Here is a 72,089-nt window from a genome sequence, read left to right on the forward strand (position 1 = left end):
ACAGCACCTAGGGACAAAATTTAAAATCTTTAAAACGTTTTTTAGACATGAAGTCTTTGCCCATGCCTATGTCCTAAATGGTACTACCTAGGTTTTCCTCTAGGATTTTTATGGTATTAGGTCTAACATTTAAGTCTCTAATCCATCTTGAATTAATTTTCGTATAAGGAGTAAGGAATGGATCCAGTTTCAGCTTTCTACTTATGGCTAGCCAATTTTCCCAGCACCATTTATTAAATAGGGAATCCTTTCCCCATTTCTTGTTTCTCTCAGGTTTGTCAAAGATCAGATGGCTGTAGATGTGTGGTATTATTTCTGAGGACTCTGTTCTGTTCCATTGGTCTATATCTCTGTTTTGGTACCAGTACCATGCTGTTTTGGTTACTGTAGCTTTGTAGTATAGTTTGAAGTCAGGTAGCGTGATGCCTCCAGCTTTGTTCTTTTGACTTAGGATTGTCTTGGAGATGCGGGCTCTTTTTTGGTTCCATATGAACTTTAAAGCAGTTTTTTCCAATTCTGTGAAGAAACTCATTGGTAGCTTGATGGGGATGGCATTGAATCCATAAATTACCTTGGGCAGTATGGCCATTTTCACGATATTGATTCTTCCTATCCATGAGCATGGTATGTTCTTCCATTTGTTTGTGTCCTCTTTTATTTCACTGAGCAGTGGTTTGTAGTTCTCCTTGAAGAGGTCCTTTACATCCCTTGTAAGTTGGATTCCTAGGTATTTTATTCTCTTTGAAGCAATTGTGAATGGAAGTTCATTCTGGATTTGGCTCTCTGTTTGTCTGTTACTGGTGTATAAGAATGCTTGTGATTTTTGCACATTAATTTTGTATCCTGAGACTTTGCTGAAGTTGCTTATCAGCTTAAGGAGATTTTGGGCTGAGACAATGGGGTTTTCTAAATATACAATCATGTCATCTGCAAACAGGGACAGTTTGACTTCTTCTTTTCCTAACTGAATACCCTTGATTTCTTTCTCTTGTCTAATTGCCCTAGCCAGAACTTCCAACACTATGTTGAATAGGAGTGGTGAGAGAGGGCATCCCTGTCTTGTGCCAGTTTTCAAAGGGAATTTTTCCAGTTTTTGCCCATTCAGTATGATATTGGCTGTGGGTTTGTCATAAATAGCTCTTATTATTTTGAGGTACGTTCCATCAATACCGAATTTATTGAGCGTTTCTAGCATGAAGGGCTGTTGAATTTTGTCAAAAGCCTTTTCTGCATCTATTGAGATAATCATGTGGTTCTTGTTTTTGGTTCTGTTTATATGCTGGATTATGTTTATTGATTTGCGAATGTTGAACCAGCCTTGCATCCCAGGGATGAAGCCCACTTGATCATGGTGGATAAGCTCTTTGATGTGTTGCTGAATCCGGTTTGCCAGTATTTTATTGAGGATTTTTGCATCGATGTTCATCAGGGATATTGGTCTAAAATTCTCTTTTTTTGTTGTGTCTCTGCCAGGCTTTGGTATCAGGATGATGTTGGCCTCATAAAATGAGTTAGGGAGGATTCCCTCTTTTCATCAGAGTGAACAGGCAACCTACAGAATGGGAGAAAATTTTTGCAATCTACTCATCTGACAAAGGGCTAATATCCAGAACCTACAAAGAACTCAAACAAATTTACAAGAAAAAAACAAACAACCCCATCAAAAAGTGGGCAAAGGATATGAACAGACATTTCTCAAAAGAAGACATTCATACAGCTAACAGACACATGAAAAAATGCTCATCATCACTGGCCATCAGAGAAATGCAAATCAAAACCACAATGAGATACCATCTCACACCAGTTAGAATGGTGATCATTAAAAAGTCAGGAAACAACAGGTGCTAGAGAGGATGTGGAGAAATAGGAACACTTTTACACTGTTGGTGGGATTGTAAACTAGTTCAACCATTATGGAAGACAGTATGGCGATTCCTCAAGGATCTAGAACTAGATGTACCATATGACCCAGCCATCCCATTACTGGGTATATACCCAAAGGATTATAAATTATGCTGCTATAAAGACGCATGCACTCTTATGTTTATTGCAGCACTATTCACAATAGCAAAGACTTGGAATCAACCCAAATGTCCATCAGTGACAGATTGGATTAAGAAAATGTGGCACATATACACCATGGAATACTATGCAGCCATCAAAAAGGATGAGTTTGTGTCCTTTGTAGGGACATGGATGCAGCTGGAAACCATCATTCTTAGCAATCTATCACAAGAACAGAAAACCAAACACCGCATGTTCCCACTCATAGGTGGGAACTGAACAATGAGATCACTTGGACTCAGGAAGGGGAACATCTCACACAGGGGCCTGTCATGGGGAGGAGGGAGGGGGGAGGGATTGCATTGAGAGTTATACCTGATGTAAATGACAAGTTGATGGGTGCAGCACACCAACATGGCACAAGTATACATATGTAACAAACCTGCACGTTATGCACATGTACCCTACAACTTAAAGTATAATAATAATAAATAAATTAAAAAAAATATGAAAAGGAAAAACAAAAAAAAAAAGAGAGAGAAAGAGAGAAAGAGGGAGAAAATGAGAAGTGTTGACAAGGATTTAGACAAGTTGGAACCCTTATGCACTCAGAGTGTGAATGTAAAATGGGTTAATGGCTACGAAAAACAGTAAAAAGCTTCCTCAAAAAGAATTAAAATAGAATTTGCATATGACCCAATAATCCCACTGCTGGGTATTTATCCAAAAGTAGTTAAATCAGTATCTAGAAGATATATTTGCATTCTAACATTCACTGCAACATTATGCACAATAGCCTAGAAGAAGAAATAATCCAAATGTCCATTAAGAAATGAATGGATAGAAAAAAATGTGATACCTACATATAATGAAATATTATTCAGCCACAAAAAGAAATTCTGCCGTATGCTATAACATGAATGTACCCTGAAGATATTATGCTTAGTTGAAATAAGCCAATCAAAGAAGGGCAACTACTGCATTATTGTACTTACATGAGGTATCTAAAGTAGTTAAACTCATGAAAACAGGAAGTAGAATGGTGATTGCCAGAGGCTGGAAGAAGGGGGAAATGGGGGAGTTGCTATTCAACAGGTATACAGTGTCAGTCATACGAGACAAAAACGTTCTAGAGATCTGTTTCACAACATTGCACTTGTAGTAACAATTCTGTACTGTACACTTATAATCTGTTTAGAGAATAGATCTTATGATTTTTACCACAATAATAAAAAAATTGGACAACAAAATAAATAAATAAATAAATAAAATAAAAGGTTGTCTGACGCCCGTAATCCCAGCAGTCTGGGAGGCCGAGGTGGGTGGATCACGAGGTCAAGAGATCAAGTCCATCCTGGCCAAGATGGTGAAACCCCATCCCTACTAAAAACACAAAAAATTAGCTGGGTGTAGTGGTGCATGCCTGTAGTCCCAGCTAATTGGGAGGCTGAGGAGGGAGAATCGCTTGAATCTGGGAGGCAGAGGTTGCAGTGAGCCGAGACTGTGCCACTGCACTCCAGCCTGGCAACAGAGCGAGACTTCGTCTCAAAAAAAATAAAGTTGGTTGTCTGTTTGCTCCCCTCACAGCTCTGTTAACCCCTCTGACTGTGGTGACCCCCAGGCATCTTCCACAAATAACCAGGCCTTTGTATTCACAGATGTTTTTTAACTTAGCACTTCTCTGGTCACAATGTTAACCCTCTAATTGTATTTACCATTTTTAGGTAATGCTTTTATTTCGTTATTTTATAGGTAGATTTTGAGACAAAATTAGAATATATATGAATATATCTTATTTGACAAAGAATGTTTATAAACTTCACCTACAACAGTCTATACTCATAAAACAACTTCTGTAGCAATCTACTAGAAATGTAATCATTGCCAAGAGGTGTGGCTAGAGAAAAAGGATTGAGAGGAAGGAATCTAGCAAGTTAGAATTTTCTCTTCAATTCTTTTATTTATTTTTCGAGTTTCCTTTAGCAGCATCCTTAAAGCTAGAAAATGACTGGTTGTCACCATGTGCTAATGAGTAATTGTGTGAGAAGTTTGTGAATTGTTTCAGTGACTATGTTGGGTGGCTGCAAATAAGACATGTGAAGAAAGGATTTTCACTGTGTAACAACCAGGTAAGTTCCAAATTTCCTCGTGGTCAGAAAGTGTCCAGATGAAGGAAACGAATGATAAGTGTTCCATGGTAAGAAGGTTTGATCACGGTCTGACCACTCCAGGCTGAGCTCTGTGCACTAGGCAAAGGAGGGCAGGCTGGAATGTGGGGGGAAAAATTGACTTCAAAAGGCTCAGAAGACTTTAGTGGTGATCTTATCTGACAACGCCCCTCTCCAGCCTTTATTCAGACAAGGGCAGGCAGCTTTATGAGTGTCAGTTGGTTATAGCAGTTCCTTGCTGATATAAGGCAGCGTCCTGCTTAGGGGCCAGGATCATACAGTTTCATTAGGCTTTTCTCATTGCTGTAACTATCTCTTTAGGTTTACTATGAAGAGGGATTTTAACCAGGAAACCACATATACACTCTTACATGCTTTCCAAAGCTCTGGGACTTTGTAGTAGAGCAGCCTCATTCTATGTATCCTCTGCTATAGGAGAGTTGGATGTTGGGCAAGCCAGACAGTAAACTTCTTGAGGACAGGACTGCATATACTACCCACACTGAATTGTTTTGTAAAGCACAGAGCCCACAGAGCCTTAGAACAAATAGGACTCTGTACCTTGTTGATATTGTTCACTGAGAACTCGTAAACCCACTATTAGGTAGGTACCATTCTTATGTCCATTATGCAAGTGAGAAACTGAGGCTTAGAGACGGTAAGTAACTTACCTAAATTAGTAAATGGCAGGGCTGCAGTTCAAAGCCAGAAGTCTGCCTCCAGAGATCGAATGCTTAACTACTCTGAGATTTGTTAAATTAATTTTGAACATTTTAATAAGAGAAGAAATTGCTGCTAGGACAAGAGAAAATGCTTTCTTTAGGATTTTACTTACAGCTGTAAGTACAGCCAGAAAACCTAAAGCTTCCCCTGATGGGGATGTCTAACAGACCATTTATATAGTACTTATGAAAATGATTGCAATAGCAGATAAAATTTTTAACAATAAACAGAAAAAGTTGTATAATTTGTTATTGATTCAAATAGTTAATTTGAGAAGTTACTTATAAACTGCTCCTTTTCAAAAAACAAACAAAAAAATCAATAGGGTTTCTGAATTCCTTTCCATTTCTTTTCTTTTTCTTTTTTTTTTTTTTTTTTTTGAGACAGAGTCTTGCTCAGTCGCCCAGCCTGGAGTGCAGTGGCACCATCTCTGCTCACTGTGAGCTCCGCCTCCCGGATTCACGCCATTCTCCTGCCTCAGCTTCCTGAGTAGCTGGGACTACAGACACCCATCACCCACACCCTGCTAATTTTTTTTTTTTGTATTTTTAGTAGAGACTGGGTTTCACCATGTTAGCCAGGATGGTATCGATCTCCTGACCTCATGATCCACCCACCTCAGCTTCCCCATTTATTTTCTTTTTCCCACATTGCAGACAGTTTGAATTTTTGTAAAGATTTTGAGTTAATTAGCACACATTTACATAGAGCCTTCAGGAACAGGGCAATTGCTACTTGCTAGGGAGTAGAAAAATAAAGATGAAAAGTCTTGATGCCAAGGAGCTCCTAGTTTCACAGGAGAAGCATAGGATTCAGGCCAGTGGTATGAGAGTGCAGAGAGAATGAAGAATGCCTTGGAGAGAAGGGAATGGCAATAGATGTATAAAGAAATCAGGGAGAACTTCCTAGAAAAGGTAAGTCTTGAGTGTCAATTTCAAGCAAGGACTAAATGTGAATTGGCAAAGCCAAACTTATTTTTTATTATTTTAGGGCCCAATGGAGGTGAGAAAAGGTACACTGAGTATAGACACCTTAGAACAAATAGCAGCAAACTAGAAAGGAAAAAGAGCTGTGGTGGGTAAGTAAATGGTTCTTTTATAGTTTCTTATGGAATCTAGTTAAAGAAAAATGAATGCTATGTTTGTCAAGTTTTAATATAAGAATTATTTTGGTTGCAATTGATAATTTAAAAGTTTAATTTAAAAGTTTAATTTTAAAGTAGGGAGGGAAAGAAGAATGCATTGATTCACTAGTTTGGTGTACCTAGATTCAGGGGCGCAGATGATTGGATCTCTCTTCATCCCTCATTCTGCTCATCTTTGTATTAACTTCTTTTAGGCAGGTTCTGTTCAGAAGGCAGTTAAGACGGCCCCCAGAAACTCCAGACTAACCAATAGAGCCTCACAGCAACTTTAGCAGCAATACAGCTTGTTTTTTCTTGAGAGTGTCTACAAAATTTGAAGGGCGACTCTGATTCATCTGTTTGAGTCAGTTACCTATGTCTGAGTGCTCCCAGAGGGATGGAACATTCTGATGGGCTAAATCTAGACCCAGGAAGGGTAGGATTACAGTCAGCCCCAACCAAGCTACATGAACTGAAGTAGATGTGGTACCTTTAAAGAAAAAGTAAGGTCCTATTACCAACAAACAATGCCCAGCAGGCAATAAACAACACATATTCAGAGCAATAGTACCTTTTCTTTCTGTAATATTCCCATATAGTATCTTATTCTGATACAGAAGAATAAGGCCAATTTAGTGTGTGTGTGTGTTTGGGGAAATGCTTCAATGCTTCAGGACATTGGCCTGGGCAAAGGTTTCTTCAGCAAGACCTCAAAAGAACAGGCAACCAAAGCAAAACTCAACAAATGGGATTTTTATCAGGCTAAAAACTTCTGCATATCAAAGGAAATAATCAATAAGGTGAAGAAGAAACCCAAAAACTGGGAAAATATTTGAAAACTATTCCACTGACAAGGGATTAATAATCAGAATATATAAGAAACTTAAATAATTCAACAGCAAAAAATAAAATCCAATTAAAAATGGGGAAAAGATCTGAATAGACAACACTTAAAAGAAGACATCCAAATGGCCAAGAGATATATGAAAAAATGCTCAACATCACTAATCGTCAAAGAAACGCAAATCAAAATCACAATGAGATATCATCTCACTATAGTTAAAGTGGCTAATACAAAAAAAAGATAGTAAACAAACGGTGAAGATGCAGAGAAAGGGGAATGCTCATACACTGTTGGTGGGAATGTAAATTAGTACAGCTACTATGAAAAACAGTATTCAGGCTCTTCAAAAAACTAAAAATAGGCCAGGCATGGTGGCTCAGCCTGTAATCCCAGCACTTTGGAAGGCCGAGGTGGGCGGATCACGAGGTCAGGAGATCAAGACCATCCTGGCTAACACGGTGAAACCCCATCTCTACTAAAACTACAAAAAATTAGCCAGATGTGGTGGCAGCTGCCTGTAGTCCCAGGTACTTGGGAGGCTGAGGCAGGAGAATGGCGTGAACCTGGGAGGCGGAGCATGCAGTGAACCAAGATAGCGCCACTGCACTCCAGCCTTGGTGACAGAGCGAGACTCCACCTCAAAAAAAAAAAAAAAAAAAAAAAAAAAAAAAAAACCACTAAAAATAGAAATACTGTTTTTTTCCAGGATAGTGGACCAGAGGCTTTTAGTGTACCTCAGCCATTTGGAAATAGCAAGACAGTGCATAAAGAGGAACTCTGTGAGCTTTAATTCAACAAGGAAAATAGGAATCTATCAGAATCATGAAGGTTATCCCAGATCCTGGGGAGAAGAACACCAGAAAACAGCCCCCATGATGGCATCTGGCTCATAAATAGATCCTGGTAGAGGGAGGTCCTCTCTGCTTCACACCCAGGCAGATCTCCAGGCATTTGGAACACCCACCCATCTGGTTTGGCAACCCAAGCTGGCCCATTTTTCTTGGACATAGATCATGGTGTAGCTGGTCCCTCTCCGCACCATACCTGGGCAGATCTGTAGGCATTCAGAACACTTGCCTGAATCAACAGCCTGAGCTGCCCCACCCTTCCTGTGCAGAGGCCCTGGTGCAGAGGAGCCCTCTCTGTTCCATGCCTTGGCAGATCTCCAGGCTAGTGGAGCACCTCCTGTCCTGGATTAGGAGTTTAGGCCACTCCCTATCCCCATGCAGATAACTTGAGGCTGAGGAGGTTTCCCAGCTCCACAGCCTAGGCATACCTCTAGGCACTTGGTGGCCACCCACTGGATTCTCCTTCAGTGCAGGGTCTTGTGCTTACTGTCAGAACATCTGTAGGCAGACCTGCTTGGTCCATTCCCACCCATCATGGCCCCCACACCTTCCAGGACTGAGCTTCTGCAAGTAAACAAGCATCAAATATATATCCAGTCATTTTGGCTGCAGCCAGCTCTTACCTAGAAGTGTTCTCTACTGGTGTGTAAGTCACACAACATAGGCCAACATGAAACCTGTTGAAAGAAGTACACAGGGCTATAGAAGCAAAGCTAAAAGACTATACCTAGCATTCTCTACAGTTGCAAACCCTAGGGAGTGGGGAGAAGGGGGAAGGGAAAAAATCCTCACAGTAATATTATAGGGAAAGAAAGAAAAAGAAAAAATCCTACCTGCAAGAAAATAATTACAAAAGTTAGAAGTGCCAGCATCTCCAAATGAGGAGGAACCAGAGTAAAAATTCTGGCACCATGAAAAATCTGATTGTAGTGACACCACCAAAAGATCATACTAGTTCTCCAGCAGTGGTCACAGACCAAAATGGAAACTCAGTAATGACAGACAAAAAATTCAAAACATGAATTGTGAGGAAGCTCAACAAGATCCAAGATAAGGTTGAAAATAAACACAAAGAAACTTCTAAAGCAATCCAAGAAATGAAGAAACAGATAAACATCTTTAAAAGGAAATTAATTAGAGCTTCTGGAATTGAAAAGCTCACTTAAGGAATTCCAAAATACAATTGGAAGCTTTATCAATAGATTGGACCAAGCAGAATTCTTTTCTGAAATTCTTTTCTAAAAAGAATTTCAGAGCTTAAAGACCAATGTTTCAAACAAATCCAGTCAGACAAAAACAAAGAAAAAGGAATTTAAAAAGTGAACGGTCTTCATGAAATATGGGATTATGTAAAGCAACCAAACCTACAACTTACTAGTATTCTTAAGAGAGAAGGAATAAAAGCAAACAACCTGGAAAACATATTGGAGAGAATAATTCAAGATAACTTCCCTAATCTTGTTACAGAAGTAGACATCCAGATATGAGAAATGCAGAGAACACCTTTTAGATACTATACAAAATGAATATCACCAAGGCATGTAGTCACCAGACTGTCCAACTAGAGAAAAAGGTCAGATCACATACAAAGGGAACCCTGTCAGGTTAACAGTGGACTTCTCAGCAGCAACTTTACAACCCTTTAGAGATTGGGGGCTTATTCCGCATTTTTTAAGAAAAGAAATTCCAACTAAAAATGACATATCCTGCCAAACTAAGCTTCATAAGCAAAGGAGAAATAAACTCTTCCAGGCAAGCCAACGCTACCATAATTTTTTACCAGTAGTCTAGTCTTACAAGAGATACTGAAGGGAGTCCTAAACATGGAAACAAAAGAATGTCTGCTACCAGAAAAACACACTTAAGTACATAGCCCACACACCCTATAAAGCAACCACACAATAGAAACTACAGAGCCATCAGGTAACAACTTCAAAACCTATCCTATCGTGATTAACATATCACTATTAACCTTGAATGTAAATGGTCTAAATGCCTTACTTAAAAGACACAGAGTGGCAAGTTAGATGAAAAAGCAAGACCCATTCAATTGCTGTCTTTTAGAGACTCACCTTACAGATAAAGCCTGGAAGTAAAAAGTTGGATAAAGATCTACTATGCAAATGGAAAGCAAAAAGGAATAGGGATCACTATTTTTATTTATTTATTTATTTATTTATTTTTTTTGAGAGGAGTCTCGCTCCATCGCCCAGGCTGGAGTGCAGTGGCGCGATCTCGGCTCACTGCAAGCTCCGCCTCCCGGGTTCACGCCATTCTTCTGCCTCAGCCTCCCGAGTAGCTGGGACTACAGGCGCCCGCCACCTCGCCCGGCTAATTTTTTGTATTTTTAGTAGAGACGGGGTTTCACCATGTTCGCCAGGATGGTCTCGATCCCCTGACCTTGTGATCCGCCAGCCTCGGCCTCCCAAAGTGCTGGGATTACAGGCGTGAGCCACCGCGCCCAGCCGGGATCACTATTCTTATGTCAGATAAAACAGACTTTAAACCAACACAGTAAAAAAGAACTATTAAAGAAGGGCATTAAATAATGAAAGAGAATTCAATTCAACAAAAACTTCACTATTCTAAATACATACATACCCAATATTGGAGCACCCAGGTTCACAAAACAAGTACTTTTAGACTACAAAAACACTTAAATAGACACACAATAACAGTGAGGAACTTGAACACCTCACTGTCAGCATAGATAGAAAGCATTGTAGCAGAAAACTAACAAAGAAATTCTGGACTTCAACTTGACACTTGACCAATTGGACCTAATAGACATCTACAGAATACTCCACAAATCAACCAGAGAATACACATTCTTTTCATGTGCACACAGAACAAACTACAAAATGGACCACGTGCTTGGCCATAAAAGAAGTCTCAATAAATTTAAAAAACTTGAAATCATACCAACCATATTCTCAGATCACAGTGGAATAAAAATAGAATCAATACCAAGATGATCTCTCAAAATCACATAATACATGAAAATGAAACAACTTGCTCCTGAATTTAGGTAAACAATGAAATTAAAGCAGAAGTCCAAAAATTATTGGAAATAAATCAAAACAGAAACACAACATACCAAAATCTCTGGATTGCAACAAAAACAGTGCTGTGAGGAAAGTTTATTGCATTAAACATTTATCTAAAAAGTTAGAAAGATCTCAAATTAACAATCTAACATCACACACAGAGGAACTAGAAAACAAGAACAAACTAGCCCCAAAGCTAGCAAAGGGAAATAAGTAACTAAAATCAGAGCAGAACTGAACCAAATTGAGAACCCAAAATCCATACAAAGAATCAATGAAACTAAAAGTTGTTTTTCGAAAGGAAAAACAAGATCAGTAGACTTATAGCTAGATTAACTAACAAACAAACGAAAAAGAAGCTCCAAATAAGCACAATCAGAAATGACAAACGTAACATTGCAACTGATTCCACAGAAATGCAAAGTATCCAGAAATACAAAGTACCAGAAATACAAAGTATCCTGTTATAAACACATACACGAACTAGAAAATCCAGAGGAAATGGATACATTCCAGGAAACAAACAATACTCCAAGATTGAATCAGGAAGAAATTGAAACCCTCAACAAGTCAATATTGAGTTCCAAAATTGAATCAGTAATAATAATAATAATAATAATAATAATAAAAAGGCTACCAACAAAAAAGCCCTGGACCAGATGGATTTACAGCCAAATTCCACCATATGTACAAACATGAGTTGGAACCAGTTCTACTGAAACTATTCCAAGAAAACAAGGAGGCGGGACTCCTCCCTAACTCATTCTGTGAGGCCAGCATCACCCTGATACCAAAACCTGGCAAAGACATAATGAAAAAAGGAAACTACAGGCCAATATCCTTGATGGACGTAGATACTAAAATCCTCAACAAAATGTTAGCAAACTGAATCCAACAGTACATCAAAAATTTAATTCAACACTTTTAATCCTAACGCTTTGGGAAGCTGAAGTGGGCAGATCACTTGAGCCCAAAAGTTCAAGACCTGCCTGGGCAACATGGTGAAACCCCATCTCCATAAAAAAATATACAAAATTAGCTGAGTGTGGTAACATGCTCCTGTAGTCCCAACTACTCTGGAGGCTGAGGTGGGAGGATCACCGGAACTCAGGGAGGTTGAGGCCACAGTGAACCATGATCATACCACTGCACTCCAACCTGGGAAACAGCATGAGACCCTGTTGCAAAAAATAATAATAATAATAATAATTCCCAGCACTCATGTAGGCTTCATTCCTGGGATGCAAGTTTGGTTCAACATATGCAAATTGATAAATATGACTCACCACATAAACAGAATTAAAAAAAACACTATATGATAATCTCAATAGTCATGGAAAAAACTTTTGATAAAATCCAACATCCCTTTATGACCAAAACCCTTAAGAAATGAAGCATTGAAGGAACATGCCTCAACATAATAATTGCAATTTTTGACATTCCCATACCAACATCATACTGGATAGGCAAAAACTGGAAGCATTTCCCTGGAGAACTGAATCAAGACAGGGGTACCTACTTTCACTATTCCTATTCATCATAGTACTGGAAGTGCTAACCAGAGTGATCAGGCCAGAGCAAGAAATAAAGGCATCCAAATAGGAAAGGAAGAAATCAAACTATCTTCATGGATGCTATGATTCTACACCTAAAGACTCTGCCAAAAGGCTACTAGAACTCATAAATGTCTTCAGTAAAGTTTTAGTATACAATGTCAATGTACACAAATCAGTAGCATTTCTATGCACCAATAATGTTCAAGCTGAGAGCCAAATCAAGAACACAGTCCCATTTACAATAGACATACACACACACACAACCTAGGAATACATCTAACAAAGAAGGTGAATGATCTCCACAAGGAGAACTACAAAACACTGCTAAAACAGATAAACAGATAGAAAAACATTCCATGCTCATAGGTTGGAAGAATCAACATCATTAAATGGCCATACTGCCTAAAGCAATCTATAGATTTAACACTATTCATATCAAACTACCAACATAATTTTCCACAGAACTAGAGAAAGCTATTCTAAAATTCACAGGAAACCAAAAAGGAGCCTGAATAGCCAAAGTAATCCTAATCACAAAGAACAAAGCCAGAGGCATCACATTACCTGACTTCAAACTACACTATAAGCCTACAGTAACCAAAACAGCATGGTACTGGTACAAAAACAGACATAGATCAATGGAACAGAATAGTGAATCCAGAAATAAAGCTGCACACCTACAGCCATCTCATCTTTGACAAAGCTGACAAAAATATGCAACGGGGAAAGAATTCTTTATTCCATAAATGGTGCTGGAATAGCTGGCTAGCCATATGCAGAAGAATGAAACCATACCCCTACCTTTCATCATATATAAAATTAACTCAAGATGGATTAAAGATTTTAATGTAAGAACCAAGCCTATAAGAATCCTAGAAGAAAACCTAGGAAATATCTTCCTGGACATTGGCCTTGGGAAAGAATTTATGACTAAGTTCTCAAAAACAATTGCAACAAACACAAAAATTGACAAGTAGGAGCTAATTAAAGAGATTTCGCACAGCAAAATAAACTAACAACAGAATAGATAAACTACAGAATAGGCAAAAGTATTTGCAAACTATGCATCCAACAAAGGTCTAATATTCAGAATCTGTAGGGAACTTAAACGACTGAACAAGCAGAAAGCTAAATAACTCCATTAAAAATGAGCAAAAGACATGAACAGATTACTCTCAAAAGAAGACATACAAGTAGCCAACGAACATATGTAAAAATGCTTCACATTACTCGTCATCAGAGAAATGCAAATCAAAACCATCATGAGATACCATCTCATACCAGTAAGAATGGCTACTATTAAAAGGTCAAGAAAACAAGAAATGTTGGTGAGGCTGTGGAACGAAAGGAATGTTTGTACGCTGTTAGTGGGAATGTAAAGTAATTGAGCCATTGTGGAAAGCAGTTTGAAGATTTCTCAAAGAATTTAAAACAGAGCTACCATATGACCCAGCAATGCCATTCTTGGGTACATATCCAAAAGAAAATACATCATTCTATCAAAAAGACATATGCACTTGCATTTTCATTTCACTGCCATTCACAATAGCAGAGACATGGAAATCAGCCTAGGTGCCCATCAATGGCAGACTGGCTAAACAAAATGTGGTACATATACGCCATGGAATACTACACAGCCGTAAAAAAGAACAAAATCATGTCCTTTGCAGCAACATGGATGGAGCTGAAGGCCATTATTCTAAGTGAATTAATGCAGGGAGAGAAAACCAAACACTACATGTTTTGACTGATGAGTGGGAGCTAAACATTGAGTACTCATGGACATAAAGATAGCAACAACAGAAACTGGGGACTACTAGATGGTGGAGGGAAGGAGGAAGGCAAAGGTTGAAAAAACTATTGGTTTCTATGCTCAGTACCTGGGTAATGGAATCATTAATACCCCAAACCTCAGCATCAGGCAATATACCCATTTAACAAAACTGCATACCTACCCCCGAAGCTAAAATAAAAGTTGATTTAAAAATATGATCCAGCAATCCCACTGCTTGGTATATATTTAAAAGAAAAGAAATTAGCATATCAAAGAGATGTCTGTATGCCCATGTATATACTTTGACATTCAGAAAAGTCAAGATTGGAATAAACCTAAGTGTCCATCAACAGATGAATGGATAAAGAAAATGTGATATATATACACAATGGAATATTAGTCCTCCATTAAAAAAAGTGAAATCCTGTCATTTGCAACAACATGGATGAACTGGAAGACATGTTAAGAGAAATAATCCAGTCATATAAAGACAAAGGTAACATGTTCTCACTTATATGTGGGAGCTAAAATGTTGACCTCATGAAGGTGGAGAGTAGAATGGTGGCTACCAGAGGATGTGAAGGGTAGTGGGGAGCAGGGATGAGGAGGATTTGGATAATGGGTGCAAAAATATAGTTAGATAGAAGGAATAAGAGATAGTGTTTGGTAATACAACGGGGTGACTACAGTTAACAATAATTTATTGGATAGTGAATTAATGCAATTTGGAATAAATAACACAATTTGTTGTATATTTCAAAATAAGTAGATGAGTAGATTTAGAATGTTCCCAACCTTAAAGGAGTTATAAATGTCTGAGGTGATAGATACCCCAAATACCCAAATTTGGCCATTACACATTGTATACTTGTATCAAAATATCACATGCACCCCATAAATATGTACAACCATTAGGTATCCATAAAAATTAAACAACACAACATTTGGACAGAAAATAAAATAGTTTTAAAGACACCTGAGTTCTTCCTGTATGCTTTTCTTCTTGTCTGAAATGTGGCTTCTACCTTCATCCCCGTCTCTAAGCTGGGTAACATCTATTCATACTTTATGTCTCAGCATGAATGTTATTTTTGCAGGAAAGTCTTCCTTGATCTAGCAAACAGGTTAGCGCCTCTCTTACACATAGCCCTCAGTACTTTGTTTTCACATGTCTGCCACAAGTCTTGTTCTTTAGATTTTCTGTGACATTTACTTAACTATTTGTTTTTCCTGACCATTTTACAAGCTCCATGAGGACAGGCAATGTAACTAGGTTATTCACTATTGATTTGCCAGTGCCTAACATGGTGTTTGGCAAAAGTGGGTACAAAAATATCTGTTGAATTAATAAATAACCCAAATTAAGCTTTAATAATCTGAAAATTTGGTTAAAATTTAGAAAAAACTCACCAAACATTCTCCTTTTTCTGTTAAAAGCCATATCTAACAACTGAGTACCAAGGGCTTGGCACCCATAAGATCTGTGTTTTTGATAAGATTTACAGTAGTTTGCTTTTTTCCTTAAGGACATTGCAAGTCTTAACACTAATCATGTTTTTCTCATTTACTGGAATTCTAGGAAGGTGAAGGATGAACTTTGCTCAATTCATTAAAAATTTTATCATGCACTTTTGTAAACTGAAATACCCTTCAAACCCAAATAGGGTATAAGGAAATAATAAAGAGTAATAGTATTTACTTTCTGGAATTAAACTCAAAACCAGAACAGGTATTTGGTATCCTACAGTTATCTTTGTTAAGCCCAGGGTGGGTATCTGAAAAGAGGTGAGAGTAAAAGATAACTTGAAGGGACTGTAATTCTTGCACTGGGGCATATTTTGGCTTGAAAAATTGTAAAGCTAATTACCAGAAGAAGAACTAAGTTCATTTACGGTGGATTATACTCCAGAGAGATCGCCTCCCATTTGCTTTCAGAACATTTGCTATCAATAGATTTATGTTCCTGAGGTTTGTGTACTCTGCCTTACACTGTAGTTACGGATGCTGGTGAAGATGTCAGGAACCTAAGAATGAAGTGTGTGGATCAGGGCAGCAGCTGGTTTGCCATCCCTTCTTTTTTCTAAGATTCCTCCTTTTAAACTAATTTCTGTAGCACCCATTTAAAATGGAGGCAAAGAGTGTACCATGGAGATAAAAACCAAAGTTACCCCCACTACAGGATGGGTCTGATAGCCATGCACTTCTTTTGGAGGTGAGGTCCCAAGAATCAGGTCCCGTAATCTTGATTATCACCAGATTTCTCTGAAGTTACCTTAGGACCTTGAGGTAGAGGAAGGAGAGCAGAGTAAGTGTGTTCCTTGAACATTCTGATTAAGCATGAGACTTTCATGGAAGGGTCATGTTGAAACAATGTGCTTCTTGTGCTGGGTTTAATGGAGAAGCTTCCTGTGACACGTTTTCCTAATTCTATTTCTATACTAGTTTTAAAGTATATTATTAAATTAAATCAGTTTTGTTGAAATACTGAAATTGCCTTGATGATTCTTCTGGCTGGCAAACCAACTTACTTGGTTTTGTGAAAAATAAAATATTATAGTTCTGTACAGAGTAGATGGTATAGTGGCATTCAATGTTAAGAAAGAAAGAGTTCTTTCTCACCCTCCTTTTAACCCATGGCCTAGTAGGTTAACACATTTAAAAAGACTCAAGCAAGACTTGACCTCAAATAATCTTTACAGTGTTCCTAAGAAGTTAAGTATAAGTAAATTGTAACATATGGGATTCATTTTCAAAAAAAAGATTTTGATTCTAAATTGAGTATTTTAAAAAAATACACTTTAGATTAGAGCAAGTTTAAAATAGCTAGAAGCAAGTTCAAGATATTTGTTGAAATAGTCTCCCTTTTCTACTTTTATTTATACTCAATATGTCCTCTCTCACCCTCCCTGTCCATTGCCCAAATTTCAGTCAAGAATGGGCAATATAATGGGGTAAGACCATGTCCAAATAGTATCTAAACAACGGGATGAAAATAGTGAGAAATTTGTAAAAGCTTTTTTGGCATTAGAAAGAGAAAAAAAATTAAAGAAGCTAGTGGTGGTAGTCTGGTAATTGGGCGAGATTTTAAAGTATTTTTCTCCTTCTTGGGCTCTAAGTCTACTGTCTAATTTCTCTTTGTTTAATAGAAGTCAAAGGACTATTTCTAATTGGATAAGTTCCATGAGGAGGGAGAGGAGATGATAATTGTCTTTCACTGTTGTTTGACTTCAGGAAAAATAGTTGTGGAAGAAGACTCACCGACAGAACCATAACCTAAGAAAGTTTAAAACAGAGGATAGGAGTAATTTGAAAATAAAAAATTGCATTAGTGATAAATTACTTACTGAATACAGCAGGTGATAATCCTCACTATTTGGTAAAAGATTGGCTCTATCCCCATCTGCCATGGTTGCTGTTCTTAGTCTATTCACCAAACTGGCTTTGTCATTTCTCCCCATACTTACAAGATTTCTTATTTCTGCAGACGAAAAGAAATGCTAGAAAGAGCTAGAAATTCTGATCACAACTTGAGGATTCTAGGATTAAAATTTCAAGTCACTATAATGATCACTCATCAATGACCATGAAGAGCATTTCCTCATCAGAGAAATTTGCATATTCAGCTTAAAGATTTGGCAAGCAGATGAAAAAAGGTAATTGTGGCAGACGTACTCCCAGGTGGCCACCAATGAGTGATGCCCTTGTATAATCCCCTCCCATTGAACACACAGGGAACCTGTTATTTATTTCTAACCAATGACAATTGGATATCACGCTCATGAATATGGTTATTTATATGAGAGAGTGAATGACATCAAGGACCGAAGGACAACCTCCAGTCAATAGCCAGTAAGAAGTCAGGACCTTCGGTTGCAAAGCACAAGGAAATGAATTTTGCCAACAATCTGAATGAATCTGGAAATGAATTCTGCCTAAGTTGAGCCTCCAGATGAGAACACAGCCTAGTCGACTCCCTGATTGTCACCTGGTGAGATGCTGAGCAGAGGACTCAGTTAAGCAGTGCTTGGACTCCAACATACAGGAACTGTAAGATAATAAGTGTGTGTTGTTTTAAGCCATGAAGTTGATGGTAATATGTTTGTAGCATGGAAAGTGAATACAATAGTTGACTTGCTCCAGCCACGCCTCCCAAAGATAGGCTGCTCTATTATTTCTCTCTTGATGATTGCAGAAGATCTTATCACTTCCTTGGAAACATGAAAGAAAACAAAACAAAACAGAAATTCATATCTTAATAAATTAGTTTGCCATAAATAGAAGTAATGCTGTTAGTAGACTTCCTTGAAAGTGGAGAAAGCATTTAATAAGAGAAATATATTAAGAAGCTGTGAAATAACTCAGTTATAAGGAAGTTTAGGATAAATAAAGGAAGACAGTTATCTGATAAATTAAAAAGACTTAGAAAGCTAGAAGACTTTAGTAATTTTTTTGGAAAATCAATATATATTCTATGTAGGGTAAGTTATAAGCTCAACTAAATGTACTAACACACAGTCCATGATAGTTCTCAGTGACTAGGGTTTTTTTTTTCTTTTTAAGTAAATTATCTTAATAGTTTATTCACAGCATAATATTTATTTCATGGGTATTCATAATTGACTATCAACTACATTTTGAAATCTGTTGAATTTGACATTAGTTTCCTTGGAGCCAATGTTCTGTATTCTTTCTTTTACTTAGCATTTACTTAAAGCCTTTTTGCATTCTCCTTTCCTTGCTACCAAATTCAGCTCTGATAAGGTGGTCTGGTATCAGGAATCCAGTTTGTAAGTCAGAGCTTTATATTCTCAGGACAATTTGTACTTTTAAGACTTCTCTCATTCATTCATTCATCTGATGCATTTTTTTGTTGAATATTATCTAGATGTCAATATGTTAGATGCTGGGAATATATAGCTATTGGCGAGAAAAACAGACCTTGTTTTCATTCACCATCTAGTGAGGAATAGGAACATTAATAAACTAATATCAGAAATTACAGTCCCCAAACAACATGGGTTGGTGCATTTTGAGGTTAGCCTCCTCTGTATCATCAATACTATAATATCTCTTGGCCCAGAGAGACCTACTCTTGCCCTGAATAGACCTACTTTTTGAAATCTATGCCCAGACTGCAATGATTCTATGATTAATGTATTGTTGAAAAGAGCATCTTATTTATTTATTTATTTATTTATTTATTTATTTATTTATTTATTTATTTTTAATAGGACCATTGCATATACTCTCTGAGTACTTCAGAAATGCTGGCAATGAAAGCATGATCTATCTGTGGCAGAGGGGAGGCACTGGGTAGCAGAAAATGGGAGCTAGCTTCAGAGATTTTTGCTCACTGTAGTGGAGGAAAATTCAGTGCTGAAAGAGAGACTAAATACAACACCTTCATCATCAATATCATCAGCTTAGTTTCCCTGAATAAACACTCACACAGATAGGAGCTGTTTTTGAGGTAGGATAGGTTGGTCATTGCTAATGAGGTCTGAAATCAGTTCTGAAAAGATTAATCTGATAACAGCTTGGAGTTTGGGGTCAAGGTGGTGACAAAAAGAAAAGAAAAAGAAAAACGAAACCAGTGTGTATAGTTTATCTATTGAGCCTAAGATGTGGAAGAGAATTATCGATGGGATGAGGGGCTAACATATCCCATACGTCTCTTCATATTTGTTATTCTTTTAAAAATTATTTCCGACTGGGCATGGTGGCTCACGCCTGTAATCCCAGAACTTTGGGATGCTGAGGCGGGTGGATCACCTGAGGTGAGGAGTTCGAGACCAGCCTGGCCAACATGGAGAAACCCCATCTCTACTAAAAATATAAAAATTAGCTGGGTCTGGTGGCAGGTACCTGTAATCCCAGCTACTTGGGAGGCCGAGGCAGGAGAATCGCTTGAACCCAGGAGGCGGAGGTTGCAGTGAGCCGAGATTGCGCCATTGCACTGCAGCCTAGGAGACAGAGCCAGATTCAAAAAAAAAAAAAAAAAAAAGTATATATATATATATAAAATATGTATACATGTATATATAATATGTATATTATATATATTCCACTGTCATTCTCACCATCTCACAAATGCCTGTATTTTTTTCGTTGTTTCTGTATGTTTTTGGCTTTTTTGTTCCTTACTTCAACATTTAATAGCTCACTCATATACCTTTGAGATAACCTATTAATAAACTGAAATTAATGGGTAATTGAAAAAGTAACCTACTGCACCCAGGATTCTTTGGTGTGTAATAAATGTGGAAAATGCTGATGATAAATCTAGACAGTTTTCTGATAGCGTTTTAAAAATAATGTATAAGAAATAAAAGTAAAATCGGTTATATCATACCTAACTCATTTTCCTTCCTATACTTTTTGTGTTTGACCTGTTTCTAGAATTTGAATTTTTATGCCATTAGAAAAAACACAGTATTAATATTTAATACATAGAAACCATAAGTTAGCAACATTTATTGAATATTTTCTGTGTAAAAGGTGATATGTACATTTTCCTAGGTAAAGATAATTACCATGACAAGCTTTAGTTTCAAAATCTTATCAGAGAAAATTTCAAGTTGTCTATTATTTAAGATCAAATAATACATAGGTGTGTATAAATGTAGAAATAGAAAGTGATTTTTATATTTCAAGGTGCTCCCTTTTTCATCACTGAAATTTTGAATCTGAGAAACAGAATAGTATTTTAGCCTATATCCCTGTTTGAGTCAATAAGTATTTATATTCCTCCAACAAGAAAGTCACAGAAACAGGTCTGAGAGGGGGAAGTGTGAAGGCACCATCTCTGCTCCCTGGAAAACCACAGTCTGCTAGGGCTGATGGGACTCATTACAGATAAAGCAGGCTCTAACGCAGCATGTGATAAATGCCACAAGAAAGGTACAAATTGTGGGCTGGGCGCGGTGGCTCCCACCTGTAATCCCAGCACTTTGGGAGGCCAAGGTGGGTGGATCACTTGAGGCCAGGAGTTCAAGACCAGCCTGGCCAACATGATGAAACCCTGTCTCTACTAAAAATACAAAAATTTGCCAGGCTGCACCTGTAATTTCAGCTACTTGGTGGGGCTGAGGCATGAACATCCCTTAAACCCGGGAAGTAGAGATTGCAGTGAGCCAAGATCGTGCCACTGCACTCCAGCCTGGGTGACAGAGTGAGGCTATCTCAAAAAAAAGTACAAATTGCAAGGAAGGTACAAAAGGTCCTGGAGGTTTCAACAACAACAAAAACATTCCTTCTGGTTGTAGTGTCTGAACAGAGCAAGCATCTGAGCCTGACCTTGAGGGATGGATAGTAAGAGATAGTGTGTGGGGACAGAGTAGCATTGTAGGAAGGACAGATGAGCAGTAACGGAGGAAGTGTGAGCCTCTCAGGGGAAATGAGAACATGCCGAGATGACTGTGACTGAGAAAGATGGATGCGGAAACCACATTGATCATCGGAGCAGGGAAGAGACTGGGGATCAGTGGTCTGTTAGAGGCAAGGACAGGAGTTGGGGAGAGAGTTCACTGGGTGGCAGCAATGATGATGAGAGTGGATGGAAGAGATCCCAGAGAAGGGATCCACGGGACTTGGCACCTGAGGGCACTGAGAAAGGAGACTGAAGGAGTTGAGGGTGGTTGAAGAGTTTTGAGAGAATGTCAGAAAGAGAAGTGTATCTGTGGGGAAGGGAGATTTCAGTTTGGCACAATAGAATAATTGGTCCTTAATTTTTTATTAGGAAAATAATAGATTTTATTATGATGTAAAAAGAGATAGGGTAACATTGCATTCCTAATGTGTCACTGTCAGAGAAAAGTTCCAAATTGGAATTCCACAGCAAGCACTGTGGGTGGTGTCGTGAAATGTTTATTTAGAAGACCCCTGGGAAATCAAGAAGAACTGCTCTTTCTCTGGAAACCTCCTTGAACTGGCTGGCCCCGCTCCATCCTTTAGCTCTCCACTTACAGGGCTTGTCCTCAGAGACCACTTCACCCCAGTGGACCTGACTGTTCTTGAGTGTAGCTTCCTCATTGCACCTGTAGCTTCCTTCATGACACTTGCCACACTTCGTATTTATAGTTGTATGATTGTTATCTGCCTAAATTTCCACTGAAAGCTTTAGGGTAAGAAATTTTTTAATTAAAAAAACTAAAATGTCACCAATATATGCTCAAGATACAACATATGCTGGCATTTAATAGAACAAATGAATACTAAATGGGTGTGACAATCTGACCAAGAAGGTTTTTGCAGCTCAAATGAAGATGTGGCTTACTGGAAGTTTCATACAACATGGCAAAGCCTGTAGGTATTTACAGATCAACTAGAGAAGGAACAGGCAAAATAATGTAAGTTTGTGGAATGTTTACTTAAATTTTTTTCTGACATCAGCTCTCATTTGACCTAATGCACAGAGTGTTACTTTGTTTGGCCAAATTAAATTCCTTTAGTGAGTGAGGGATTACTCACTCCTTTCCCTCACCTTCCCTTCAAAGTGAATAGGGAAACAACTCCACTGCTAATATTGGCTCTCATGGAGGTTGCAACAGAAGATGATTCTTAACCTGGGGGCTGCAATCTATATGCACATCCAGGACTGTCTGCTGACTGTACGCATTCACAAATATGTACTGATAAGCTTCAAATAAGCAGATGTTGTGGTTAATAAAGCATCAAAATATCTTCTTAATCAAGAAACATTTTGAAAGATTGGTCCCCACAGTAGGTCATATTGTTTAGGGTGAATTTTGACTGCGTGACTTTGAGCAGCTATTTAAAATTCAAACTTATGAGATAATGCCAACATTTTCTCAAAGTAATTGCATATGTTTATCTTCTGCCAGTGGTGAATGAGAGTTCCCCTTGCTCTACAAAAATTTAGTTTTTTTTTTTTTTTAAAGTTTCGCTAAGTTTGTGGGGGTAAAACGGTATCCTATGGTGACTTTAATTACTAACGATGTTGTACATATTTTAAGATGTTTAATACATTTATTAGTTATTTAGATTTTCTTACCTGTGGATGCCACTTTATGACTTACGCTCTCATTTTCTACTGGGTTATCTATTCCTTACTGACTTATATGAGAATGGTTTTGTGTATTATTTTTGGTATGAGGTTAAAGTAGTATTTCTAGTATATATCTTTTTCTTTTCTGTTTGTGTGTATTGCAAAACCTTCTCCAAGTTTGTAACTTGTTTATTTTTTTCCCACTCTATGGCATCTTTTGGTAAAAAAATTATTATTAATTTTTCCTTGGACAAATTCACCAGTCTTTTCTTTTATGGTTAGCACATTTTGGGTCTTAAGAAATCCTTTTGTTCTCCAGGTCATAAGTGCATTATCTTTTGTTCTCCCTACAAGTCTGACAGGTTTGCCTTCTGTATTTAACTTTTAATAATCCTAAAATTATAAGTTTTGTACACCTACCTTCATTGTGTTGTTTTTATATTTATGCAGCAGGTGCCTATGGCTGTCAACTGCCATCATGTAAGTTAGGACACATTACAACAGATGTGCCAAATAAGAATACTCTACAAATCAGAGCTACCAACTTTTCATCCTGGGGAAGATTTGCAAGCTCAGCTCCAAAATGCAACTTGTGACTTCTTGGAAAGCAACAGTTCATTATTTCAAATATTTTAAAAGCTGCACGATAATTTTGTATTTCTTTTTTTTTTTAAGAGGTTTAATATAGTGTTTAATGTTACATTTACAAACTTTGGGTTAGTATTTTCATCATGTAGACAATGTTTATAGTGATCAGCCAACAAGCATAAGCAGAAGAGCCTTGACTACGACTGCTAAAGATACTACGATATGTTTTCAAGTTACTTATACTTTTCCCCTAGGCTATTTCCTAATTGAAAACTAAAAAAGATTAGAGACAATTACATGTTTGTATCAAAAATGTTATTAATTCATCAATTTTCGGTATTTTTAGTCTTTAGATGGCTAACTTGATCTTTTATCTGGAAGAAAACATTTTGTAACCATGTGAGATAAAGGAATGACTAGAGGTGACACTATGAGAAACATCATCTAGAAATGCTAGATGACAGTAAAAGTAGCCGATGTTGATGAGAGGTGAGCAGCAACTTCTGTTCCTAGTCTTTAAAAGATTTTATTTTAAGGCTGTTAATAGTGACTTTGTATATTTTATCAAATTCAATGTCTAGGGGTCTCATTTTTATATGGTAAAAATCCCGCCTTACGTGAACTAAGAACAATATATTCAAAAAATTGTCTGGAATTTTGTGTTTGTTCTCTATGAAATGTCTAATTATCCAAAATCTCTCAACCCTTTTCTCTTAAAAAGATACTAGGGCAAAGTTTTAAGGATGTCTAGTCTCAATGGGAAACTACAAAAAAAAAAAAGGCTTTAGCTTTTTCTAATATGATTTTTTTCTGTAAGAAACAGTTAAATACATGATTTTTTTTCCTGTCATTTCTTAAGGGAATAAAAAAAGATCCAAATCATATTGACTAATACTAGTAACACTTGCATTAAATTGCATCGACATTGGTCTTCCGTTTTATATCTGTGTCAAATTAAGTGATAAACTTACATTACATCAGATTCCTGGCCCTGTGAAGATCGAGGGCAATCTTATATGAAACTGATGATTTATTAGTAGTTTCCAAAGGTGGATTTAGGCTATCCCAGATATTAAGCAAATTTAGAGAATGCCTTAGTTATTTTCTTGAGCTTTGTTTTAAAAATATGGACTGAGAGCTGAGCGTGGTGGTTTGTATCTATAATCCCAGAGACTTGGAAGGCTGAGGCAAGAGGATCATTTAAGGCCAGGAGTTTGAGGCTGCAGTGAGCTATGATTGCCTGAGTGACAGAGTGAGACCCTATTTCTAGTAAAATAAAATGAAATAAGAATATGGGTTAAAGGTAGTATCGTTTGGTTGAAACAATACAAAATAGTAAATATTCAAGGGTATCAGAATGAAAAAGAGGTAGTGTAATTAAACTTAATCCCAAGTAATAACTATCCAGGCCACTGGCCTGCTTTTAAACTGAGAACACACCTGCTTTCCTTTGCATCCTTTGCCAGAATGTGTGTAACACTTCAAGCTGGGATTTCAAGGACAGTCAATACAGATTACTGTAGAATCTTATTTATATGACATCCTGGGTGTTCTGAGAAGAACCTGGGAAGCCTATGCAATAGTTTATAGACAAGTGGGACTTCCATATTAGGCTTTGCCTTGGCTGTGAGCATGATATGGGCCCCTATTGCATAATCCCTTTTGATGGAGAGGTACCTCTTGCAATGAAAGTCAAATGCATTATTTTGGCTACTCAGTCTTCCCAGCTGCCACATGTCTTATTTTATGTCTAGTGGGCAGCTGGTTACAGCTGCCTGGAGAGTTTTATTCATTAGAGTCTTTTGGTGAAGTCTGGTGCTTCTGGAAACTCACATCATGGGTAATAAGGTGTCTCCACAATGATGCTGATGAGAGAGTCCAAGCAGCTTTGGGGGTTTTCAGAGGACTCCCCTGACTGCAGAGGGATTCTGAAGCCTCAGTTTCCAATCCTGATCCAAATTCCATGTTTTGTGGACTAACCATTCATTCTCTTCTAACTTTACTATTTTTTTTTTTTTTTACCCCATGATCTTGATTATCCTACGTCTATCTCTGAGTCCTCAAAAATAGTTAGAAATATCGATGCAGGGGAGAGACATAGGATAATGGCCTTCTAGGGTATTGCCTCTGCAGAATGACTAGTATTTTGGCACTATTAAAAGTGTGTGCTCTTGAAAGATCTTGTTACAAGTCTTGTTTCCAAGTTGTGTAGGAGATCCAGTGACAGTACTGGATCATGTGAGGGAAGTGTATTGTGGACAACAGAGCCACAGGTGAGGAGGAACAAGCAAAGCAGTTCTCATGCTTACACTGGATTGATTTCTGAAAAACAAAGTACAACACAACAAAACAAATTTATTTCTTATTTGAGTCCTAGTGTGTGCGCATGGCATTTGTTGGAGCAGTCAGACCAAACCTTCACACCGATAATACATCTTTTGTGCTTTCTTTCCCTTATGAGAAATTAGCATTTATCTATCTATTAGAGGTGTTTTGTGGTATAGATAGGCGGAGATGTTGATAAGTCTTAAAACCTTAGAGTAGGGCACAGCACTAATCTATCACCTAATGGAGAAATCTCCTTTACAACTGTCAGTGTAAGTGCCCACCCTCTGCTGGAATGCCATCACACTGCTTGAGGCAACGCCGTATGCCATAGGCAGATAACATAAACTGAAGCTGGAAACAGAAAGGACTCCTTCGACTCCTAATTCCCAAATTAACTTTCAAACTTTATTCATTATTTTCTTCTCTTGAATTTAAGTCTGTCTCTTTGTAACTTCGTTTATTGGTCCTAGTTTTGTCCTATGCAGGTACATAGCAGAGTGTGCATCCCTTTCCATAGGATATGTAAAGAAAGAATGTGTTATTTTAATAATAAGGAATACTTATTAAGTACCAACCATGTGCTTAGCACTATTCTCTGCTTACAAACATGGCCTCATCCAAACACTGTAATCCTGTTGGATAATTCCTATTAATGTCCTGATTAATTTAATATTAGAGGCAGCCGAGTCAGGCTCTGAACTCTGGCAGTTCCATGCCAGAGCCCATACTGTACCACTTCTCTTACATTGCCTCTTCTTTTTCTGTACCACTTCTCTTACCTTGCCTCTTTTTCTTTTTAACCCTCTGAGATCTAGACATCACCTCCTGTCAGTAAGTTATCCTACAACAGAGTCTTCATCAATTTCTCTTGTTCATCCATGGTCATTGTTATTTGTCTGGCTTGAGGTCCTCCTCCTCCAGGTGGTCACACTGGTGATGCACTCAGTCAGGTTGTAGATGAGCAGGTAGGCCAAGCATGTCACTCCTACTATGCATAACATTGAGTCATTAGTCAGCCTTTTTTGGTCTTTTCATTCACTGTCTCCCTCGGTAAGTGAGCCTTTGTCAAATGTTTGCAGATTCAAAAAACATAGTTTTCTTCTTCCTTTGTTATCAGAAAAAAGTGCATTACATTTTTGAAAAAATTCTAATATTATTTTCCCTCTATTACAGATGGTTTAGCATGTACATTTTAACTGAAAGTCCTTGGGACTATTAAGCACTTCAAGAAGGTAAACATTTTAGGAACTATAATGATATGCTGAACTTAGAAAGGACAACAAGCAGCAAACTGTAGAAAACAATGCAGCTATTCCATCCAGCTTTAGTAATTAGAATAATAATGGTACATTTGAAAGCTTTCACTTGTTTTCCTCCATTCCATTTAATATTGCTATATGATTCTTAACACTTTTAGACAGCATACTATATCCACATATTAAGATCGTTTTGTCAAAATACATTAAAGGTGGGCTTGACTCACAAACTAACTTTTCTTATTTTATGGATAATGCTCATTCTTGTAGTAGATTTCTGCTTCTTCTCTGTATCACTGTAACTAACTTTCCATTTCAATTCAGGAAGATCGAGGAATCCTAGGTCAAACCTGGTGAAAGTTCAAATATAAATTGAGTTGAATCAGGTTGAAATCAGCCAGTAGAATGAACATAAACATAAGAAATTGTCTTTCCTGATATTAAATATTGTACTATGTTCACATCGAAGTGTACATTTTGTAGGAACTTTAGAATTCAGAAATGAAATCATAATTTGGTTGCTCCTCTCATTAATTAGATACCAGGTGTACCCTATGCAAGAAAACACACGTTGGATATCATAGTGTCTGCTGTATTAGGTTAGATAGCCTTTTATATCATATGACATTATGAAAGGGAAAGAGGAGAGAGTGTCAAGAAAAAGGAGGACTGCTGGGTGAACCACTCAATCCCCCTCTAGCCCAATCACATTTAATTTAATACATTGAGATCCCAATCACATTTAAAACTAGGATCTCTCTAAGATTGTAGGATCTCTGGAAGGGAAATAAAAATAAATGCCACCAAATAACAGTGCACCAATTTTCTTATCAGCACCTGATGTTTGAGCCAATCGTAGTTGAGAATTTTTTTATCTTCATTATAATTCTGAGAGGCAAGCAAAATTGTTATAAGACAGCTTATTTCAAACGTCTCAGGGGCATTTGTGTTAAAAGATACCTTGTGCAAAAATATTCAAAAGTTAGATATGGTTCAAATAGTTTTATTTACTTCCAGGTTTCTCAAAACCTTTAATACGGCAATGCACATTGAGAATCCAGGGGATATCGGAGTTCCCTAAACTTATTTGACAGCTGAATCTTTAAATTTTTTTCTGAAGAATGCCATGCACAAATTAATATTACGTGGGATACACTTTTAAAAATGTCCTTTTGAAGACTCATTGGATAGCTGCAATGTTAAAATCAAACATGGTAAAATTTGTTCAAAATGAGATTTAAAATAGATTCGGACTTAGTTATATTAATGACATGAGTTATTAATTCTTGCACAATATTTTATAGATAACTCTAGAAACTCTGAACACCAACTATAAGTTAGAGGGGGGATGCCAGGAGTTTATAATTTCGCTATTATGGCACCCACTAAGATGCCAATAACATTTGGAAAGTCCTTTTGCTTATAAGAAAATCCAAGTTTGGTTGACAAGCCATAAACTTTGCCTTCCTTTCTGGTGTTCCATATATCTCATGTCCTCTGAAAACCTTTTCAGTTTCTATTAAGTTTTTAAAAGTAATGTGTCAGGTTCTAATGCTCCTGCTGTTTAAGGAAGAATGCTCTCACTAATAAATTATAATGAATTGTCAGTCTCAGCAGGCCTGTGACCTTCAGTCTGTGGGGGGTTCGAGGCTAAACTCTATTTCCCCCTCTTCTTGTTGGAGCCACTTTTCTTGTTCTAGCCTGTCCTCTTAATTTATGGGTGGGCTGCCCACAAGACAACTCACCTGCAAAAATAGTTCATGCTGTGGTGTTTATTATACTAAGTAGGTTTCATGCTGACTGAGAGTTTCTACAAGGGGATGGAGTTGCTGTCAAGATCCTCCATCATCTGAGCAAAGCTAGCACTCAAATTCTCTCATATTTCAGCGTATTAAATTTAGTGGGGGTGGAAACGGGATGGCTGAAAGTGACAGAAGAGACAGTGGTGTGAAGGCAGCTTAAGTGTCTTGTTCAGGGGCTTCTGTAAATGTGACTTCAGTAAAATGTATCAACAGGACAGTCAAATAAAAGGCATGCATTAGAAGCATTAAAACCATGCCCTGCTAGCACAAGGTAATGAAAAATCTCTGCAGCCTACGTGAAGGAATGCTGAGATGTGTAGCTTTAAGTTGATTTTTTGGTAAGTTGAGTGAAATATTCACTGGGTATGTTTTCTTTATTCCCCAGTTTTAGACATTCCTGGCTTATTAAATTAATATGTTCTCTTTATAGAGAATTTGAAAATAATAAAATACTGTCAAAAAAGAGAGAAAAAAGTCCTGCTCTGCTCTCTTAGGAACAATTATTCTTAACACTGCAGTTTTCTTTCCAGTGAGTCTTCTGTGCAATTTTTCCATAGCCGTGACAGTATAATACATAAAGTTTTTTTCCTGCTTTTTTATATGACATGATATTACAAGCATTTCTCATATTACCAAACACTTATGCAAATTTATATCACTTATACTAAGCAGCATTTTACAGCATGCATGTATTGTTTAATTATTTTCTTATTGTGGAATTGCCTTAATACTATGTCCGGCAGCTCAGCAATATGGGCTTTTATGCCTGTCTTCTTTTTCTTCTTCTTCTTTTTTTCTTTGCAAAGTCTTGAAAATCCAGTTCCTTCCTGGAGCTCAGGACCTTTGCACTGCCATTTCCTCTGTCTGTAGGACTTTGCCCCAGATCTGCAGAGGCAGGCCACTGGGAAGCTCTAGGAGATAGCCATTCATTTACTGTTTACTCTGGCCCCTCTGGATCATGAGCTCCTTATCTGTCTTATTGTGCACTAACTCTCTAACCCTTTAGCAGGCCTGGCACATTGTAGGTGAGCAATAAATACTTATAGTATGAAGTTATAATATTGAATCATTAGGTTATTTCTTTTTGCCTTTTTTAGCTTTTATTAATGTTATTTAAAAAATCTTTGGGCTTATATTTTTATCTGCATTTTGGATTCTCTCCTTAGAATTTATTATTAGAATAAAAACTCCCAGGCCAAATGCTAAAGTCTGAGCATTTTAATATTTTTGATACATGCCAGTTATATTAGAAGAGAAGGGGCATATTCTTTTAAGCTTAACCTTAACTCTAATTTTTATTCTCAGTAGAATTGGCTCATTTTTAAACTAAATCCAATAAAAGTTGCTGAATTTTTTTTTGCTAAATATTTTATGCAGTTTTAATTTCATTTCTTTGATGACTGCAAATTTGAAATCTTTTATTATCTGTGTTTCTTCTTTTATGAGTTGTATAAGTGCTTTACTCAGTTATCCCTTGGGTATCTTGGTATTTTCTCGTAAGTTTCCATGGGAATTTTTTAAAGCTAAAATGTGAGTCTTGTGTATCACATTTATTAAAATGTTTAGTTTTTAGAATCATTTAGACTCAAATAAAGTAAAATAAAAATTTTGTTTTTGACTCATTTAGAAGTCAAATCAATGTCTTTTTAAAAAAATTGTTCCTTTCAGCAAGAAAAAAAAAAAAACCCGTCAAAAAGTGGGCAAAGGATACAAGACATTTCTCAAAAGAAGATATACACATAGCCAACAAACATGAAAAAATGCTTAATATCACTAACCTTCAGGGAAATGTAAATTAAAATCACAATGAAATACCACCTGACTCCTGCAAGAATGGCCATAATTAAGCAGTCAAAAACCAAGAGACATTGTCATTGATGTGGTGAGAAGGGAACACTTCTACACTGCTGGTGGGAATGTAAATTAGTACAATCACCATGGAAAACAGTTTGGGGATTCCTTAAGGAACTAAAAGTAGAACTACCATTTGCTCCAGCAATTCGCGTACTGGGTATCTACCCAAAGGAAAAGAAGTCATTATGTGAAAAAGACATAGGCACACACATGTTTATAGCAGCACAATTCACAATTGCAAAGATATGGAACCAATCTAAGTACCCATTAACCAATGAGTGGATTAAAAAAATGTATTATATCTATACCATGGTATACTACTCAGCCATAAAAAGGAATGAAACAATGTCTTTGTAGCAACTTGGATGGAGCTGGAGGTCATTTTTCTAAGTGGAGTAACTCAGGAATGGAAAAATCAAATATATGTTCTTACTTGTAAGTGGGAGATAAGTTACGAGGATGAAAAAGCATAAGAGTGATATAATGGACTTGGGGAAGTTAGGGAGGAAAGCTGGGAGGAGGGTGAGGGATAAAAGACTATATATTGGGTACAGTGCAGACTGCTTGGGTGACAGGTGCACTAAAATCTCAGAAATACCACTCAAGAACTTACCCAGGTAACCAAAAACCACCTGTACTCCAAAAACATTAAAATGAAAAAAAATTAAAAATAATAATTTGTTCCAGAGTTTTTAATCTCAGAAAATCCTACCCTATTCAAAGATCAGATATTCACCTATCTTGTAAATTTTTTTTATGGTTTGGTACCTTTTTAAATTTCTTAATTGTCTGATTTTGTTTTTGTATATAGTATAAGGTGAGGATCTAAACAGAATTTTTTCCAAATGTCAAGTAACTGTCCCTGTCTTTTCAAGATATTAATGGTGCCTCCTTATCTCGAAACATTTTTGAATTAACATATACAAATTCAACTATAGTTATTAAAATTAAAACAATTTAAATGTCTTCATATCTTTTAGAAAACACATGATTTTGTTCTCTTAAAACATGAACAAACTTATTTTGATTGTTTTACTGACTGCTGAGAAAGTGTTTGGGAATATTAGTGAAGGCTTTGCAAAATCTTTTTAAATTGTGTAACTTTTAATATCAAAATTTAAAAAACACTAGTATAAAGAAAGATACCAAAATTAAAAGCAAGACAAAGTTGAAAGAAAATATAGTAATGTATAATACAACGATTTAATATCCAGAATATGTGAAGAACTGTTATAAATTAATAAAAAGATAACCAAACAAAAAAATGGGAAAAAAGTTAGAAATAGGCAATTCATAGAAGAAAAAATGAAAATGGCTAATGAACTAATAAAATATGCTCAGTCATGTGTAATTTAAAGCTGTAATTTAAAACAAAGTTCAATTTGACAAAAACATTTAAAAGGCTGATAATACTCAGTACTTTTGTATACTTGGTTGGATGTGTAAACTAGGAGAGTCATTTTGAAAGACGTTTTGGTAATTCATCTATGTGAATTAAAAATGAATATACACTTCAACCTAGCAATTTAATTTTCAGATTTTTAGACTGGGAAACTGCTCAGATATCTCTCTGGAGAGACATTTTAAGACCTTTTAATGGATGCATAAAAGATTGTAAAACTGAACCATTTTTTTCACAACCTAAATTTTCATCAATGGGGTCGTGGCTAAATTAAACATAGTCCAAGCATACTATATTATTCAACATTTAAAAACAATGAGATAATGGCATCCTGACATAGAGAGAACTGCTAAGTGTAAAGAGAGCTGTAGAATAATATATATGGCACAAACTAATCTGTAGTATGACTGTATCTACACCATAGTCACAAAGCAATGAGCTATGGTTCTAGATTCTATCTGTAATCTACCTATCAATCAATCAATCAAAACATGTAAGCATATAGGGAATAAATCTGGAATGACAGATACTATAACAGTAATAGTAGTTACCTGAGAAACAGAGAATGGGGATTGATTGATGTTAAGGCAGATTTCTACTTTTTACTTTAGTTTTCAAACATAGATTTTGAATAGGGGCGCCATTTATTTATTTGTTTATTGTGTTGCTTTCTAATTTTGTTTTTTACAAACCAATGATGCAATAAAAGTTTTGAAAATTTCTCAGGTATAAATATTTACTTTATTTTAGAAATAACATTGTATTATGCTAGGTGAACATGAGCTGCATCATATTAATTTTTAAAAAATTTACTAAGACTTTCTCTGTATCTGAGTAATGGACAATACCTGTGAATATTCCATGTGTGTTTTAAAATGCTATCTATTTTACCTGGGCTGAGGTATACATCTATATAGATAAATTTTTTATTGTGTTACTCAAATCCTCTGTATTTTATGATTGTCTATTTTTTTCTGTTGATTTCTGAGAAAGGTATATTAAAGGCTAACTGAATTATGGTAGATATATCATTTTCTTAGCTTTTGCTTTATGTATTTTTAGACTGTGTTGCCGGGCATTTAAAGTCTCTGAGATCTACCCTCTTGGTGGACCTCTGAGTCTATCTCTTGGTGGACTGTCTTTTATATTAATAGTAAATATCTCTTTGAACTTTTTACTTTAAAGTCTATCTTATCTGATACTCATTAATATACATTAATGCCACAATTGTTTTCATTTTATTAGCATTTTCCTGATATATATTTAACCATTATTTTCAATGCTATTTTATTTTAGGTATGTTTCATAAATATCATATAGCCATTTGTGAGATAATAAAAATATATCTGGCCAGGCATGGTGGTTCATGCCTGTAATCTCAGCACTTTGGGAGGCTGAAGTGGGTGGATCATTTGAGGTCAGGAGTTTGAAACCAACCTGGCCAACATGGAGCCAGGCATGGAGGCAGGCACCTGTAATCCCAGCTACCTGGGAGGCTGAGGCAGGAGAATCACTTGAACCCAGGAGGTGGAAGCTGCAGTGAGCAGAGATCATGCCAGTGCACTCCTCTTGGGCACCAGAGCAAGACTCTGTCTTAAAATAAATAAATAAATAGAATAAAATAAACTATATTTGATCTTTGTCCTCAGTTCCTGGCACAGAAGTACTAAAGCCATTGGAATGTCCTGAGTGATAGGACGCCTTTTGTTACTCCACCACACATGAACTTATGCTAGTGAGGTGAGTCAGGGTGGAGCCTGCTATGGCTTCAGGATAAGAACTGGTCACCAGAAATACTAAAAACATGATTGGAGGATGGGAACTTTCAGCCCCATTCCCTGACCTCCAGGAAGTGGGATGGGACTGGAGATCGGTTTATAAAGAAACTCGACCAAGATTCCCTGAGTTTCTGTGTTGGCGAACACACTGAAGTGCTGGGTGGGTTGGTATACCCCTGAAGGGTATGGAAACTATGCCGTCGCCCTTCCCATGCCTTGCCCTATGCATCTCTTCCAGTTGGCTATTTGTGAATTATATCCTTTTTAATAAACCAGTAAACATAAGCCAAGTATTTTCCTGAATTCTCCAAGTTATTCTAGTGAATCATGACATCTGAGAAGAGGGTTGGTATGCTCAAATTCGTAGTTGGCTTGGTAGAAGTGAGTACCTGGGGCACCATTAGCAGTTTAAGTGTCTAAAGTGAACGAGCCTTAACCTGCAGGATCTGTGCTAACTTCAGGTAATTAATATCAGGATTACATTGAATTGTTGGACAACCAGTTGGTTTCTGAGAATTGGTTGTTAGTGTAGAAAAACCACATTTGTGTTAAAAAAAAAATCGCACATGCCATTCTTCTTCTGTTTTTTCAATGTTGCTACGTATCCTTTCATTCATTCAATATGACATTCAATCATATTCCACTTTTATGCCTTTTATATTTGCTCTTATTTACATGGATTTGGTGCAGGCAGAGGAGATAATAGCATGTGCTCTGAACGTCCTTAAATCCAAAATTGATTTTTACTCAGTATACTTTGGTATAATTTGATATCTTCTTAATGAAATATGTTTGTAAGTTATTTGTGTAAATCAATGATTGAAACAAGTAATTACTTGTATGAGGTGACAAATTTTTGTCACCTTAGTTTTATACTAAGTACAATCATTCTGCTTTAGCTGAAATTCTCATTATGAATTACATTTTGGCTCCTTTTCTAGTGTTAAGTAAAGATAAATTAATGGCAAATATGATTTTTTTACTTTATTTTTTGCCTGGTAAAACAATAGCAAAGTAACATTTTAGCACTCTTCAAAAGTAGTTGGTGTCACAGATACTTGGAAAAGAACCTAAAGACTACCTAGAAAGTTCTCATATAAGGGATTTGAACAGTGGTGAACTGTATCGAGAAAAATCCTTATTTTCTTTAGTCATTGGGAAAATATATAAATATAATCTATTTCTTGGAGAAGCCAAGAGTCCAAAGATTGAGTGTATTGTTATTTATGAAATATATTGTTGCAAGCTAGTGCTAACACCCTAACCCATATGGCCTAATGTGGAAAGGAAAGTGAAAACATTGTAGAAGAGAAATAAGTACAGCCTAAGGTTCTGTGAGAGGCACACTCTCCCTACCATCACCCCAGCTTCCAGCCTCATTCATTCCTGTCTTATATATTATAGATATTCAAAAACATATGTACATACAAAATACATACAGGAAATTTGCCGGAATATGCACACGTACGTTTCAAGACTGGGTTTTAATCTGAAATACTGCATTTTTAAAATCTGGAATTCTGGAAATACTGTGTGTATGTGTGTGTGTGTGTGTGTGTGTGTGTTTCTTACATGAAAGAAATTTTCAAGGGATTATGAACACACACACACACACACAATTTCTGTACTTGTGAGAAAGTCACATGAGTGTATAATCCTTATTTAAAGGCAACGAAATTAATTTTTGAATTCGTTACTTTTAATCTCAACTCTTAAAATGAAGCTTATTTTAAATACTTAGAAATAAATTTCTCCCTCCATTTAAGAAAATTATTTTTGACTATATGCATGTAGGTGGCCAAAAATTGCCTGCCTTTTTTTTTTTTTTTTTTTTTTTTTTAAGGTGGAGTTTCACTCTTGTTGCCCAGGCTGGAGTGCAATGGCGCGATCGCCGCTCACCACCTCTGACTCCTGGGTTCAAACGATTCTCCTGCCTTAGTATCCTGAGCAGCTGGGATTACAGGCATGTGCCACCACAATTGGCTAATTTTATATTTTTAGTAGAGACGGGGTTTCTCCATGTTGGTCAGTCTGGTCTCGATCCGCCCGCCTCAGCCTCCCAAAGTGCTGGGATTACAGGCCTGAGCCACCAATCCCGGCCCTGTTTTTGTTTGTTTTGATTTTTTGTTTTTTGTTTTCTGTTTTTTGTGTTTTTTTTTGAGACAGAGTCTAGCTCTGTCACCCAGGCTGGAGTGCAGTGGCACGATCTTGGATCTCGGCTCACTGCAACTTCCGCCTCCCAGGTTCAAGCGATTCTCCTGCCTCAGTCTCCCGAGTTGCTGGGATTACAGGTGCACGCCACCACACCCAGCTAATTTTTGTATTTTTAGTAGAGATGGTGTTTCACTGTGTTGGCCAGGCTGGTTTCGAACTTTTGACCTCGTGATCTGCCCGCCTTGTCCTCCCAAAGTGCTGGGATTAAAGTGTGAGCCACCATGCCCGGTCCCTTTTGTGTTTTGTTTTTTATAGACTTTAATACAATGCATTAAGTTTGCCAACATTCCGTTCCTCCTAATTGTGAAGCTTCTTGATGAAGAGGGAGTGTTGGGGCATGGAGGATTCTTTGAAATTTTTTAATAAGTATTGACAAATTATTTCAAATATAATCTTATGGAGCAGTGTTTCATCTATAAATATAAAAATAGATCTATTTGGCCTGCTATTGTCATGTTAATATTTCCTTATATTTTATTTCAACTGCTAAAACAATATGACTAATCAAAGAATATTCTCTCAACTTAGACATTGTGCACTGGGCTCAGGCTGTGCCTATAAATCACACACACAATTGACCTTTTAGAGATCAGGTCCTATTGATGTGAGATATCTTATGAGTAATATTTTATATTAATAAAATAACTAGAAACTGACATCAGCTTTATACATCAACATAAGCAAAATAACAAATACGTTTGAAATCTATGTATTTTGTAACTTTTAATTAGTGTTCCAAATCCTTAAGCCTTGCAGAAAATATTCATCTCTGATAAGAGTATTTCCCACCAAGTTAATTTATCCAAATTAAGGTAATCCCTTTTCCTATTTTCTTTTACTTGACCAGTTTGGTATTTACAGATTTCTAGGGTATTAACCTCTCAAGTTTCCATGTGGAGAATGTGCTTCCTTTCTGCTGAAACAATGGACCTCATGACTCAGTGTTTGCTTTGATCCTGAGTTTGATTTTATCTAGATCTTATGGCTAGTATTGTTGTGATTACTGATGTGATAGTGCAGAGACTCTTTCTCACCATTATTCCTGTTTACTTTCCTCATGTTAAAGTATCTGAGTATAGAAAATCTGTAGAAAAAGAAATTGCAAAAATTAAGAATTTTAGTAAGAGCTCTAGAGCTGTATATCCAGCTTCCTACTCAACATCACCTGGATGTCTAATAGGCTCTGTAGTCTTCACATGTCCAAAGAGATCTTCTGATTCTCCAGCCCCACAACACTACCTGCAACTGAAACCAACAACAGAAAACCTCCACATCCCCTATGTTTCCTCAGCTCAGTACACGGCATCATCGGCCACCTACTCCTCAATCTCAAATTCCACAAAACAACTCTGATTCTTCTCTCTCTCTTATTTGTAATATCCAGCCCATTAGTGAATTAATTGATTCTTTTCCAAAGCACATTATTCTGACTGCCAGTACACCAGTCCGAGTCACTGGATTGTTACAATAGCCTACTAACAGTCTCCTTACAGTGTTTCACAATCTAGCTCTTGCCTACCACTCTGACTTTATTTACTATTAATAGATTTTATTTTTTAGATTAGTTTTAGGCTCACGGCAACATTGAGTGTAAGATACAGAGATTTCTTAAATAGCGCCTGCCTCTACACATGCATAACCTTCTAATTATCAACATCCCTCACCAGAATGATGAACCTGCATTAATGAATTGTTATTGCCCAGGGTCACAGTTTACATTAGGGTTCACTTTTGTGTTGTACATTCTGCAAGTTTGGACAAATTTATGATAACATGTATCCAACATCATAGTATCATACAGAGTAGTTTCACTGCCCTAAAAATCACTCTTTTACATTGTATTATGTCTCTTTTTTTTTCCCCTCATACCTCAGCCACACTCACCTTTGGTCTTTTCCTCCAACTTTGTAAACCCCTTCTTGCTTTGAGGACTTTGTACCTGTTTCTTTGGCCTGGAATGATTGTCATATTGTCACAAAGTCAGATTCTTCCTTCCATTTACATCTCAGCTTAAATTTCATCTCTTCACAGACCATCCTGACCACATAATCTAAAACAGTGTTTTCAGTCACTAAATTTCTCTTGCTTTGTTTTTACCTTAATAGAATATGTCTAACACATATTTTCTTGTTTATCAACTGTAAGTTAAAAAAAAGAGGTGCTTTGTTTGGTTTGATACCATATTCCCCAAGTCAGAAGAGGCCCTGGTATGTGGTGGGTGTCCAGCGAATGAGTTATTAAATAGATAATAATACCATCCTGGAATCCATGGTCCTGGTGAGCTGAAGCTTGTGACTTATACTTCACAACCTATGGAAACATTCTGCCCTCTCTCTGCCCTAGGGACTGTTTTGCCTTTTTTCTCTCTCATTTTCCCTTTCCTTCCTCCATCTATACTTCACATTTCTCTTTACACAGCTTCTTCCTCCCTCTGCTTCACTATCATTACCACTCTTCTTCTCACTGTTTGCCCCAAACTGGACATAAAATGTGCCTGATAATTCTTTTAAAAACATTTATTTTACTTGTTGAATAAATCTTTCATTTCCTTGTTCTTAATTTACACAGCACATGACCTGAATGTTTTATGTTTTTCTAAGAAAAAGCTATATACATTTCTTTTATTACTTCTGTATGTTGGTGATTCTGGAAAGATGGGGAAAATCTTCACTACTCCTGCTTCTGTTCTGTTTTAAAGATTCGAAGTCTTTTGAACGGCTGTAAGTATGGAGTTTTACTGGAAGAGAATCATTCTCAGGAAGAAGAGGTACCTAATGAGCATTGAAAGTAATCTGGAAATCAACTTCTCACTCTCCTCTCCCTTCCTGGGGTCCTCTTCCTAGGGCTAACTACCTGAGACTTGAGGATGAGAAGCTGGAAGAGAATCAGAGGGCACCTCAAGGGAAGACAACTGTGACTCTAATGACCCAAAGTACACACTGTCACATCCCATGTGCTCAAATACCACACACTTCACTGACAAAGAAGGTTCCTTGGTTTTACTAAACTACTTGTCATCAAAATGTAGCTGATTTTCACAGTTTGGAAATAGAATGTGTGCTAAAGGTCTCATCAGGAAATGTGAATGTCCCGGGTGTTTTGTCTGGTTATGGGGTTCTGAGGAAAAGAGCTGCTCTGCAGAGATGGGAAGCTATTTAACAGGGATATGTTTTTAGTTTAAGGCAACAAAGAATTAAAATAGGTGGCTCACGCCTGTAATTCCAGCACTTTGGGAGGCCGAGGCGGGCGGATCATGAGGTCAGGAGATCGAGACCATCCTGGCGAACATGGTGAAACCCCGTCTCTACTAAATATACAAAAAACTAGCCGGGCGAGGTGGTGGGCGCCTGTAGTCCCAGCTACTCGGGAGGCTGAGGCAGGAGAATGGCGTGAACCCGGGAGGCAGAGCTTGCAGTGAAGCGAGATTGCGCCACTGCCCTCCAGCCTGGGCGACAGAGAGAGACTCCGTCTCAAGGAAAAAAAAAAAAAAAAAAAAAAAAAAAAAGTAAGGTTTTACGTAAATTTACTTCCTTATTTTTCCTTGTGTTTTTTCTTTCCATAGTATTCAAACAAAATATTGACTCACCTCCCCTAAAATTCGCTATAGAGACTTGCAGATCACTTCTGTGCTATGGGATGTAGGATTAGCTGGGAAATCAGTTTGGTATGAAGCATTTCTTAAACCTACCGGACCTTCGAAATCATTTAATTGTTGTTTCATCTCTCAGGACTGGACATTTGGGGAAACTCTACTATAGACCAGTAGAACTCGTTTGATCATTATACCTACCAAATAATACATCTTCAAGAAATAAACTGTACTAATTAATTGTGGACTTAATAGGAGAACAGTATGGAAAGTTACCAGAGTTATCATATTAAAGACTGGTATTAGTAAATTAACTTACTCACTTACCAAGTTGCTTGGTTCTGTTCAGCCTGACTCATCATTCATAAAAAGCTTACTCTCATCTTAACTTTTTCAGGGGCCTCATCTACTCCCCTTAGCTACCCTAACCATTCTTTTGAAAGACTCAAACTTCTCCATTGAGCTAAGAGTAGTTGGCCATGTATTAGTAATTGGTCTCTCTCATCTTCTCTTTGCTTTTTATACTTCAAAAAATTCAAACTACTTTTTAGATGAAAGAAAGGGAGAAAGAGACTATATGGAGAAAGGGAAATCACTAAATTTAAAGTAAACCATGTAGTTTGGTTATAGTCTCAAAATAAACAATGATGGTATTTGAACATAAGGACATCAAATCAATGTTTTCTTATATTTGTGAAGTTGGTAAGAGGACTTGAAAACTATTTGCCACTCATTGTATTCCTAACTTCTTCATTTAAAACGTGAAACGTCTATGAATATTATAGGTGACTAAGCAAATTATAAAATGTGATATTAAGTCCTGCACGTTTTGGAATTACTGAGATAAAATAAGTCAATTTTGTTTAATGAAGAAAATATTTCAGTTAAACAGGTGGTTTTATTAGGAATGCTTGTAACTTTCAACTTTGGGTACAGATGTGAATTCTAAGATGTTTTGACAATTAAAAAAATATGACATGTAACAACTGAGAAAAGTTGTTTATTTATCTGAGAAAGGAGAAAGAAAATTCCTCAAGTGGTTTCCATTCTTTCATGCCAATCAGGATATTCACATGTGAACTACATGGCTCTTGGGAGGGGAGAGGGGAAAAGGAGAAAAGAAAAGAAAATATTTAAAATTTTGAGTGGTGCACAAAGGAAAAAACATGAACATATGGGTGCTTCTACCCAGACTGTCACAAATCTGGAAAGTAAGGTTGAGGCCCCATTAAGAACTGGTCCAAGATGTAATAGTATCTAACACTTGCAAATGACATGTAACTTACAGATTTTAGCTGTACAGCTGTTGAAGACACCTGCCAGTGCCCTCCAACTCCTCAGATTTCTTGCCTCGGCCTCTGCATTATTGAAAGATCTGATCCGATTTCCATGAATATATTTCTCCCTGTCAATCTAGGATATGGTAACTAAAAATGCATTATTCAGGCCTCATATGTCTTCATTGTCAATGCTGCTTTTTTGTTTGGGGGGAGTAAATTACTAAACACTCATTCAGCAATTTAAAAGCATGAAGCCACTTATGATCACTCCTAATTGTCTATGTAGTTCATCAGCTTCTTCATTCTTGGTTATGAGATCATCAGAATGCAATCTGTCTTTAAATTGAAAGGACTGGTGATACATCCTTCATGAATACGACTTTTCTTCAGAGCAAGAGAATTTTCTCCAGTGTCCCTGACTTTGACATGGAGAAAGTGGTATTGATTGCTGGACTCCCCAGGCATGACCCACCTGAGAGCTCCTTCTCAGGTGGGCATCACACTCAGTTCTTTAAAAGCTCTCTGAAGACTGAAACCCTCCAAACCTAAGCTTTGTGGGCTCCAGGGTCAGAGGGCTCATTCATTCATTCTGCTCTGTGCAAGGCAGTCCAGGCTGCACTCATTGGGCATATATCAGAGAGTAAAACAGGTAGAAATTGGTTCCCTCAAGGAGCTGATGTCCTAGTAGAGGAGATGCTGTAAATAAATAAGAAAAGTACGTAGCATGTTAGAAGTGATGTGTTAAGAAGAAAAACATAAAAGAGTGAAGAAAAATGTGAAGTATCACGGTGGGGAGAGTGTTAAAATTTAGTTAGAGTAGCCAAGGAAGTCCTCTCTAAAAGTTGACTATAGTAGATACTGTGGTGTGTCCTGCAGATCCCCCTTTCAGGCTAGACACATGTTCCCCCAGCTGGCTGAGCGCTGGTAGCTGCCAGATCTCAGCTGAGTTACTCTCAGGGAATTACCTTCAGAAAAATCTCTTGACTGAGGCCCCACCTGGAGGTACCCCACATTCAGTGATTGGTGGGGAAGGGTCGTAAAGACCAAGTGCCTTTGTTTCAGGTCAGTAAAATGTTAAAAGGTCGTCCTAGCATCAGAGCTTCCGTGAAATAGACTGAAGCCTTGGCGTGACTGTATCAGAGTTTATCTCTTTCCTCTTCGCAGGAACTGGGATCACAGCTTATAAGAATCTCAGGCAAAATCCTTCCTGTGTTCCACTCTCCTGAACTATTCTAATTGGCAAAAATGTATCTTTGATGAGAAGATGTGACACTCAGGGTGCACTGCTTCATATGTCCCTTTATATTTTGAGTTTTGCTAAGCAATAATAGCAACCATCAGTCAAGATAATTTCAATCAATGCTTTGTTCTAAATTGACTTAATTGGTACATTTGAATCTACACTGCAGCATAGATCATGTCTTTGTCCCTACGTCATTCCTTCTGGCATAAACCCTGAACCTGTCCTTCAAGGATTACATACATAAATGACTATAGATATGTGAGGAACAGGAAGTACAATAGGGAGTGGTGCAGACTATGGTAAACTGGAGGGTACATGCCCAGTTTAAAAGGGAAATCAACACCCAGCACCAGCGGATTCGTTACCAAGCCAAAATGGGAGCCTAATGTTGCCAGATCTCCCCACTTTATCTGGATTAAAATTAAAATTTTAATTATTTTAATGTAAACACTCTTAATTTTAGACAGTCGACAACTAAATCAAATTTTTAAAAAGCACTGTATGTCAAACTGCAGCTGTGGTTCATAGCTCACTGGGAAGCTGCCCGTTTGGGCCTCTGACACTGATGGGAGATTTAGAGATCTTCACACAATTACCATTTGAAACCTGAGCTGGCTACTTTTCATATAACCCTGCACATAATGTATCACTTCTTCCTTGAGGAATTTGTACATATATATTTGCCCCACTTGCCTTTGGAGAGAATACTTGGGTTGTATCTCTGTATCCCCCCAACCACTATCACAAAGCTTTACAATGGGAGATACATGTACGTATTTGTTCAATAAAAAGAACAAGAAATACCACAGATTTTTAACCTCCAGTCCTGTTTTAAGCATTTCAGGTTACAATATTATGGGAAAAATGAAGTAAAATGGGTGTAAAAGTCAGTCTTTGCAGAAGAGGTGTCCATTAAGTTGACACCAAAGGACTTCTTAGTAAAACTCTCTTTGAGTTAAATAATAAATCAGAATTGGTTTTCTGCTACTGTTACCTAAAGTGTGGTTATATTTTGGTAATATAAATCGCTAACGTTTAAGTTGCAGCATGGTGTGTACTGAGGTGTAATTACAAGAACTTGGAAGATTAAAGTAGTATTTGTATATGATAGGATTAAATATTATTATGTGCTGAAAGTGCCTGTCTGTGATAGCAGTACAGCTCGGATTATAAAGATATCCCGAACCACTTTTGAAATCTTTTTTAACGGAAGAACTTCCAAATGTCAATACGCACATGCATTTAGCACATTTTAAAATAAATTTTATTTTATTTCAGATTTGGAGGGCATGTGTGCACGTTTGTTAAATGCGCATATTGCATACTGGTGCGAATTGGGTTTCTAGCATACCCATTGCTCAAATAGTAGGCATGTACCCAACAGGTAATTTTTCCACCCTCCCTGCCTCACTCCCTCCTTGCTTTTGGAGTCCACAGTGTCTCATTTGGCACATTTTACTAATATTGTTACTAGCAGAAAAAGCCTCTGTGTTTTGCTCTTTATAAAGCACTTTCATTTGCCTTATCTCGTGTAATACAACTATCTTCATGTGATATGGAATTAGTGAAATTATTTGCAAAAAATCATATTTGATTTACAAAAAAAGCAAATTTCACATTGTGCTTAGTTAATGAGGTTATGTATTCTGGCACTTAGTAAAACTTTTAGCAAAACAAATAAAAATCAAAAAGCTAAAAAAATACTTCTCTAATACTATTAGAAAAAGCAGCGTAGAATATTTTTATAAGCTTAGTATGGGGAGGATTTTTCTCAGTAAGATATGACATTTAGAAACCATAAAAAAAAACCTGGAAGTTTTTATTACTTAAAAATTAAAAACTTCTGTATGGGAAAGGCACAAATACATACACATTAAAAAAAAGTGAGAAAATATTTGTTTCTTCCTCTTTTGTTTCTTTCTTTCTTTAAAATTAAAATTAAAAACTTCTGTATGGGAAAGGCACCAATACATACACATTAAAAAAAAATGAGAAAATATTTGTTTCTCTCTCTCTCTTTTCCTTCCTTCCTTCTTTCTTTCTTTCTTTCTTTCTTTTCTTTTTTTTTCTTTCTCTTTTTTTCACTCCTTTTCTCTTTCTCCAGTTGGTAATAGATGATAAATCTATCATCTATCTACCTATGAATTTATCTATGCTTCTATTTATCTAATCTATATCTCAGATTAACAAAAAAATGAATTAACAGAAGTGTTAACAAAGTAATTAGAGTATTAACAAAAATGATAAATCCAGGGTTGCTTGATAATAATGTACTTTTAAATTTTTTCTATCAAATAAACAAAAGTTTAAAAGCTTGATGATACTCAGTATTGGCTAGCATTTGGGCAAACAAGGGGTCATATATTGCTTCAAGGAATATAAATTGGCACAAACTCTTTATATGGCAATTTGACAGCATTTGTAAAGATAAAAATACACATATCCTTCCGTCTGTAATTGTAGTTTAAGGAATTTATCACACAGAATGATGCCCTGTAAGTGTTCTGAGATGTCCATAAGGCATGCAGCATTCAGCATAGTCAGCAAAACACTAAAACAACTGACATGCCTGTCAGTAGCAGACTGGATACACTACAATTCAGCTACTATACAAATAGTACAGCTGTATCTACATTCACCAACATGAAGAGATGTCTACAATATAGTGAGTGAAAGCATGCAAATTACAGAAAAAAGTTATTTAAACAAATTATAGAATGTTTCTATATACATATATGTATTTAAAATCCCTTAAAAACATAAGAAGCATCCAAAAAGAAAAACATGATAAAAATGATGAACTCTGGATAGTGGGATTAGGGATGAGCAATTTTTAATCATATACTCTTCTAATAATTTTCATTATTTTTAACAACAAAGATTCTGCATTTTCATTGTATGCCCCTAGTGAAAATGCTGTTTTATTAGACCGACCCTCAGCCTGCAAACTTGTATACCATATAACTTTCATGTCATAGACGTCCAGTTTTTTTTAATGAAAAATCTCTGGGGGAAGGACTAGTTGGGGGGAAATGTCAACTTGGGGAATCAATGGGACCTATGGGGACATGTGTCCTATAGAGTCAGAAATGGGACTCTGAATTTCTAGAGTGGAATTCAGGCTTGAGAGGTACATGAGGGAGCTACTCCTACATGGATAGTTGTAAGACACAAACAGAAATAAAGAGAACCTCAAATATCTAAAAGTTTAAGAGCTCAACATAGAGATAATTTATTTCTTAGACACTTCATCTAAAAGTATTTAGATGGAGTTGATATAGACAATATATAATAATATGTTAGTACCAGCATTATTCCTGCCTAAAGTAGGCAAAGTCCTCTGCCCCACTACATGGGCAATTCCTGCTGTCTGAGATTTAAGAGCTAGTTTGATTATGTAAGATATAGTAAAAGTCATCCTCTTTTCTAAAAAACAATGAAAGCATTTTAAAATATAGCTTATTGTTGCCTGAATTCTTCTCTACTGTGGATTAAAATATTACTCTTCAAATATCACTACGTACAGTAAAAGCCAAATAAGCTCTGAGTCATGTGTATCAACATGTTTTATAAAGCACATCAGACACTATTGTGTTATGTGTTCCCTGGATTCTCAACAAAGCTTTGAGGGATTCGTATTATTTTATGCCCATTTTACAAATAAGAAAACTGTATGCTGCCTAAGGCTACGTAAGTAGTAATTAATACGGTCAGGGTTTGAACCCAATGTTTTAGGGAAGCAATTTGGTATAGCAGAAAAGGCCTAGACTTCTAGGCAGAAAGAAATGAAAAATCTGCTTGATGACAACACAATAAGTTATGTAACTAAGAAAGAACCACTTCTGCTGTTGTAGATTATAAGATCAGGTAGCAATACTGCTATATTGGTACTTCATCATTCTGTAACTGTGAATTGGCCAGGTAACATACACTGTCCTTTATGGATGAATACAAGAATATTTTCTCAGATAACCTTTATAGCATGTCTTGAGACAGAGTCGTAAGAAATCCTGGCCACAAATCCAGTTACTTTTCTGCTTAACAGACTTAATTCAGCCAAGGAATTTACTGTTGTACTCTGCCACTAAGGCAGTCCTAACGTAGGAACACATGCAGCGATGATAAATTTGTGAGTGTGTCTGGTAGGAGAGCTGAAACAGATGTGCAGAGTGAGGGACATCAAAGTTAAAACAATTACCATCTCAACAAATGGGTAGTTCTTCCAGATACAGGCTTAGCCGTTTTAAAAGACCTGGGAACCCATTATGTCATACTGGCAAATCAGAGGTGGTATATTCGGATGTGAAGCATTTGTAAATCACTAAACCAAACCAAAACAAAGATAAGTGCATTCGTTGTTTTAAAAGGTACTACCATTCAGCAGCAAATGTCATGACATACATTCAAATCATCTGGAGGAACAGTCATTTTTTTCTCCTACCTTCCATCCCCTTCCCCAGCTGCCTCTCCAACGTGGAAACATCTGCCATTGCTGTCTTGGCAAGGTTGAGGATTGGGGCCCCCAAAGACCAGTCGTCTACTGCCAGGAAATGTTGACAATGGGGAAAACAGTGAGTAAATCTATGGAAATAGCCAGGTATAGGGGTAGATGTGGCTGGGTGCAGGGAGCGGGTATTTCTGGTTAGTATGTTTCATTCAGATGCTGGAATTAAAAACAGTTTCCAAAATAAATAAATAAACAAATTACAACCACTTAATGTTCTGTTTTGCCTGTCACATATAGAGGAGACTTGAAAAGGATTTTTTGTTGTTAAGTGATTATTACATGGTTTACCATAAGGTTATTAAAATATGTAGGGCCTGGATTTAATAAATTAATAAATAAACAAATCATGGTACCTTTGACTTTGCATATAGGTATTTTCATATGAAATATAAATGAATCAAAACATAACTTTAAAAACATATTTTATTTTCCCTACCTGTAACTTCATTGTCTTATCTTGAAAACCTCAATAACTGAAAAGACTTGTGCCTGAGATTATTTCAAAGAGTCCTTTGCCTGAGAATGGTATTTATTTGGCATTTTAGTAGCTTTTACATTCTTGTGCTCCTATTTAACAATCTTTAAGAAAATACAAACTGCTTCTCTGTATTTCTGACAAATCATAAATTGCCTAGATAGAAAAAATAGCTTTGTAATGAATTAATAACTGATGGCTGTTCAATATCAGATCTGAAGACTCTGATTTTTCATTGTGTGCCCCTAGTGAAAATGCTGTTCTATGAAAATGACACCTCAGCATGCAAACTCATACTCCATTATGACTTCCCTGTCACAGACACACAGTTTACTGGTTCGAAAAAAAGGTGTTGTTATGTGCTGCGCTACTGGAATTGAATTAAATTATTAAACACAAGCTGCCAAAGAAATAATGGTGCCTCTGAATATTTCTGTGGCTTTGCTGGTGAGCCTCTGTGTTCTTTAATGTTTGGTTGCAATTACAAGAATTCTTCAAAAGAGATGATAGCAGTTTTGAGTTGCTGTCTCCAAGAATAAAGAATATGCCGTGTAGCAAGGGAAATAATTAACTTTTGACTCTCATTTCTAAAGATAGATATAAATATAATTTAGTATGTACGTTTAGAAATTGTTCTTTTAATTTCTAGGGTTCTGAGGGTATATAGTGAAGTGCTTTTTTTGTGTGTGGCCATATGGAATAATACCGCAGGGGCAGAATTTCTTGACCTAAGTGGTCATGCATTGGACTGAAGCACTCGCTAGTTTGCCAATTGCATTTATCTTGCCAGTGCTTTCTTATATCAGACGGATTCCATGTGTGGATCATTCATGTGAGAATAGACCAGCATACTGTAGCTTTGTGTTCTAATTTCCCCATTTATGTATGCCTTACAGATAAGTCAAGATATTTAATACATTGATTAAATGGCATATTGAATTGTGTTGAACTCATGGACAAATAGATGAGTAAAGATAGAATCAGTATCCCCACTCACCATTGTTCTGAACTTGAAATATTTTGTCCAAAGCAGGCTGCGTAGAGTCCTGAGGGACCAACTCAGGATACAAATTTAGCATGCACTTTAAACTTTGGTTGCTCTATCTTTCAAGCTGAATTTAAATCTCATTAATTTTTAGTGGAAGCACAATAGTTAAATATCTTGCAGATGTAGCTTGTTTATTTAAAATTCCTTAGAAGGTTTCCATTTAGGGTTTTTACTACATTAGTTTGACCTACTGTGCATGGCAATATGGTATATGCATTTCTCTCAGGATGTGCAACTTGATTTCATACTGTGGAAAAATCTAGAGCGTAAAATATTAGCATGAACAGTGTCAAGTGTCAATGCTAATTCTTTTATTACTGTGACATTATTTAAGGACAACAATCATTCAACTATTTTAAATGATAGATATTAGGGCTTGAAAAATAGCTATGTGATCAGCTAAGACATGTCCTTGGAGAGGACAAAGTTCCAGATAGTTCTAGAAGGATGACAGATATATATCTTATCATAGATTTCTCCTGCTTGTGCAAGATTACAGGGGACACAGCTGTTAACACCAGTGAATGAAATCAATATGTAACATTTCAGAATTGTTGTATGTATGTTACAAAACAAACTTACTAATATTCCTGATCACAGGCTAAAAGTATTTATTTCCAAAGAAGTATGGTTACCTTCATTCTTTAGCAGACCCACATATTTTAGCACTTAATGAAGATGCCTTACAAGATGACAAAAACATGTTTAATATTAATATTTGGGGCTTCTAAAGAATTAGGGAGTTGAAGTTTTGTTTTTAAAGGAAAATTATTTAACAGAAACATATTCTAGGTTACATTGTCTATTTGAAAAGCTATGCTAAATATAAATTTCTTGCAGAAAATGTAGAGTAGAAGAAAATTCCATACAATTGGTTTTCTCTTGGATTCAAATTTGTGAATACTGAATGTAGGAATAGAACAACAAGACTCTTCTCAAATACTTTATGGAAAGACTATAATATAATCAGTGGAGAGATACAGCAATAATATTTTACTTTATCACAGTATTTTCACAGTTGACAGCACTGTCACCTATATGATTTATATTCCCAAAACACATTCAGAATGAAGGTATTTATCACAATTTAAAGTTCTAGAAGTAACAATTCATTTATTCAGCGAATGCTTTTGAGTGTCAAGTAAGAGCACTTAAAAGCTACTGGGTTAGATGTTGGACATGAAAATACACTACACATTTTGCTAGTGGAAAAAGATAAATATAATATTCTACCTTCTACAACAGGGACACACACAAGAGGTAGCAGACAGCTAATCTGCCTCGGGGAGTAAGGGTTTTGGTGCATGCAGAGAGGCTAAGGAGAGGCTAACCATCGGTAGAAACCTGAAGGACGCTGGAGTCAGTGGGTCAGTGGGCAGGTGAGGGTGTGGCAGACTAGACAGGGAAGCCAAATGCCAGAGCAAGGGTGACATGCTAGGGACTACAGGAAAGTCACTGTGGCCAGAGCACAGAGTTTGATGTGAGGTGAAACTGTGGTTGAAGCTGGGATCAAACCATGAAAAATCTTGTGTGCTTTGCAAGGAGGTAAGATTTAATTCTGTAGGCAAGAGAGAGCGTTGAATTTTGAACAGGGGAATAACATGGTCAGATTCGAATTTTCATTATCGCACTGGATTGTAGAGTGGATGGGAGGAAAACAATCTTGAATAACTTTTGAATTCTGGCTTGGGTGGATTCTGGTGCCATTTGCTGGTGAGGATGGTGAAAGAGTGAATGAGATGGTGAGATCAATGTGAATGTGCTGAGATTGGCAGAGGAAGAAAGGTAAGGTTTCTAGTAGGCAATTGTATATAGTGGTCACGTTTTAGTAAGAAGCTAGCCTGAAATGCTAATGAATATAAAAATTAGCTAGTTATGAAAATCATCACAACTGGAGAAGTCATAGGCCACCAGTCATTTGGAGCTGGGGATCCCAACCAAGAAAAGTAAGAGGTAGGAAGGAGTAAGTGTTAAGACTAGAGCCAGACTGCCTGGGTTCAGATCTTTATTTTCCTACTTACCAGCTCTATGACTGAAGGCAGCTCAGTGACCTTGGGCAGATTACTCTCTGTGCCTCAGTTTCTTTAACCGTGAAATGGAGATAAGAATTGACCTTAAAGAGGATTAAATGAGTTCCTAAAACTTCCGTATTTTATTCACATGTAAAGCACTTGGGACATTATTACCATTATTGTTATCTTTATTATTCCTCTCTCAAGCCCTCACACAGGGATGACTGTGTCACCCATTGGACTACAGTGTGGTGGTTCAGTTTTGTTCTAGTTGGACTCAGGAATTTGATAAGAGGTGGGATGTTCTTGTCTCCAACTCAAAACTCTGTTATCTACTTCATGAGAATATGGGTTAGCAGCCAGGTCAATTTGAGTAAAGCTTGTAGGTGGCTTTGGGAGTGTAGAATCCGCTTGGTAGAGCCTATCTTACTTGAAGGACTGGAGTTACCTCACAGAATTGGCTAAAGAGAAAATGGGGGAGGTGAGGCAACAAGCTGTTCCAGCAGAGGCGGCTGGAGGCTGGGTAAATGGTGACACAGCTATAGAATCCTGTGGTGAGAAATGGCCAGACCTTTGAGTGTCCCCAAGGCATTCCACCTTGACTCATCATTCCAGGCACACTTTCTGGGAATCCGAATTAAAATCATGATTTAATATTTTGCTTATTCAAATTTCACCTAACTTTCAAGATTCGGTTCAAATCTTGCTTCCTCTATAAATCCTTCCTTGGGTACCCGAAACTAAAGTAATCTCTCCCTTCTAATAAATATTTTCATTTTGCAAAATATTATAAAAATGGATAGAAAGAAATCTAACATTTATTAAAAGCCTGCTATTTAAACCCAGTTTAAGAATCTTGCATGTATAATTTTATTTAATTCCAACTGTGGGATAGTCTTAATAATAATTGCCCATTGTTTGTGAATTTCTTCATTGTTATGTTCAGTTGTTTCTTGTAGAGTTTATATTTTATTTACATAATGCATTTTTCATTTTTATTTATATACTTTCCATGATCTTATTCCTAGAGTATTACAATCATAGAGTAGGAAGCTTATGTTTTCTTTTTTAGAACTTAGGGCAGTGTGATGCTCGTTGATTTGCACTAATAGGATCAGGGCTGTCATGCTGTACAACTCCAGAGGGTTTCCATTTACCTGGTGGTCTGTGTGTATGGGGCTCCTGGCAGCTATGTAGTGTGCAGTGCATTTGCATTGATACTGGATAGCATGCTGTTGGATCTATTAGTGAACTGAAAAGCTACCTTGGAAAAGGACTGGTGAGTTATTTATCTATTGGTTTGTTTCTCTGTGGAAGACCGAGCTCTTGGCAAGCAGGGCCTAGGTGATTCTGGTCCTGCCCTATCTTTCATAGCACTTAACACAGGGTTTTGTTGAAATAATATCTATAAATGATGTTTCTTTGAGAATAGGGCAAGGGGGCTGAGCCATGGTGTCTTGGCCACCCTATCTGTGCTCTTTCTTTCTTCTTCTCTTAATAGTAGAATAAATGGTTTTCTTGCACTACAGAGTGAAAGAAATAACCCTAAACACATTTAAAAGAAGATGGGTAGAAAATGAACTACACCGACTGTTACAACTCATCTGTCCCTCACATATTACAAGATAAGACTAGGCAGGCCAGAGAGGTTAAATGATTTACCCAAGGTTACACAGCTTGCTGGCAGTGGAGCCTGGTCTAGTTTATAGGTCTCTGACTCCCAGTTCAGCGCTTTACCATTACACGCTGTCAGAAAGAATATCATGAAATGATTTCTTTTAAAGGAAAGGACATTCGCATTGGATTTTACAGATTGTTTCCAAATAAATGTATTTTAGATTTCTGTAATTAACCTAACTATTGCCTATTTAACAAAAGCCCTCCAAACTCCTTTCTCCTAACACCACGGATTTTTAGGTCTTTAATTATGTATCAACATATGGAGATACATCTCTAAGCCTTTACATTTCTGATCAAAATTTATTCTTACATATAATGCTGAACTGATTTAGAACACTTGCCTTTGTTGAAACAAAAGCAATTTATTTCATTCACATCAATAAGATGTAATTGTATGTACAGTGAGCCGCGCTCACCCGGGCTAATGAATATTCAACCAGTAGCGAGAGGAGGGCGCCCCTGGAATGATTACTAGGGTTCCTTTCTGATTTAGCATCGCACCCAAGAGTCAGGCAGGGACAACACAGCTTTCTCTTCCCAGCTCGATAGCTGGGCCCCGTGGCTCCGCCCACACTGACGCAGGGGCCCGCCTGTCTGATTTGGGGGCTCTGGCAAAAAGCCTGAGCCCATTGATTACAGATCGCTGTTAATAAAGAGCATTTGTAATGCAGCAGTGGCGAGGCGGTCTCCGCACGCCGGTTCATGATGGCCCTTCAGGCTCCACAATTAAGTCGTCCAGCAGGCATGCCCCCTGTTGCAGCTGCTCTGTCAATCTCATTTTGGAGCACAAATGATCTTAGACCCGGTGTTTGACATGGGGTTTTAACACCAAAGAAGGCAATTCTGCAACTTCAAATGAGCCTAATTGGCTGAGCGCTCGGGCGTTCACTCAAGCTGCTTCAGTCCATCAGAGTGAGATTTCCAGCTAATTGAACTGCTCAGAAGGAAAAGAACCACGAGGAATCAAGAGGTGCCAAACCATTGGAGAGGGTGGTATATATTTTTTAATGACAGCAAACTTAAAAATACATTCCTCCTCCTTAATCAGCCACCTGTCAACATAAAAAAGGTAGTTATCACTGCAGATGCTCACGAAGTTATGAACTAAAATTGAGTCGTTGCTGTTAAGAGTGTAAATGTACATGTGTTGCTGATAAAGGACATTTCGAAACACTTAGTCTGTACAGTATTTTTCTGCAACACTCTCAAGACTGCCCTAAATAAAATCATGCAAATCTAAGCTGTGTGCCAAGGATGGAGGAAACTAATTAGAAGTGCCTCAGTTAGAGTCTGTGTGTGCCCATCCATCACTATCTCTGTCTTGGTTCCTCTGTTAAATGGGGATCACATGGGGAGAGATGTAATATCTATATCTGTATCTTTATCTATAGCTGTATCCATATTCATATCGATATAGCTGATATAGCCATATCAATATCTATGTGTATTTCATCAGTAACCCAGAATAAATATTACTCTGTGGGCAATGACAATTTATATCGCAATAATAAAATAGTATGATGAATCATCATTTGTACAACTCTTTGTGAAGTATTGGTATAGTAACATGTTAGGGAGGATCTTGGAACCAAGGAAATTGATTTAATGTAAGTTTTTCCAAACTGAAGTATTCCTTAAAAATGATTAATTAATAACTTTTTGGAGGGTGCTGAATTCAACACACATGTGTAATTTACACAAATCTGGTTCTGTATACATCAGTGCTGGTTGAAAATAATTAGGGGGAGTTATGAAGAAGACACATAAAAAGATTTAGGATGGGCTAATTTTCTATAGATATGTTACTTCAGATATTAAAAGAGAGGATCCAGGAAATATTTTCCTACGTATTTTAAGATATACAGGCAGTGAGTGAAATATGCTTAGCATCAGCCAATTTCCAGCCTGTTAGTATGTAGTATACATTTTATGGTGCCCAAGTCTAGGGTCTAAGGAAGAATACCTATGATCAGGCTCAGTATTTTAAGTCTTTGGAGTTGTTCAGTCGTTGTTCAGTTGAGTTCTGCCTCTGCTTTACTTTGTCACCTTTGGTAAGTCATTCAGGTCTCCTTGGCCTCAACTTTCTCATTTTAAAAAACAGCAGGACCAAGTATGGTCTACCGCATTATCCTGAGGCTGCCTGATGAAAAGGGTGAAATGGTAAAATGGTGAAATGGTGAAATGGTTTCTTCCCATTTAATCTCTTTACTGGGGGGACCTGTAAGATTTTATACCCTGTATATAGTAACATTTCTATTCAAAACCCAAAAGAGATTATATCATCTTCAATTCTCCACTTAGGGCAGATTTAGCAAATAATCTTGTTTCAGAATTAGCCCAATTGAGCTGAGCGAGTTTTGCAATCAGCATTGTGATACCTGCATGCTTAGAGTTCCAGACCAATGTGGAGTGATGTTTTGCTGAAACAAGGTGACTCTCTAAAGGCTGAGCTGGCAGTAAAAAACCCAAACTTTTCTTAAATTTAATTTTTATTTTTATTAAAGTAATAAATATACATAGCTAAAAGGTCAGATAGCACTTAAAAGCTTGCACTAACGGTTACAACCTCTACCCAACCCCACTCTCCCCTAATTCCTGCTTTTCACAGGTGACCACTTGCTATTCTTTTTTTTTTTTTTTTTTTTTTTTTGAGGCGGAGTCTCACTCTGTCTCCCAGGCTGGAGTGCAGTGGCCGGATCTCAGCTCACTGCTGCAAGCTCCGCCTCCCGGGTTTGCGCCATTCTCCTGCCTCAGCCTCCCGAGTAGCTGGGCCGCCACCTCACCCGGCTAGTTTTTTTTTTTTTATTTTTTAGTAGAGACGAGGTTTCGCCGTGTTAGCCAGGACGGTCTCGATCTCCTGACCTCATGATCCACCCGTCTCAGCCTCCCAAAGTGCTGGGATTACAGGCTTGAGCCACCGCGCCCGGCCACTTGCTATTCTTGGAGCTTCTTCAGCAAAATTGCCTCCGATTTCTAAGTACAATCCTGCCTTAGCATCCATTAGTAATTGGTTTCAGGGCCTCAATTCGATATGGCCCAAACTCACTATGGATACCAAAATCTGTGGATGCTCAAGTCCCTTGTATAAAATTGTGTAGCATTTGCATATAACCTATGTACAGCCTCCTTTATATAGTACTTTAAATTGCCTCTAGATTACAGATAATATCTTGTGCAATATAAATAGTGGTTATAATGCATTGTATGGGGAATAATGATTTAAAAAGTTTATACATGTTCAGTATAGATACAACCATTGTAGGCCTAACTACATTTTCCACCTGCAGTTGGTTGAATCTGCAGATATGGAGGGGAAACTGTAATGTTCTCTAGTATTTCTTGATCCGTCCATTTTAGATACAATCTATTATTAATTTCTTGTTATGGAAGATGAGAAATTATTTTATGCCTCTCTTAACTTTCCTATCTCAACCTTCCATCCTCCTAGTATATATACATTTTTTTTTGTTAAATCAATAATGTACGTTTTGATAACTATGCAAATCCATTCATATAATGTGGCATAATTATTTTGGCTCTCTTGAACACCATTTCATTTTCCTTGGAGTCAAAATTGACCTCATTTCCCCCTTCATTTATTATTACTATGTTTGTAATGGGTTTATTGAGATATAACACAAAGTTCCTGTGGTTTAAGTGTATAATTTAATGTTTTTTAGCATATTTATAGCGTTTTGCAGTCAACACCCTAAACTAATTTTTGAACATTTTTACCACTCTGAAAAGAAACTTAGAATTCATTAACGGTCACTATCCCCTCTCCCTTTCCAACCACTCTGGTTGTAGGCAAACACTAATTTCTATTTTATCCCTACAGATTTATCTATTCTGGACATTTCATATAAAATGGAATCATATGATGTGTAGCTTTCTGTGTCTGGCTACTTTCACTTAGTATAATGTTTTCAAGGTTCATCCAAGTACCATATATCAGTATTTCATTCCTTTTAATTGCCAAATAATATTCCATTTTATGGATATACATAGATTTTCATTCATCAGCTGATGGACATTTGGGTTGTTTACACTTTGACAGTTATGAACAATGCTGTCAAGAACATTTACGACGTATCCTTCATTTATTTTTATTTGTAAAGTTTCCTTTTTCTCCATTCTTATTTTTTTCTACATGTGCCTTCATATCTGGTATATGACTATTAGTTTTTTTTTCTACCCTGTTCAAATATATCAGATAAAATTTTCCCCCTTTTCTTCTGGAAACCTTTCATGTGGGCCTTCTTTTACCTTCTGTAATCTGTATGGTTACCCTGAAATCTGCCATATAGCTTTCTTACTGGAACATTCTTACAACGAACCTCTATGTCAGAGCCCCTATTTCTTGGATCCCATGTGAAATTCTTTCTCAGTTGACAGCCCCCCACCTCCACTGACCCGCCTACTTCCCCCTATAGCTGAAGCTGTGTGGATCATGTGAAGGCACCTGGTGCAGCTGCTGTGTATATACACAGGCTTTCAATTAACTTCTCTTCATTCCCCTCCAGTCCCTGAGCCTCCTGGGATTCCCAGGTGAATTGGCTCACTTCTCATTGGCAACCCCTCTGTTCTGCTTTCATCTCCCAAATATGTATAGAGATGTCTCCTCTTTAGTTCTCTTTGTCCTTAAGATATTGTATTTCCCTTGTCCCTTTACCATCATTGTCAAATGGTCTTTGGAAAATGAGGAGGTAAATGTGTGGAATGGATGTCTGAGTGGGGACTCAGACTTGATTTTAATGATTTAGTGTAGTTCTTCCAAAACCACTCATTTTTACTCACAGGCTTACTGACAGCAGGATAGTGTCAACCCTATCTCCTCTCCTTGGGATTAGAATTTTAAATTCTTTTTAAAAAAAATAATTGTTAATGTTTATTTTATGTTCCCTATTTGTGCTTGTAAAGCCTAAATGTTTTTTAAAATTATGAAAGCAAAAAATAAACTCTCTATGGTTCAAAAATGGATAGATATGGAGCAATCCTAAGAGGTACTAAAAGCATTTAGAATGGAAGGAAGCTTAAGGGAACAAGGCCTAACTCCACCCGTTAGGAATGAGAATAGGTTCAGTGAGGTCACCTGATGTTCTCTGGGTCCCACAGGTAAGAGGTGACAGAGTCTCAAGGAGAATCCAGGTGTCACTCCAGTGAACCTCTTCTCCTGTCCACCACCTCCCATATTGTCCCGTGCCTTTGCTGTGCCTCTCCTATTCCTGACAATCTACTGGTAAGGACCTCAGAGAGGAATCCTGCAACCTCTGTAGGAACGCTTTCCAGCATCTAGTGATCCCATGAAAATTTTTGTTTTTGAGACGGAGTCTCCCTCTGCCGCCCAGGCTGGAGTGCAGTGGCGCAATCTCTGCTCACTGCAAGCTCCGCCTCCCGGGTTCACGCCATTCTCCTGCCTCAGCCTACAGAGTAGCTGGGACTACAGATGCCCGCCACCACGCCCGGCTAATTTTTTGTATTTTTAGTAGAGACGGGGTTTCACCGTGTTAGCCAGGATGGTCTCGATCTCCTGACCTCGTGATCCTCCCACCTCGGTCTCCCAAAGTGCTGGGATTACAGGCGTGAGCCACCGCGCCCGGCCGAAAATTCTTTTATATATAAAATATAACGAAACTCTCTTTGCTCACAGTTAAAGCTTTTATTTTTATTTTTATTTTTTTCTACCATGTTTCCTTAGTGGGGATGTAGAGTCTCTGGTACAAGTAGTTTTGATGATTATCAAGTCTTTCCTCATTTTCTGTGTCTTCATGATTAAAAATGAGGTAAATAATACCCAGCACTCAAGGTTGTGAAGATTAAATAAAGTAACACACGAGAGTGGTTACTATAAAATCTGGCACCCTATAAATGCCAGAGTTCATGCTTTATTTTCCTTTAAAGTAAAGCTGTCATGGGAAACCTTACATTGATATAAGGCAGGTATATGATATATCTAGGGTCATTATTTGCTTACTATAGAAAATGTTATGGAATACTTTTGAATAAACTTTGACTTATGAATATTTTGTCAGTAAGTTTCTAAGTAAAGTTCACTCATAAGAATCCGGTTAGTACTGGATATGAGAGGTGAATTTCAATGAGGTGTTTCTGTGGGTGTGCTCAGTTTTGTTTCTCAGCCCCCCTGCACTGAGTCGTGCCCTGCATTGCCATGTTGATTGCGGTATTTCTCATCAGCATAAATTGTCCTATCAACCAATTGCCTCTGTTCGGCATTTTGTTTTTCCAAGGAAGCCCATGTTTAGGAAAATTGTGTTCTAAGATTGTTATCTCTTCTTTATTCTTAAATAGCTTGTTCTTGATTTGGGGGAATTCTTTTGTAGTTTCTTCCCCGCCCCCCGCCCCGCCCCGCCTTTGGGAATGTATTCTTAAATAAATGACACTGTGCCAATTTGGAGATCCATAAAGCTAAAAAGAGCCATATATACCAATTAGCCTTTATTTCACAGGTGAGAAAACTGACACTCAGAGAAGGGGAGTAACTTGCCCAAAGTCTTACAACTAATTTACGGTCCAGTGCTCCTGACCTCTAGTCTTGCTCCCCGTCTTGACTGCATCCTGCTGAGCTGTACTCCAGTTGTTCCAAACTATTATTCTTGCATATCTGAGTCATTTAAAATTCTGTCTTCAAGATTCATTTAGATAATTAACATTTTTAAATTTTAAAATAAAAATATCCATTTGAAAGTACAAAATGTATCGTAAATCTCTAAATCATTTATTTCCCTCTCCAATGTTTTATTTTGAAGAATCTCAAACCTACAGAAAAGTTGAAAGAATAGTACAGTGAATACTGTATAACCCTTTACTTGCATTAATTGTTGTTTTTGTCATATGTCCATATACAGTATATAAAGTGCGTGTATGTGTGTACATCCAAGTACTTAGCACGCATTTCCTAGGAACAAGCATATTGTCTTACATAATCACAATATTATTATTACATCTAAATAGTTTAACATTGATAGAACAACATCATCTAATAACGAGTCCTTTTCAAAATTATCCAGTTGTCCCAAATAAGCTCTTAATAGCTATGTGCTGTGTTCAGTTTTTGTGATCATTGGCTATTAATGTGTAACAAATAAACTCCAAACTTAATAGCTTAAAGCTATAACTATTCATTTATTTATTTATTTACTTACTTATTTTTCACATTTCTGTGGAGTGACAGGGGTAGTTCTTCTTGAGGTAGTATCAGCTGGAGGCACTCATTTAACTACATACAGCTGGCAGCTGGAAAGTTCAAGCACTCTCCAGCCAAGTCCCTTGGCTGTGGACTGGTATCTCTCCCTAGCCTGTTATGAACTGGGCTACACAGGAGGAGGCGAGCGGCAGGTGAGCAAACATTACCACCTTAGCTCCACTTCCTGTCAGATCAGTGGGTGGCATTAGATTCTCACAGGAGCACGAACCCTATTGTGAACTGGGATCCAGGCATTGTGCTCCTTATGAAAATCTAATGCCTGATGATCTGAGGTGGAACAGTTTCATCCTGAAACCATGCCCAGTCCCATGGAAAAACTGTCTCCCATGAAACTAGTCCCTTGTGCCAAAAAGGTTGGGGACCACTGTCTTAAGGGCTTATCTGAAAACAAGGTCCATTGCTTTCTCTTGGTCATAGCAGGTCAAAAAGTCAGCGCAGGTTCAAGGAGGGACATAGACTAATCTCTTGATAAGAAAAGAGTGCATGTATAGGGAGGAGAGGGGAGGGGTTACTGGCAACCATCCTTGGAGACTATCTACCACAGTCTGTCTTTTTTAATGTCTTTCAGTACACTGACATTTTTGAAGAGCTTATGCCAGTTGTCCAGTAGAATTTTTACAATCTGGATTTGTCTACTTCCTCATTATTAGATTCAAATTAAACATTCTTGGCAAAGACCTCACCTAGATAATGTGTGCTTAGGAGGCATAAAATGTCAGTTTGTGCCATTGTTAGTGGTGCTAAGTATGATCACTTGGCTCAGGTGTGTCTGTCCACATTGTAAATGTACCTTTCCCTCTGTAATAAGTAAGATGTGTGGTGAATTTTTTGTGTGATTTTCCCAACAAACTTGCACCCAGTTGTTTTAGCATCCAGCAGTTATCCTTGCCAGAACCAATGGTAGTTATACATTGGTGATTTAAAATCATTTCTTCTAATTTACTAGTTGGCATTCTTCTGCTTATTCTCACATACTTCCCCACTCCCTTATTTTTTATTGCTATTATCACTATAAACCATTAATTTTTAGCAGTGAAATATGTTAGAATCCATTAATATCATTATTGTGTGTGGTGTTGAAGTTGTTCCAAGTTTGGACGGTGAGCTTCCTTCAACTTGGCTTCTGTAAATTTTTGACATGTTCCTATCAGTCTTCAAAAATGTTCTTTCTTATTACACAAAGCAATATTCCAAGAAATGAACATGTTTTGTTCTATTATCTGTATCATTCATAGAAATTTTTCTATAAATTAGATTGTTTCTAAACTTTTGAGAAAAATTACTATTATTCCTCTCCAAAATGCTATTAACTCAGTTATATGTCTCTTTGAAATTTCTTAATAATGTCTATATTAATAAACCATTCTGGTTTTCCTGGGCTAATGGGCTTCTTGGAATGCAGCATTTTCAGTCTCAAAACCAGGTAAGTCCTGGGCAAACTGAGATGAGTAAGTTACCCCCATGTGAATCAAATCTTTCATTTTAAAATAGAAAGCGCCTCTAATTTCATTATATTTGTCAAAGTTCTGTTACATGAGCTTAAGTTAATTTTTAAAATCTTCAGGTAATTAGATTACACAATTGTATACAATGCACAGTTAAGCATCGCTTAACAATGGGGGTATGTTTTGAGAAATGCCTCTTTAGGTATTTTGCCATAAGAACCTTATAGTGTACCTACACAAACTTAGATGGTATGGTGTACACTTAGGCTATAGGGTATAGACTATTGTTTCTAGGCTACAAACCTGCACAGCATGTGACTATACTGAATACTGTAGAAAATTGTAACACAATGGTAAGTATTTGTGTATCTAAACATACAAAAGGTACAATAAAAATATAACATAAAATATAAAAAATGGTACACCTGTATAGGGCACTTACCATGACTGGAGCTTGCAGGACTGGAATTTGCTCTGTGAGTTAGTGCTGAGTGAACATGAAGGCGTAGGACCTTACTCTACACTACTGTAGACTTCATAAACACTGCGCAATCAGGCTATATTAAATTTATTAAAAATGTTATTTCTTCAATAATAATTAACCTGAGCTTACTGTAACTTTTTTCTTTATAAATGTTTTAATTTTTTTTAACTTTTTGACTCCTATAATACTTAGCTGAAAACCCAAACACATTTCAGCTGTACAAAAATTTTTTCTCTTTATATCCTATAAAAAGCTTTATATTTTATAAGCTTTTTTTCTATTTTTAATAAAACACACATAATAGCCTAGGACTACACAGGGTCAAGATCATTAATATCACTGTCTTCTACCTCCACATCTTGTCCCACTGGAAGGTCTTCAGGGTTACTAACACACATAGAGCTGTCATCTCCAATGATAAAGAAGGCTTCTTCTGGAATATCTCCTGAAGGACCAGCCTGATGCTGTTTTATAGTTCCTTCTTTTTTTTTTCCAAGTAGAAGGAGTACACTTTAAAATAATGACAAATGTATAGTATAGTAAATACATAAATTAGTAACATAGTTGTTTATTATTATGATTAATTATTAGGTACTATACAAAATTGTATGTGCTAGACTTTTATATGACTGGCGGGGCAGTAGATTTGTTTACACCAGCATCCTGTAGTGAGTTACACTCACAATAAGTGTGCTACAGTGTTATAATGGCTATGAGGTCACTAGAGATAGGAATTTTTCAGCTCCATTATAATCTTTTTTTTTATTATTATACTTTAAGTTATAGGGTACATGTGCACAACGTGCAGGTTTGTTACATATGTATACATGTGCCATGTTGGTGCGCTGCACCCATTAACTCGTCATTTACATTAGGTATTTCTCCTAATGCTATCCCTCCCTGCTCCCCCGACCCCAGAACAGGTCCTGGTATGTGATGTTCCCCTTCCTGTGTCCAAGTGTTCTCACTGTTCAATTCCCACCTATGAGTGAGAACATGCGGTGTTTGGTTTTCTGTCCTTGTGATAGTTTGCTCAGAATGATGGTTTCCAGCCTCATCCATGTCCCTACAAAAGACATGAACTCATCCTTTTAGAAGCTCCATTATAATCTTAAGGGACTACTATTGTATACATAGTCTATCGTTGACTAAAATGTTATTATGCAGTATATGACTGTACTTTTGTTTAAGATCTTATGACTAATTCAAATTAAAAGAAAACATGATATAATTAAATGAAAATAACATTTTAAACTTTTTTAACTAGAAAAATAAGGTAGATTGGCTACTGGCTGCCCCTGAGAGTCCTCAACAGCCCATCTAACCAGGGAGTATTTGTGGTGTGTTATGGTGAAGATTTAATTATTAGAGTACTATAGGTTCATGTTGTAGTTTTTGCAGAGCTTTTCCAGTATTTCTTATTTATTTTTAGGTAAGGATACTGACTTGTTATTACTGCTAGAAAACTGAGATTCAGAGATTCAGAGTTAATTAAGATATCAGAAATTATAGGCAAGAGCTGGGATGAGCACCCAGTTTTTTTGTTCACTGTTTTGTTTTTTAAATAACAATACAAGAAACAAACTAAATTTTTAAAAAATGACAAATAAATACGTGTGTTTATACATCTCCCCCACCCTACCCCAGAGCCTAACAAATGGTGAGGATGGCTTCAGAATCCCAGAATCATGATTTTTAAAAATAAATTTATGGAAAAAAATTCCACAAATTTGACCAGAATAAATTTCTCTTAGTCTTCAGATGCTTTCCTTTTGCTTTAGAACTGATATTCACAATTTGGTGACTGTGGAGGGGTGAGTGCCTCTGTCTCTATCTCTTTGGTACCTTCACCCAGAAAGGACCTTGGCCCTGTGCAGCAGTCACCTTAAAAGCTCACTTCAAATTCATTATATGGAAGTCAGACAAGCTTGCATGTCAGGGTAACTGGTAGGCCCATGGGTACGAACCTCACGTCTCTGTTCTGGGAAGACACTGCGGCTGGTGACAGACTTTGCCTTTCCAGTGGGTCAAGTGTAAGATAGCTAAGAGCCTTCTTGCAAATAGCCCAAGTTCCAATATTTCGAATTCTCAGAGGAGACAATTAAAAGTGGAGATAAATGCTCATAAAACTTCTCCCCCCCCACAAAATAAGGAAATTCTTTTGCAGGAAAAGAAAGTTTAAAATTACATGGACCCTTTCAATACCACACTTTTGGGGGAACGAACAAGGTTAATCTTGGTGGTGAATCATGGTTACAAGAGCTAGTGTCACCCTGTCACTCAGGCTGGAGTGTACTACCTTGTGGCTACCTTGCTTGGATAATTTTTTTGTAGAGACAAGGTCTCGTTTTTTATATCTGGGCTAGTATTGAACTCCTGGTCACAAGCAAATATCCCAACTCGGCCTCCCAAAGTGCTGGGAGTGAAGACAAGAACCATTGGACCCTATTTTTTTTTATAGCATTTGTTACTTTCTTGCATATTTATAATTCACTTTTCTTGTGTTTATTTTTTTCTTCTTGCTTTTGCACTAGAATGTAAATTCATGAAGGCAAGGATTTATGTCCGTTTTGTTCTCTGATGCTACTTAAGCCCTTCAGTAAAAATTGTTCATTGAATTTCTATAAGAATGTGTCTGTATATCTGACTAAAGTAGTGCCTAATATCAAAAATATTTTTTTAAATCTTGGTTAGTATTTATTTATTTATTTATTTATTTTCTGAGAGATAGAGTCGTGCTCAGAAAGAGCCCAGGCTGGAGTGTAGTAGTACAATCATAGCTCACTGTAACCTCAAACTCCTGGGCTTAAGCAATTATCCCACCTCAGCTTCCCTAGTAGCTAGGATTACAGGCACATGCAACTGTGCCTGGTTAATTTATTTTTATTTTTGTAGAGATTGGGGGGCGGTCTTGCTATGTTGCCCAGACTTGTCTCCAACAACTGGCCTTCAAGTGATCTTCCTGGCTAGGCCTCCCAAATTGCTGGGTTTAAAGGTCTGAGCCACCACACACAGTCTTTGATTGTCATTTTTTATGATGAAAGTAACGTATGCTAATAGTAACATAATCAAACAAAACAGAAGTGTGTAAAACAAAAGAACATTTGCCTGCCGCTCTCACTCATATCCCTGGAGAAAATCACTGGAAATAGTTTGATGTATCTTCTTCCTGATATTTCTCTGATTACACAAATGTATGTATTCCACTTAACGTAGCTTGTTCATTAAGTCCGTACATTGTTCCAAGTCAGTACATTGGTTTTTACTTTTTAATACATGCATATTTTTATTCTGGTTGTTATAGTTTGTTGATGGACATTTATACCACTTCAAATATTTTTCTCTTACAATGATACAATGAATAGCTTGTATGTAGGAATGTGGCCATTCCTGTGGATATTTCCATAGGTAGATTAGAATTCTTCAAAGACATATACATTCAAGATTTTAAAACAGTCTGCCAACATGCCTCCAAAAAGATTGCACCCATTTCCACAAACTTTAACATTGCACGACCTTGCCTCTTTCTCCATGCCCTCGTAAGCACTAAAGGTTTTGCTCCTTGCCAATTTTGTAAGAAAATAGATTTTCTCTTAGCATTCTCTGGTAGTAAAATTAAGTGACTTTATGTGTAATTAGTAGTTATGGGTATTTATTCTATAAATGGTTGATTAAGTTGTTCCCATTTTTTCTAATGGGTTATTTTCTTTTCATTGAGTCTTTACAGGTTAGATAGTATCCCTTTACAGATTAAATGCATTATAAAATTTTTCAGTCTGTCATTTATCTTTTAACTTGTTTACAGTACCTTTCACTATACAGCAGCTTAAAATATTTACATTATTAAATCTGTCAGTCTTTTTCCTTATGATTTCTAGGATTTGGATCTTTCTTACCCCAAACAGTATAGAAAACTTCTGTTTTATCTTTTAGAACATCCTTGGATTTATTTTTGTTTGGCAATTTAACTAGAATTTATTTTGTGTATCTTTTGAAGTATGGATCTAAATTGATTTATTCTTAATAAATAACCATAGTTTTACCTCAAATAATTTACATAAATCAACCTCATTCCTACATTTTAAAATGCCACCTTTATAAGTTCACTTAATATTCATGGATGTTCTTCTGGACTCTCCATACTGCTCCATTGATATATTTGTCTTTTCTGCACCAGCACCACACTATTCTAATTACTGCAAGTTTATAGTATATTTTGATATCAAGTGGAGCAAGACCAGAACAAAAATTTTTTAAAACATTTTTATTTTTCTTTCTTCTTACATTGCCCTTTCTTAACCTAAATGCACTCTCTCCAGTTTGCTATGACTGTACTGATTTTCATGTTTATCTTGGCTTTTCAAGATCTCATACTTTACATTCTTCTGCACTGTAGCCATTTTCCTCTTCCTTTCAGGCTGGATCGATTTGGTACAAGTAGTGTTGTTATTAAGATTCAGAAGAATTTAAACTTCATCTTTGCACGTCAAGCGAGATAGACTTTGAATAATTCATTGACTACAGACACATTTGGGTAGTGTGATAATTTCCAACTCATTTGGCTGAAAAGTAAAAGCCCCTGAATTTCATTCCACTTCATTCTCAAAAAATTATCCCATTTTGGCTTACCCACTTGGACATGCCAAAATTCATAATTTTAGAAAAGAAAAGCAATGGATTGTGTGATAGCTTTTCCATTCATTTTAGCTGTTTCAGTGAACTACTTAGTATAGCTATACAATAATTTTGGCCTGGTAAGATCAGTGATATGTTAGTGAAGAATAAGAATTAAAATTTCAATTTGTAATGCTATCATTTTTCTTTTTTTTTAATTTATTTTTTATTATTATTATACTTTAAGTTCTAGGGTACATGTGCTTAACGTGCAGGCTTGTTACATATGTATACCCGTGCCATGTTGCTGTGCTGCACCCATCAACTCGTCATTTTTCTTAACAATAATAGTAATAATAAATATTATATTTGTAATATATTTTAGATTTCCCTTCAAAATGGGATCTCATTTGACATAGGATGGATGTGTGCCTGGGTATAGGTATGTAAGTGAATGATATCTTAGGGACATTGCATACCAATTAAAATTAAATTTAACAGTGAAATATTAGGAGAAAATAATTTTATTATATTTCCAAATTGAAAATGGAGTTTTGATTTCTGAATTTGATGGAAATAACATGATGGCTTTGGCTATAATTTTTTTCATACAGTGTTTTAGATATAACATGGAATGTCTCTCCTCCCCCACCCCATATTGACTGCTGGTTCCCAAGCAGTGGGTTGAATGTGGAGTCTAGGCTCCCCTGCTGTTGAACATAACAAACATGCTGACCATGAGATTCCAGATGTTTCTACTTCTTTTTGTTTAAGACTATTGGACCTCCCAGGAGCAAATGTCAGCAAGGTTGAGTGGTAGACCCTGTCCCCTTCATGTTAGGAGCAAAGTTTTCACCTTGAAGCATTGCCAAAAATTTAAACCTGGATCCCTTAAAGAAGTAGGTGTCACAGATCTAGAGCATCAACCTGCATTGCCAGTGATATCAGTTAGAAAGGGAGCTGTCTAAATTGCAACATTACATTTAGAAAGCGTATGCTAAGTTGAAAGTCAGCTGTACTCAGTTGATGCTGTAAATGGGCCACATGAATTTTTACACTGGGCTCTGATGGATGAACACACAGGGAATATTTTAGTTGTGATTTTTAACATTGGTTGTGGAGGAAAAGGATGTTATGGGGAGATTGGAGTGGAAAATTGATGGCACCTAATTGTGTTAAAGAGAACTCATAATAGAGGCTCTGTCAGGAGAGGAAAAGGAAGGCTGGTGGAGTGAGTCATCAGGTGTTTGGTTTGATGAAGCTCATTGTTTACCTCATTTACTCCACTTGTCGTCCCAAATGTGCATTTGGAGCTCAGTCAGCAAGAGCTAGTTTTATATTGAGAGAGCCTACTTAAAAACCCATTGACAAAATCTGAACTTTTGAAAAACAATCCTTTCACAGATTCATCACATTTTAGTGGTAAGTGAGCCTGGAGGTCAATGTCATGGAATGAATTAATCTCCTCAAGTACACGCTGTGACTGACATCTGAGTTTAATGTGGTTGTTTTAGACTGATAGCTTATTAATTCATGTCTGTTTTCGTAAGTTCTGTTTTCGGTCTTGAAACAGTCTTGAAACAAACAGTCCCTTCTAACAAGCTCTCCAAACTTCTACTTAAGGTTGCAATGAAACTGCATGAAGCAATTAGTGAGAAGAATTGAGAATTATAAATGTTCCTCATAGTGGTCGTTAGGAATTTGGGTTTTTGCGGGAAGAAAGGTGTGCTGCTTGGAAAGAAACACAGAACTATCAATGATGCTAATTTTTAAAAAGCCAGTCAGCAAGATGAACTAAACTGGGCAGTAAATTTCAAGAGTACTTCGCACAGAGAAGCATACACTAAACCATGAGAAAGGGCAAAATGAATGAAGTAAAATATCCCTTCATTTCAAGACTATTTTCAGACCAATGGCAAATTTTTTCACTGGTGCTGTTGATTTTCTGGCACTAGATGGACTGAAGGATGGTTACCCTGTGCTTCCACTTCACCTCCCTCCAGCCTGCCTGCACACTGTTAGAGTAGGGTTTTCACTGAGCTGAAAACTGCTTGTACATTGGCCATTTGACTTGCCAGCATTCTGCTCTCCTGTGGAAAATGTAGATCTTCAGCCACAAAATGTCTTTCCATTAGCGATGGCGGCTCTCCAAAGTAGGGCTGTGGTTTCAACACAAATGGGCAGTGTGGGCCAAAAGGAATGCAATTCTGAGTCTTCTATCTTTAAAAGGTGGATCTGGAGGCAATTTAGTGAGTGTAAATTACAATTGACTTTGGAAGAAATAACTCATACACTTGAACCTCCTCAGATGTGTAGCCAATAGGGGGTAGCCAGGCTAACATGAAATTTTACACATCCATCAGCTGAAGAAGAGATCCAAATGTAAAAATCCAGCTATCATATGGATTCCTAACACCCCCTGGAGGACTTGCAGCCCACAAATCAATGAATGGTTTATGCTGAGCCAAAAATGCACTTTCACAGCGTGTCTCATTTTCCTTAACCATTTCAGAACACCATACATATGTGAGAGGCACAACAGCCTGGGAATAGCTCCTGCAGAAGGCACTCCTCAGCCATGAGAGAGGTACTCTTAAGGCAGCCACCGGGCATGTCGTTGGTCAGCTCCTTAGCTCTGACAATGGACCGTATTTAGTTACCTTTAAAACAGTCCAGGGAGACGATTCTGCCATGCAGATGTTCTGGTCTGCAGTACTCTAGAAGGACTCAGATATGCTACTCAGTATCACTGATTCTCTTCACTGTTATGTCACTAATCAGATAAACAGCCTGATTTTGGTCACGGTCTTGCTCTCTTCTTTTGTGTGTGTAAAACCTGCTCTTATTCACAGGGTTTCTTTTCTCTCTGTGTGTTCTCTCTTTAATGTTGCTAAATAGAAATGTATTTAATGTTAGCTCTGCATATGGATAAAAAGGACTTTTATACAGTTAAACATTTAAAACGTTAATAATGAAATTACAAAGAGCAAGAACTGTTTATTAGCAACTAAATGAATAAAGGTAATTTCTTTTTGGACAACGTTACTGTCTAAGGCAATATACCTGATAAATTTATATTCTTTGTAAAAGATGTTTGGTGTTTATGTCTCCTGAATATTGGTTTTTTAAATTAAACAAGTTTTAATGACAACATTTTTCTTCACTGTCCGCATTAACAAATAGTCAACGAAAATGTTCAAAATAAAGTCTTATGTGGATTCTGTATGAACTAGTCTAAACAAATAGGTATGGAAGGAAAAGTTTATCATTTGCGGTAATATATGTCTTGGAATTCCAAGTATGTACTGCATTAGCTGTGTGTGTATATACATACATATATATATGTGTGTATATACATACATATATATACATACACGTGTGTGTATATGTGTGTATGTGTGTGTGTATAAGCTTTTGCTGTTGTTATTACCTAAAGTTTTGATTAGGAATTGCTTCCACCTGCTTCAGGGATCTAAACAAAATAGTAGTTTAAACATATCAGAACTTTCTTTTTCTGTCATGTAAAAGAATTCTTGAGGTTGTCAGCTCAGGGTTAGCATGGTGGCTCCATGGTGTCACCAATGATCCAAGGCCCTTTTAGCTTGCTGTTCTGTCATTCCTAGGGTAGAGAGTATGGTCATCCTTGAATATGCTCAGAATGGCTGCCAGTGTTCCAGTCTCATAGGTGAATTTCAGGCAAGAATATAGAGAAAGTAAAGGCCAAGGAAAAAATTTTCCAACTGAGTCAGCCCATTTAAAGGGCTTTCCCATGAGCTCGGCCTGGGGACTTCCACTTAGAGCTCATTGATAAGAACTTTGTCACATGATCTGCTGCAAGGAAGGCTGGGGAAAATAGATTTACAGTGAGGCACATTGAAGCCCCAAATAATATCAGAGTTCTGTTAGTAAGGCAGAAGGGAAATATACATTGAATAGGCAAATAATGCTGTGTGTGCCACAGCTGTGGTTTGCAAGGTGCAACTGATGGATACAGTGCTAAACCCATGGAGCAATAAATGTATTGCTTAAATAGGGATGACTTTAAGGCAGTTTAAACTTAAACTTCTATTCTCATATGGACACACTAGTAAACATAATGACTACCTAGCATGTTCTTTCCTAGAATCCTTTCCCTTTGTGTTCCCTTTGCCTGGAAAACACTCTTCCCAGGAGTTTGCATGGCTTTATGCTTTATTGAGGTCTCTGCAAAAATGTCACCTTATCATTGAGGTATTACCTGACACCTGGGAATAGATCCAGATTTTGCAGGGTTTGATACTATATAAGTTTGAAGGATACTTTAACAACAGAAAGAAAGTTATAAATATCAAATTAGATATTTATATATGAAAATGAATATTGATTTAGAATGGGAAATCACAACCAAAAAACATGTAACTACCACAAATATCACAACTCTAGAAGAATAACAAAATAATTTGTATTAATGTCTAGACACACCTCTTTAATGCTTTGCCCCCAAGTTTTCACTGTATATTCTTTGCTCCCCTCTATATGTGACTATTTAAAAATATTTTCTATAAAGAGAATAAAAAGGTAACCCAGTCTTTCTTCTATCACATGTTAAAAAAATGAATGTTTTTAAATTATTTATAATTGAAAGGTTCCTTTCAGGTTCTAAACAACTTGTAGTTGGTAATATCATGTAAATTTTTATGATTGTCAAATTTGGGAAAACTCTATCAAGGGTTTTTGATATATAAACTTTCAGATTTTAGGGAATATCGCTTTGCTTATCCATTGATTAATCTTAAATATTCATTGATTAAGACACTCATTAACCTGTTTGTCATTAATGTCTTTATTACAGTGGCCTTTGTATTATCTTTGTTGAATTATCTTTGTTGACACCAGTTTTTGTCCAATTATCTATAAATTAATAATCTGAAGACTGTTTCAGACTGAGAGAAGATCATGGGCAAAGGCAGGGACCAGTGAAGGCAAGGACTTCAGTTTTGGGGGAGTGTTTTTCACAAGTACAGTCACTATGAGAGATAAGACTGGAAAGACGTGTTGGAGCCAGAGGGACAATTGTCAAACACTGGTATGTGGCCAAGGATGCCTTCAAGTTATGATGCCTTTAAGTTGAAAAATGGGAAGATCCCTTAATGGAAAATAGGGTATACCAGAAGTAATAAAGCATTGTGTTAAAATTGGCTTCCAGATTGGACAAATCCTTTATTTAAATCCTAATTCCAGTGCTTATTGGTCTATGAAACCTTTCTTGAAATATTATAAGCAGTAGAAACAGTGAGCTATGTAACTGTATCTCACTAAACCCAAATAAAAATACATTTCTAACCCAGCTTTCCATTATCCATATCCTCAATATGCCAAACACCTACCTGATGCTAACATCTTAACCCCTGCCAACAGTCCATCTGGGCTAGTCAAAGTTTATTTGTTCATTTGGGCCAGTCAAGGATCTTTCTTGAGATTTTTTTTCAAACTGCAATTGAGGGAAGAAAGATTTTTCCTTTTTGTTCATGGAATTTCAAGTACATAAGCCCGGCAGCTACAGTGGAGGCCTGTCTTCCACCATGTAGGGAAAGTGGGCCTGAAGAAAGGAGAATGAAGCTGACAGAGGAACTGAGAGGCAGAGCTCTTGAGATCAGTGAGCTACCATGGGCTTCCCTGCCTTTGGTAAGTCCGCTGGTTCCTTTTCCTTCTCTTATCTCTTGCCTCCCTTGTTTCCTTTCCTCTCTTCCTTTTTCTTAAGCTAGGATATATGGATTTCCAGCCCTGGCCACCAAAGTCCTAATTAATACGTAAGTCGAATATTGTCTTCCTTACTCAGTAGTCCAGAAGTTAATGCAGATATAATCAATGTTAAAAAAAACACTATATATTTTTCCTGAATACAATTTTTCCTCAAGATTTTTTTTCTGTCATTTAAATAAAAGAATATTTCAAGAAAAATATGTATTATTGTATTTCCACCATTGGTCAAATTCTCTTCGAATAGATTCGTAAGGCTTCAAGAACAAGATGGCTGGGAATGACTCTCTCCTGGCATCTGTGCAATAGTGCTGCCTAAGTGTATTACTGCAGTGTGAATATGGTACCAAATCAACTCACAAGTATAGACTGACAGTAGAGCTGGCTTCTGGGGTGGGACCCATGGAAGATTTGTTACTCAAAAAAGGGAAC

The sequence above is a fragment of the Macaca fascicularis genome, chromosome 4, assembly GCF_037993035.2.
Source record: "Macaca fascicularis isolate 582-1 chromosome 4, T2T-MFA8v1.1".
Classification (NCBI taxonomy): Eukaryota; Metazoa; Chordata; class Mammalia; order Primates; family Cercopithecidae; genus Macaca; species Macaca fascicularis.